Source organism: Momordica charantia (genome assembly GCF_013281855.1).
Source record: "Momordica charantia cultivar OHB3-1 chromosome 8 unlocalized genomic scaffold, Mcharantia_2.0 BLBB01000008.1, whole genome shotgun sequence".
In the NCBI taxonomy this organism is placed as follows: domain Eukaryota; kingdom Viridiplantae; phylum Streptophyta; class Magnoliopsida; order Cucurbitales; family Cucurbitaceae; genus Momordica; species Momordica charantia.
In genome coordinates, this window is record NW_028275166.1 from 18887866 (window position 1) to 18959954 (window position 72089).

The 72089-nt window shown below is 36.5% G+C and overlaps 4 protein-coding genes and 1 pseudogene across 4 annotated transcripts; 4 read left to right on the forward strand and 1 right to left on the reverse strand.

Annotated features, from left to right (window-relative positions):
* Nucleotides 1-4314: 4314 nt before the first annotated feature.
* Nucleotides 4315-6081, forward strand: LOC148209713 (uncharacterized; annotated as a pseudogene).
* A 15146-nt stretch (nt 6082-21227) lies between these two features.
* LOC111023494 (PH, RCC1 and FYVE domains-containing protein 1) lies at nt 21228-41544 on the forward strand. Its single transcript, XM_088126960.1, has 9 exons — nt 21228-21499; nt 21874-21967; nt 22386-22472; nt 23470-23559; nt 23826-23906; nt 24178-24342; nt 24459-26275; nt 26427-26556; nt 41392-41544. Exons 2-9 carry the CDS (start codon nt 21920-21922, stop codon nt 41542-41544), a joined length of 2571 nt encoding a protein of 856 aa, XP_087983086.1. The 5' UTR covers nt 21228-21499; nt 21874-21919.
* A 917-nt stretch (nt 41545-42461) lies between these two features.
* LOC148209714 (uncharacterized) lies at nt 42462-46734 on the forward strand. The gene is made up of 7 exons (XM_088126961.1): nt 42462-42614; nt 43278-43398; nt 43626-44445; nt 44623-44886; nt 44968-45337; nt 45931-46302; nt 46390-46734. Exons 1-7 carry the CDS (start codon nt 42462-42464, stop codon nt 46732-46734), a joined length of 2445 nt encoding a protein of 814 aa, XP_087983087.1.
* A 2724-nt stretch (nt 46735-49458) lies between these two features.
* LOC148209715 (protein Brevis radix-like 4) lies at nt 49459-51112 on the forward strand. Its single transcript, XM_088127402.1, has 2 exons — nt 49459-49749; nt 50745-51112. Exons 1-2 carry the CDS (start codon nt 49469-49471, stop codon nt 50836-50838), a joined length of 375 nt encoding a protein of 124 aa, XP_087983528.1. The 5' UTR covers nt 49459-49468; the 3' UTR covers nt 50839-51112.
* A 1656-nt stretch (nt 51113-52768) lies between these two features.
* Nucleotides 52769-56039, reverse strand: CYP704B1 (cytochrome P450, family 704, subfamily B, polypeptide 1). Its single transcript, XM_022300958.2, is given in 7 exon segments — nt 52769-53031; nt 53255-53455; nt 53571-53714; nt 53716-53961; nt 54360-54659; nt 54735-54950; nt 55716-56039. Coding segments are annotated over 7 exon segments (1611 nt in total). The 3' UTR covers nt 52769-52851.
* Between the last annotated feature and the right edge of the window lie 16050 nt (nt 56040-72089).

Below are 72089 nucleotides of genomic sequence, written 5' to 3' on the forward strand. Positions count from 1 at the left end.
AAGCTATAGTGTCAGACTTTTAATGTGTGTTTTAAATCGTCATAGAAAATCTATATACAATGCAATTTTCCATGACATCCAATGTTGAAAAAAAATAAACAGATAAACAGATAAAAAAAATAATACGACTACTCTACCACTCTCTTTCATTCTCTCCAAACCCTAGCCTCTTGATTCTCCTGCTTTCTTCCTTCTTCATCTAATACTCGCTCAAAAATTAGCTAGCACCGTGTCTACCTTTCTATTTCAATCTCTCTCATCACCTCAACGTGGACAACCCGAGCAAATCGAACGACGGCGATCGCATCTCAAGCAGATCCTTACGCACGTGAGGTTCCTCTTCAACAGCGTGATTCTGACAATGGTGCACAATGTGCTCCTCCACGAACTCTGATGAACCTGACACGAGTGGTAGTCCAACCTAGATCTACGGTAGTTGCGCGATGTATGAAATCACTGCTACACCCACACAAGCGGCTGCTCGAATACCCCTCTGACGGTTCTTCTTTCGGTAGTGACAAATTCGTGACATCTAGATTTGGTAAGCCCCTTCTACTCTGGTCCAAGAGTAGATCAGTGTTTTGATTAATTACCCTTGAGGAGCATTTTAGATTGTTCATCGCAATTATCAGGGAGACTGTTTTTTGTAGCATTAATGGTATCTATAGCAATTGCAGCAGATTCTCTACCAGGGTCTATTGGTGTGGGGCTCAACTTTTGGTTTTTGTGGCTGCCATGAAGGATATAGGCCTTTTTAAACAATGGTTGAAATGGTTCCAGCCGCATAAACACACTTATTTGCGAACTAAACTGCGGTTTTTAGTTTCAGGCACACAGTTGGGATGTTTATAGGCCAACGGCCGATGTGCCAGGGTTTGTGCCTAGATGTGGAGTTTACTGCATCAGCCACGCTCAATGGTGGGGACTGAATTATAAAGGCTCCTGGTCACTTGTTGGATTAGGTTCTGCTGCGTTACTCCTTATAATGTGGAGTTACTTTATTAGTATAACATCCATGTCCTGCTTTTAAATTATTCTCAGCATAGTATACACCTACCTTTGTGGTTTTCTATAAAAGTCATTTATGTTATTTGGTGCTCTTTTGGAATTAAGATTTACAAACTTGCTTGAAATGATAAGGAGACTAGAGAAGTAAGTTCAAAATGATCTAGCAAATGAGAGCAACAGTTGGTCAAATGATTGGTCTTTTGCTTAGCCTTTTCATTTGATCTTCATTTTCTTAATTTTTTAACTTGAGAAACAGGATATGTTTAGAATGCTATAGGTATATTGGCCTAGGATTCAAAAGAGTTAAAATTATTAACTACCATTCCATATATGAAGGTTAATACTAATATTCAATATCTACCTTACATTTTCAATATTGTTCTTAGTTGAGCCGTCATTTTGCTACTGGTTAGAGTTACATTGAGTGGTTTACATTGCACATATACCAGAGGTAAGTTTGTTGAAAATTATTCTGAGTCGTATTGAGGTTTATTGTTCTATTAATAGCTGAAATTCTATGGTATTGGTAGCGATTTGTAAAGGAACTCTCTTTTGTTTTAGTTCTCTACTTTGTAGTACCTGTTCTTTGCATAATGATCCTAGGCTGTAGTGTGTTTTAGATTCCTAAGACAATTTAATGACAGTTTGTAAACTCTTGAATGATAAACTAGATTGATAGTTATTATGCCATCTTAGTTCATGGAAGTTATGGTTTTTAAACATAGGCTAACTTTCACCTTAACAATTTTTTGTAAAAATATTTTGCTGCTAGTTTTATAACTTTAAAGGATCTGTTGTCTAGTATTGTTTCATTAAGAAATGTTAGATTTTACAAATCGTCCCATATATAAGGCTTCCTACTAAACTATCATATTTGTGACATGTTGACAGCTTAAAATGTTGGGCTAATGTAGTTTTAACTGTCTTAGTAGACTCCAAATGGAAACGTTTTATCACCTTGTTCAAGTATTCAGCTTTTGATATAAACAATATGAGTTTCTTGGACAACCTCTATGAAGCTTTATACCCAGAATTTTCTTGCCTTGGCCCAAGTCTTTCATCTCAAATTCACCAAGTTCATATTTTACCTTCTCAATCTCGCTTTTATCTTTAGAAGCTATCAAGATGTCGTCAACATAGAGGAGGAGTAAAACAAAGAGATCACTAGTAATAACTTTCTTATATACACAACAATCATAATAATTTTTCTTCAATCTCTTTGCTATATACACAAGGAAAATGAATGGGGAAGAAAAAAAACAAGTGCATGTATTTGCTATATTTTAGGGAATATGAAATAGGAATAGGAATAAGAATAGGAAGGTTTCTATTTTTTCCATGTTAGTCTAGTTAAATTTACCTTATGAGAGTTGTCTAATTGTTAGACTAACCAAGTTTGATACTATATTTAGATATTTGCTAGTCTCCATATCTTTGCAAGTTTGTTTGTTTCTAGGAAACTTCTCCTTTTAATGACCATTATACGTCATGGTAGTTTCTTTATTGGGATGGTCCTCCCTACGATGCCTTTCATGGGATGATCTCATGCTCTTGAAGTTTGATAACAAGTTTAATCATACTGTCCATATTTGATGTACTTTGAATAAACCTTAAAATTAGTCTCGACTTGTAGTTTCTTTCTTTTCCATATTATCATCAGCAAATTGTTTACCTCATCATTTAATAAGTTGTCTATATCAGGACAATGGACAAATCATGGATGAAAAAAAATAGATTTTTTGAGGATTATGAGTTAGGAGTCGAGTCATTCATTGAATTTGGGTTCCATCACGCAAATGGTTCTAAGGTTATACGTTGTCTCTGCTTGAAATGTGGAAATTGTATAGATAAGGATGCTGCAACCATTAGAAATCACTTGTACGAACACGGTATTGATCACTGCTATAGGGTATGGTTCGGCATGGTGAAGAACATGCACCTAGAACAGATGAGGATAGGTTGAATGGTGGGTTCAATAAGAATCACGAAGATGATAATGATTTATTCAATGTGATTGACATGGTTCAGACTGTTTATGATGGAATTTCACATGTACCGAAATCGTTTGAAAATATGTTTGATAATGCTAAGAAACCATTATACCCTGGATGTAAAAAGTTCATGAAGTTGTCGACTTTAGTAAATTATATAACCTGAAAGTACGATATTCATGGACCAATTCCAGTTTTTCAGAATTACTATCTGTAATTAGTGACCTCCTACCAAAGTTGAATGAAATGCCGAAATCCATGTACGAGGTGAAAAAACATTATGTTCTCTGGGTTTGAATTATGAGAAAATTGATGCATGTCCTAATGATTATTGCTTATATAGAAGAAAGGAATACGCACGCATGAACCTATGTCCTTTTTGTAGTTTATCTAGGTGGAAATTAAATAAGGATACAACTAAGGAAAAAGAAGGAGTTCCTGCAAAGCAGTTGTGGTACTTTCCGATAATTCCAAGATTCCTTAGACTATTTAGGAGCTCCGATGATGCTAAGAATTTGACATGGCACAGTACCGGTAGGAAAATAGATGGGGTTTTGCGACATCCAGCTGACTCTCCCTCTTTGAGGTTAATAAATCACCTTTGGTCGATTTTGGTTTGGAATCAATAAATTTACGTTTGGGCTTATCAACGGATGGTGTTAACCCATATGGGGATCGGAATAATAAATATAGTTGTTGGCCAATGATAACTACAATATATAACCTTCCACCATGGTTGTGCACGAAGAGGAAGTTCTTGATGTTGACCATGTTAATTTCAGGACTGAAACAACCGGGGTACGATATAAATATATATCTAGCTTAATTGATTGAGGACTTGAAACTTTTGTGGGAAGATGGAGTTCAGTGTTATGATGCACACAAACAAAACAAGAATCGTTTATTCTAAAAGTTGTCTTGTTGTGGACTATTAACGACTTTCCAGCGTATGGGAACTTATGTGGATGCACTATGAAGGGTTATAAAGCTTGCCCGATATGTGGCACTAACACTTCTTCAATACGGTTGGTTTATGGGGAAAAAAATGTGTACATGGGACATGATTTTTACCAAGATATCATCCATACAAAAAACAAAAAAGGCATTCAATGGTAGGCAAGAGCGTGCAAATGCTGCGCAACCTTTGTCGGGAGATGCTATTTTTAAAATACTTACTGACATGAACTTCCCAAGGGGCAAGAAAGACGACAATAAGTTGAGTTCGTAAACTGCCAATAGGTATTGGAAGAGAAAATCTGCTTTCTTTGAACTCCCATATTGGAATAAGTTGCATGTCATACATTGTTTGGATGTAATGCATATCGAGAAGAATGTGTGTATAAATATCATGGGAACATTATTGGACATTCCAGGAAAAGGTAAAGATGGAATAAATGCTAGGCTTGACCTAATTGAGTTGAATATTCGCATTGAACTTGCACCAGTAACGAGAGGGAAAAGAATTTATATACCTCCTGCCTGTCACACATTATCAAGAGAGGAAAAAAGAACTTTATGTAAGACTTTGTATGATGTCAAAGTTCCTGAAGGGTACTCCTCCAACATTCGAAGTCTTGTCTCTCTAGAAGACTTGAAACTCAGCCAGCTGAAATCTCATGATTGTTATGTTTTGATGCAACAACTACTTCCAATCGCGCAACATTCAGTTCTACCCAAGCATGTGCGATATACCATTATCAGGTTGTGTTTATTCTTCAATCGAATATGTTCTAAAACTGTGAATGTTGAAGAATTGGATAAATTGCAAGATGATATAGTGGTTACATTATGTCTATTGGAGAAGTACTTCTCACCTTCATTTTTGATGTAATGGTGCATCTTACTATTCACCTTATGAGAGAAGTTAAACTTTGCGGGCCTGTCTATTTAAGGTGGATGTATCCATTTGAACGATATATGAAAGTATTGAAAGGATATGTGCATAATAGAAACCGTCCTGAAGGAAGTATTGCACAGTCATATATAGTGGAGGAAGCTGTTGAATTTTGTACTAAGTTTCTTTCTGGACTAGATGCAGTTGGACTTGGCTCGCAAAACAATGTAGAAGAGAGTCTCCGTGATAGGTCTTTATCAGCTGGATCATACGTAAAGCCGAGTGTTGAACATCTAAAGCAAGCTCATATTTATGTACTGAAGAACACTGAAGAAGTGGAACCACATCAAAGGTATTAAGATTTCAATCTCATAAGTATATTGCAGTTGAAGATTTTCATAACACTCAACATTTGTTGCAGACAACACATGAAACACTTGAAAGAGGAAAATCCGAATAGGTCAAATAATATGAAGTGGCTTCAGAATGAACACACCAGAAGCTTCGGCAACTGGATACGTGATAAGGTGAACAATGTCCATAATTCAGATATCTTGTACACTTGATAGGCATGCAGTATAATCAGATGTGTCTTTTTTTTTTTTCGTTTCCATATGTGATGAGCAAAATTATGGATGGTAAATGCATTTCGAAAACCTTGTGCTGGATGGCTCATGGACCGAACCCATAGGTTAGGATGTATGCGGCTCTAGGATAAATGGATGTTCTTATAGCACAAAACAACGTGACAATATTAGAAGTTTCCAAAATAGTGGGGTAAGCTTAGTTGCCACGACAATTCAAGTGTCTAGTGCAAAAAATAAGAATCCAATAGTTGGAAACATGTCATTCTATGGGGTCATTCAAGAGATATGGGAGATTAGCTATAACACATTTAAACTTCCACTATTTAAATGTGATTGGGTTGAAAACCACAACGGTGTTAGAACAGACGAATTTGGATTTACACTAATTGATCTGAATCGTATTGGACACACGTCAGATTTATTCATACCGGCATCAAAAGCTAGACAGGTTTTCTATGTAGAAGATCCAAGTGATGTACAATGGTCAATCGTAGTGATACCCCCACTGAAAGACTTCAGTTACACTTATTCCGAGGATGATCTTGATGATTCTTCGTTGCACTATACTTCAATCTTGAAGGACACACCATTAGCTGAAGTTGATGAAAATGGCCCACTATATACAAGAGAAGATTGTGAAGGCACCTGGGTTGATATTTAATTATGTATTGAGTACGTGTATACAATATTTTAAAATTTTTTATTTGTTGTTGTGTTAATCAAATTCTAACACGTGTGCACTGTTGTCTTTTTTGTTTTCCGTAGGCAATTGGTTAAAGCGTATATACTAGAAGGCCTTGTTTTAAATTATTTTCTTAGCATGCATCGCTTTGTTCACATTAGACTATATTGAGTTCACGTATTCTGTTTTATTTTCCTGTTTGTTAATGTAATATTAGTAATATTACTGAGTTTTTATTTTATTGTCTTATTTAATGTTCAATTACTATTATTGGTTATCTTTACATTGAATTATTTCGGTAGTGCAATTTCCACATAACTAAAGAGAATTTGTACCAGAACGACAGAATGACAAATGTAGGCGAAACCAGCAAGACGAGGAAGAAGCGTGGACCTACGGGGTTGCACGAGATTACACGAATTAGCAGCGAAGGTCACCGACGGGTTATTAAGTAAAACGTGAAAGGGCAACTGATTGGACATAATGCGACGAAATTGAAGACTTTTATTGGAATAAGTGTGCGATACCATATTCCCATAATATACGAAACATGGAAATCGGTTCCATCCGAGACGAAGGAGAAAATCTATGACTTGATACGTGTATCTTTATAATTTTTTAAGTAATTATACTTGGTTTACAAATGAACACTGATGTTAAACGATTTGTATTGGCCATACAGGGTGGATTTGTAGTTGATCATAGAACCAAAAAAAATCTAATTCAAGTGGCTGGGATTGCTTTTAGAAACTTTAAGTACAGGCTCACGAACAAGTTCATTAAGCCATTGATAAACGACAAGGATAAATTAAAAGCTCCTTCAGAAGACTACTCGCATATTTCGCATGAACATTGGGAGGTGTTCGTGAAATCTAGATTGACTGAAGATTTTGAGGTACGGATAAGAATCTGGATACTTTGCACATCATTTATCTATGTTCTATATCAAAAAAAGTAGTACATCGAGACATTAATGCCTTTATGTAGAGACAAAGTGAGACAAATAGAGAAAAGCGTAAAAAGTACGTGTATAACCATTGCATGTCGCGGAAGGGTTATGCAAACCTTGCTGAGGAATTGGTACGTTATATATTTATTATAACAATTTAAGCAATACTTATTAACTAAATTTAACTATGTGTGTAGAAAATTGATGCATCACATGAGATACCATCAGATCGTTGCATCTTATGGAAGAAGGCTCGAACGAATCGCGAGGGGAAGATTGTGCATGGACCGACACAGAAAGTCGTAGAGCGCATAGTAAGTGTTATATTAATCTTTAAGCACGAATAAGAATTGTTTGAACTTATATTTGCTGTTATAATTATAGGATGATCTCATGATAACGCAAGACTTGCAAGAAGAGAATGTGGACAAAGATGGGGATTTGTTATCCATCACACTGGGCAAATAGGATCGGCCCAGACTTGTTAGAGTAGTAGGTCGAGGCATAACAAAAACCCAGTACTTCCATAATCCAACCAAACACTCAGCGCCCCTAGTAGGAGAGAAAAAGGTGGACATCGAAGAGTATGATCGAATGGCAGCTCTTGTGAAAGAACTTCAAGCGAAACTGAAGAAGCATGAAAAAGGTTCCCCAAAATCAAAACATGGCACGCCAGCTAAGAAAACTCCAAAAAAATCTCCTAAACTGAAGCGTATCACACCATCTAAAAATGCTCCAAAGAAATCTCCTCGGTCGAAGCGTACCACACCATCAAAAAACGATCCAAAGAAATCTCCTCAGTCAAAGCATACCACACCATCTAAAAACGCTTCAAAAAAATCTCCGCAATCAAAGCGTGGTACTTTATCGAAGCATGAGCGAGATGAAAACGTTTTAAAAAAGGAGAATATAGATGAGGTAAGTGTTTATGTTTACCAAGTTTTCTTATAAAAAATGTAATGCACGTAGTTATCGATACTTAACTGATGCTACTGTATGTGTTCACTTGAAGATATTGGACAAGGAAGAAACTTTGGAGTTCAAGGTAAGTGTTCACCAGCTTTTAAATTTAAGGAAACAAGAAAAATAACGTCGTCAACTGCTTATAAATATTGTTTTCAATACAGGAAGGAACTCATTGTCGTCTGGCACTTGGGTCCATCGATAATGTTGTCGCTGCGGGCACTATATTTGAATCTGGGAGGAAGGATGGAAACGTGAAATTGTCCTTAGACGTGGTGGTTGATGACGACTCTCGACTTCCAATTCCGACGCATGGAGGAAATGATATTCTCTCACAAGAAATATGTTTACATATATTATGGCCACAAAGTCTAGTCATATCCAATAATGAGAAGGTAACATCTCGTAGTTGATTGTAAGAATTCATTAGTTCATCGTTAACAACCATATTATCTTGAATTGAAGGAAATAAAACATTCGAGGGAGCTATTCAGTTTGGCAAGTGGAAAATCTCCAACACAACCTGCGCTCGTTAGTCTAACATGTTTAACTCGTGAGATAAACTACTTTAGAAGGGCAATTCAAGTGATTATATCGAAGGATGTGTTCAATCATGAACATAAATTGTTTATTATGGTGGAGAATGTACAGAAGTTTTTTCATATGGAACCGACAACTACTCCGTGCATTGATGCCTACACGACGTAAGCTAATTGCTTTCAAGTTGATTTTCTGTTGGTTGTAGAGTACGTTATGTTGATCAATATATTGCTTTATTAAATACTGAACTTTCAACGTCTTTGTGTAGGTTCTTACATAGATCGTTGGGCAATGAAAATGAATCAAGCCCGTACAAGTTTCTAGATGCTGGGGCCACTTCCATAACTAATCTGTTTAAAGAAAACCACATGCAAGTATTGACTAAAAGACTCTCAGAATTGGAGTTGAACCAACTGCTGATGTTTCCATATCATTCCGGGTAAGTTTTCGTATTGGCCATAGATAAATATTTTGTACGTGCGAATAAGTAACTATTAACTTGGATTTGTAGAGATCATTGGACGTTGATAGTGATGTCTCCCGCAAAGAATATGACATTTTTTCTTGACTCGATGAGAAATCGCCTGACAGATGATATTCTTAGTGTCATCACCATATAAGTGTACTGCATGCCTCCTCATGTAGTATTGAATATTTCTTAGCATATATAATGATGAAATATCTTATATGAGTCACTTGGTGAAGGGCTGTAAGAAATATACAGAAAAAACCATTTGCTCTGAAGCGTGTACCGGTAAAGCGTTTTTCGAGTTCAATTATTTGTCCGGATTTATGTGTAACTTATTAATTGCAGTGTATTATTTATATGTTATATTCACAGTGCCCAAAACAACCGAATGCAGTAGAATGTGGATACTATGTCATGCGGTTCATGCATGATATAGTCTTCGCTCGTAACCAACAATCCCAGAATGCGTACGTTTATAGCCTAGTGTGAATGTTTGAATAATAATATATATTCTCACATTGCATTGCTTTGACTTTGATATAAATATGTATAGATGAAAGGGGCACCGTAGTGTTACACACAAGAGCACTTGGATGTGATTAGAAGGGAGTTGGTAGAGTTCATACTCTCGCACATATACTCTTCGTAGTATATGTGCTATCTTGTTCTTTGGCTTCCATGTTTATGTAACTCATTGTCGTTTTGTTGCCCGCCACATGTTGGAGATTGAAAATTTCTGTTCAGTGAAGGGTTCCATCAAATACTTTAGGGCAATACCCTCAGCATGAACCACATATACTGTAACGGTATATTGAGGTATGGTTCTCTGTCACTATTAACGCCTCATGTTATTGACTATATTCTTGAGCTGAAACATATCGTATGATCTTGAGAAGCATGTTGGTCATAGTAGAATTATTCGTTGTGTAATTTACCACCCCATAAAATTAGTTAGACATTATGTTTTCATGTCTTCTGAAGGAATGGAGAATGTACATATATAGTTTCCGTTTGTGTTTGTTAAAGCTACGTTGTTTAGATTGGTGTGTTCATATATTGTTTCTGGTTGTCTTTCTCTCCCATTCTGGCTACTTATGTGGTCTCTTTTGTGAATATCGTGCATTGATTTTATGATTGACTTGCTTATGTAAGATTGTGCAAGTAGTCAATTATGACTTAGTGTTTATATGTGTCATGCATATAGTATAATGTATCGTTGGATAATTGTGTGGTTTAAAGTTTAGTTGGATAATTGTGTGGCTATCCTGCAGCAAAGATAGCCAATTAAGACTTATTGTTCATATTTGTGTCATGCATATAGTTGAAGGTCTAGTTGGATAATTTTATGGCTATCCTGCAGCAAAGATAGCCAATTTTCATTTCCGTTTGTGTTTGTTAAAGCTATGTTGTTTAGATTGGGGTGTTCATATCTTGTTTCTGGTTGTCTTTCTCTCCCGTTCTAGCTACTTATGTGGTCTCTTTTGTGAATATCGTGCATTGATTTTAGGCTTGACTTGCTTATGTAAGATTGTATAAGTAGCCAATTAAGACTTAGTGTTTATATATGTCATGCATATAGTATAATGTCTCGTTGGATAATTGTGTAGTTGAAAGTTTAGTTGGATAATTGTGTGACTATCCTACAGCAAAGATAGCCAAATTACAATTTAGATAAGTAGATTGTTTTTGTTTGTTAGTGTTCAACATCTGTGTTGTTCCTAAATCAGTTTTGTTTGGGTACAGTCTTTAGTATTTTAAGGATTTCAAAAACCGTTTGATATTGCCTTTTTGCGTTTTGTTTTTATGAAAGAAGGGTTTTGTATGAGTGATTTGAAGGAAAGAAAAATATCTTAGGTGCGTATTGTGATTGTTAGCTCTCTGGCACTGCATAAAGGCTATGAAAGTGTGTTAATTCCGAAGGACTGAAATATAATTTTCTTTTCTACTATGCTAACCTTTACAATGAGTAGAAAGAGGAAGTAAACTCAGTGTAAGAAATTTGAAAGTTTAGGTTCTCCACTTTTGTGTATGTTCGCCGAAGTTAGATTCGTGTTTTCTTAATTGTTTGTTTTGAATATGTTGTTCAGCATGTTGGAGAGAGGGTTGAAGGAAGCAGGGCCGAGCATTTCTGTAATATATTGCTACATTTTGTAGTTTGACCTTTCACGTTTACACGGTATGAACTCTAACAACATATAATAGTAATATGTTAGCTACATTTGTTGTAGTTTGACCTTTTGCATATACTATTGTGAAATATTTGAGGTTTTTGTCCATTTCTTAGGTCTTCCAAGAAGAGTCTGGAGAACCACGACGGGTAGCTACTTGGAATATCTAAAAGATGATTGTTGGGCCATTTTTGTTGGGTTAGTAGTTACTTGGTATAGTTTATTTATGTACGGGGTTGATGGACATGAAAACCTTCGTTCATGTATATATAATTTACTATATGTATACACTTTATATTTGTAGGTGGGTTGGTGTACTAATGGATATATATGTTCTTGTATGTAAAATACGTACAATTGACAGGCACAAGTACAACTATGGAAAAGCGATTTTTAGAAACATTTCAAAACAAGTTTATATGAAAAGTTACATTTATAAATATCAACAAAATAGGTTTCGTAACAAAAAAAAAATTAAAACTGTTTCTTGACGATTAAATGTTGATATTATCAAGTACATCATGATAGTTCTAAATTGTCGTTGTAAACCTTTACGTGATATTTATCGAATGTCATTATTTAATGTTGCATGACATTTTTAAGTTGTCATTATATAACTTTTCGTGATTGTTAAAACTGGCAATATTGACTATTAAAACTATCACTACAAAAGTTTTCATGACAGTTATAAATAATCGTTAAAAAAAATTCATGTCACTCTTTAACTGTCGTTAAAAACTAGTTCATGACAATTTATAAACTGTCATCTTTAGGTATTTATTGACAGAATGACAAAAATATTTTATTGTTTTAGTGACAGTTATAAATTGTAATTAAATGACTTTCCGTGATATTTATTAATTGTGATGGAAAATCTATTAATGACAAAGTATAACTGTAGTTGAAAATGCATTGATGACAAATTTTCATCTTCTCCTCTTTCTTGATGCCTTAATAGATGACAATAACATAATTGTTATGAATGATGTTAATGACAGAATTTAACTGTTATTGAAGACCGACTTTCTACTAGTGGGAACAACATATACATTATCTAATAAAATATATGATTTCTTGTCTAAAAACAACTTAAACTCTTCTACTGCCACAGTTGAGACAACTTCTCCCGTTCCGACCTTGAGAGTCATCTCTCAGACTTCATGCTACCACTAGGAACTAATTCCCTGAAATGAAAAACAAACATGGTTAGTGGCTCCTGAATCAAGTATCCAGGCGAAATAATCATTTTCCACTAAACAAGTTTCCAAAACAAGTAAATTATATTTACCTTCGTTGGCTTTCTACTTCTCGGCCAGGTATTTCGGGCAATTGCACTTCCTTGTCCCCGTTGCAATGGAAACATTTTTCTTTGTCTACAATCTTGGGCCCTTTATCAGCAGCCTTCTTCTTTTTAAAAGTCTTACTTCTAGAAGAAGAGAGCGCAAACTTGGTTCCAGAGGTCGAACCTCGGTGAAACCTTTTGGAGGTGGCAACGTTTGCCTCCCCTTCCTGTCTCTTATTTTTCATAAGTGACTGGTAGGTCTGTAGTTCGTTTAAGAGCGTGGTAAGAGTGTACTCCAGCTTATTCATAACCGCGTTGTTGCGGAATTTCAGGAAACTCTTCGGAAGAGATTCTAGAATGAAGCTGACCTGACTCTGCTCATCTATGACGGCCCCGTTCATCTCTACCACATTGAAGTTGACCATCAGGTTGAGAACGTGTTCTCGCACTGACGAGCCCTCATTCATGCGGGAGTTGTAGATGAACTTAAGGGCTTTATGTCGAGCCTATGAGAATGGTTGTCCAAACATGCTCTACAACGAGCCTATGATCTCCTTGGCAGTGACCATGTCCTCGTGCTTCTTAGCAAGCACATTAGATATTCTTGCCAAGATGTAGATCTTAGCGTTGTCGTTGGCCTTGATCCACTGGTCATAGGCGTTACGCACCGCCATAGTAGCGTTAGGCGCAGGAGCTTGAGGACAATCCTCTTGTAAGACGAACCTAAGATCATCTATCACGAGTATAGTGTTTAGGTTCGATTTCTATTGTTTGTAGTTTTCGCCGTTAAGTTTTTCAGCGGCTAACAGAGCAATAATAGAAGTCGACATGCTGAAAATAAAAACAAACTTATATCAGTTTCATGCATTATCCTTTAAACTCAATCAAATTTTAGCAAAAGTAATCAAACACCTAACAAAATTGTTTTGCAACGACACTTTAGTGATTTAGAACAACAGCTACCGTAAGGCAGACAACTACTCCTTCACTGAAGTGAGACATTCTCAACTAAATCTTACCCAGTAAGTGTGACTAACCATTTTCAGACCTCGAAGGTCCGCTCCAATAATCCGGTCGTAGGGAAAGAAAATATTGGAGCAAAACCCAAGAAACACTTATTCATTTCTAGAGTTTGTCTTTGTTTCGATTCCATATAATGGACCCTCAGTAGGGATGATCGCTTCAGGATGACACACAAGTCATGTATAAAATCTCACTGCAAACTAATGACGGAGACCGTGGATATGTTGTCACACGTCATTTTCCCACTTACTATGAATACTATCTTCATTCACCTCGATATTGAACCATGCAAACATCTTCCATAGGGAGGCCGCGCCCAGGGCGACACGAGGTCGAGCATGAGTGTGAACTTTAAGGAGAGACATGAGAGAAAAAAAATATGTTACATATACCTTGTATATCAAAAATATACATAGTATATTACACATTCTCTTTTGCTCCCACTTAGTATTCTATGACTAGGGTTTATTACTTAGGTAAATTCTTGCTAAGTGATATTAACTAAGTGAATTTTTAGTCGGCCCAATACAACTATTTATATTGGTAGTTGTACACTAATGTTTTAGTTTATTAAACGTATTAATAAACTAATGACATTATTGCATGCATATAAAATATTGAATAATTCAGCCCCCAGGTCGGTTCTCAGGTAAAGGTGTTCCCTTAAGGTCACCTTAAATATCTCAACCTAGACAAAACCTTCCTTAAATAGGGATCCTTTACAGGGAATGTTTTATATTTAGCCTTTTATTATTTCATTTTAAACATAGTTAAAAAAAATAAAAGACTACCCTTAATCATATTAGAAGATATATAATGTCTAATTAATTTTAAATCCCTTTAAAATTAATTAACTTAGACCTTATATTTATATGCAACTCTTTATTATAGATTTTAATTTCTATCTATCAAAATTTATAACTCTTATAAAATGTAAGAAATTAAACCTATAGTCATGCATTTACGACATATATTAATATAACAATTATATTAACTAAAGAAATATCATGATAAAAAAAATAAAGAAATGTCATGCTCGATGCAACTTTATTTTCATCTAATTAATACAACACTTATATTAATCAACTATGAAAATAAATCATGCTAACATACATTATAACTATTATACACATATGATACATGAACGTGCTTAACCTATGGTATGATTTTAAAACTATATGGCATACTTTATGGAACATATCATTCGAAATAAAATACATTCATAATGCATTAAAATAAGTAGCTAAGTTGACCGATTTTTGGCATCCTATGATACAATTAAATTAATATAAACTAATTTATATTAATACAGGAAAAAAACGTCTGTGGAGCCTCAAACACACAAACGGCCACACCGGGGACAATGAGAGGGTGGGGCCCCTTGTTCAAGTCCCAGAGTCAGCACTAAAGGGAACATTCATCTACTCCCCTAAATTTGGGAACGAGTGAGTTCCATCTTGTGAAGTTATGTTTCAAGCTCCCCACTCGGTCTCGTCCCTAAAATGGTAGGAATATTGAGTTGGTGACTCCAGCCACTCTCACCCATACAAATCAAAGGATGAGCCCTAACAGGCAGGAGTTAGGAATGTTCATTTTCCCCACGGGGCCCCACCCCCAGCGGGACCCGCCTAAATGGGACAGGAAATCCCTGTTTAAATTCCCTATGTGGCAGGGATAGGGAAAGTTTTTCCCCGTCACCTAAATGGGGACAGGGACGGAGAATGCATTCTCCTTCCCCGTTCCATGCTCCGCCTCGCATTTTATATATATATATACTAAAAAATCTTATTATTCTTTCTATACTTACGTATACTAATAAAACTATATTATTCTCTACGCACCAAATATATATAGGAGGATTAGACCATGTAAGTAAAGTTTTTATCATTGAAAATTAATTAATTAATTAGAAATTTTCTTAAGAAAAATTGTTTAATTGAAAATAATTTCAAAGTAAAAGAATAAATGGGGAAAAAATCCCCACCCCGAACCCTACGAAATTTCGTGGGGAATTTCGCGGGGATGGGGAATTAAATGGAAGGCGGGGAAGCCTTCCCCGTCTCGCCCCACCCCATGAACATCCCTGCATCAGTCCATAACTCACTCAGGATTAAAATCGAGTTACCTGGTCATCCTATTAAAATATTAATTTATTAGCTAACAGTGTTACAGCTAAAGATTAATTATTTCGCAGTTCAGTTTTATACAAACTCATTGTATAGGAGACCCCCACTCGCATGTGTCCATAGGAACGACCTGGATCAAGTCATTTGTAACTATTACAAAGTGAGCCGTATCCAAAGTATTACCAGGATAATGAACCCAACCTTACCCATATACTATAGACCATTTAGTTTATTACTGGAACATTAGCCACCTATATATCAAATATATACTATATATATATATATACATTGTATATCAAATATATATGTTATATATTAAATATATACTGTATCTGTTATATACTTATACAGTTACATGACATACCTTGGATGTTAGTTTATTGGATTTGAGTTAGTGCAATTCTAAAATAAATTATAATAACTTTATTGAATAAATATTTATTTGAAATTTACAAACCACGAGTTTAGGCATAAACGTCAACAAGTTATGAATAGTAAAAAAGTTTGGGGTAAAAAAAAAGTTGTCACAAATTGTGGGGTGCGCTTTTGGCGGGAAAAATGCTACTTTCCGGATTTTTTAAACTTTATGACAATTAAAAATTGTCACGAAATTGTAATTTTTTTTATTCAATGACAGTAGAAAAAAATTGTCACGAAATGGTGGAGGCACGATTTTGCGAGAAAAAACGATAAATTTCAGATTTTTTATGATTTTGTGAATGTTAAAAACTGTCACGAAAACTTTTTTTTATTAAATGACAGTTAACTCTTTTTTTTTTTATTTCATTACAATTAAAAAATACAATATATAGTCTTGCCCTTGTTTTTCAAAAATTAAGTACATTTTTTAACGATCACAACTTTGTTTTAACCATTTTGGATTATACGTAAAAAAAAAAAGTCACAGATAGTTTCAGACATGTTTTTTTTTCTTCAATAATTCAATACTTTCTCTTACCCTCTGTTTGGTATCAAGAATGTTTTAAGAAATGATTTTAAATTCCGTGATTTAAAGTCGGAGAAATGATTGAAAATTCTTTATTTTGTTTAGAACGAGAATAATTTGAAATGAACATAATTAAATTTAGTTGTTTGGATGTCAGCTGGAAATAAAAAGAAAATAAAAACTTTATTAATTTAAGCTTTTAATCTAAATTTATTATTTAACAATTAAAATAGGACAATATTATAAGTAATTTATTTTGAAATTCAATGAAATTAATCGATGAGTTAATTTTTTATTTTCTATAGTTCAATACTTTCTCTTACTCTTTATTTGACATCGAGAACATTCAAGAAATGATTTAAAATGATTTATGTGGTTTGAAATAAGAATAATTTGAAATGAATATAATTAAATTTATCTTTTGGATGTTCGTTAGAAAGAAAAAGAAAATAAAACATTTACTTATTTAGACTTTTAGACTAAATTTATTAATTAGAAATTTAAAAATTATATAAATTTTGGATTGTCGGACAATCCTGACTAAGATGCGTTTTGGCTTTTTACAAGATTCATGCGATTTGTGCGCAACTTCAAATCTCGAACCACAATTATGCAATTTCAACTGGGATTGCATAATCTTGAGCTGAGATTTGAAGGGACGTTAATCCCGCAACGGAAACGACGATCTTGTGTTCTTGAATTTTAAGAATAGAAAAACTAGACATTAAAATGAAAATACATGGAAAAGAAAGAACTTATATTTTAAGATCGTCTTCAAATAACTCCCGTAAATCCGTTCACTACCACCGATCGCTATCCTCTGGGAACGAAGAACTTGCCTGTGGGAGCACTTGTTTTTAAAACAAAAGGGAATTGAGAGAATTTTTGTAGAGAAAATATTTTCCTATTTTTGTTAAGCAAGAGCCAGCTAACTACAGAACAATTCTACCGTTTTAACAAGAAAATGATGCAGGGAGTTACCAAAATGTAGGGGAGTTTTATTTTACTTATTTAATTAATAACATAATTAATTAATTATAATGAAATTAAATTAATTAACATTTAACTAATTTAATTAACTATTAATATAATTAATTATTAATCTAATTAATAATTAATAATTTAATTAATTAATAATCATTAATCTAATTAATAATTAATTAATTAATTTGATTAATAATTATTAATCTAATTAATTATTAATTAATCAAATTCAAATATTAATTAAATAAATATATAAATGGTTAACAATTAATTATTTATCTTCAAAATATATAAATATTTAAATATTTAAATATCACATATTTAATTAAAACTATATATTTGAATCATATTTAAAAATTCTCTCTTGTATAATCTATAGTTTTAATATGCAATTCATATTAATTATTTGAATCGTGTTGAAACATTTCTCTCATAATATATATTTATATATGATGTATCAATATATATTATATATGTTCCTTATATAATTTGAACATTTAAAATTACTTTGTAGTCCTTGATCCACGTTTTACCCGTTGTGAGCTAGCAAGGGAATCTAATGAAGGTACAGATGAGAAGCTCCAATGATACGAGATTAATTGGTCAAACTCATTAACTTAGTTAATCAATATTCGTTATCTACGAGTCACTCCACTAAAGACCTGCCGCTACACTCTTCTCACTGCATAATATTTTCGTGTCCACGGATATATGACTATTAATGGCAAATCAATCCTTCACGAGTGCTCGTAACTCAAGCTGGGTCAAATTACCGTTTTACTCTTGAGTTACATCTTATTCCTTAAATACCACGCTACTTTAATGAACAACCCGATTATGGTCCTACCAATAACCGGACGTCTCTCTCAGGCCAGTGAGAGGGTGAGGCCCTTTGTTCAAGTTCCAGAGTCAGCATTTAAGAGAACACTCATCTACTACCCGAAAGTCGGAGAGGAGTGAATTTCGTCTTGTGAAGTTATGTTCCCAGCTCTCCAGTATTCAGTCTCGTCCCCAAAATGGTTGGAATGTTGAGTCGACAACTCGGGCCACTCTCACTCATACAGATCAAAGGACGAGCCCTTATAGGCAGGAGTTCATAACTCACTCAGGATTGAGAATGAGTTTCCTGGTCATCCTATGAAATAGCAATCTGTTAGTTAACAGCCTTACATCTAAAGATTGGCTATTTCGCGGTCCGGTTTTATACAAACTCATTGTATAGAATACCTCCACTTGCATATCTCCACACAAAGGATCTAGATTGGATTGTCTATAACATTTACAAAGCGGACAGTATCCATAGTGTTGCCAGGATAAGGTACCGAGCCTTATCCATATATTATAGACCCTTTAGGTTATTCTCAGGACATTATCCACTTGTATATTGAGGGTATATCAAATATATACCAAGTATATATATGTCACAGTTACATGATAATAACCTTAGATGTTTAGTTTATTGGATTTGGACAATGCAATGCATAAGTTCAACAACAAATTGATTGAATATGAAGCCAAAACTTTATTGAATATAAATTTGTTTTTACATAATTACAAACTACGAGTTTAGGATAACACATCCAATATGATTATGGTGAGGACTATAAAATTTAAATTGAGATGACATAAATCTTGGACTTTTATTCAATTTAAACTAAAATTGCCTAAGTCTTAGGCTTTTATGCAATTTCATGCATAAAAACTAGTAGTTTCTTTCATTGTGATTAGAATTTCAACCGGTCAATAACCCAAACCCAATTTTTCAGTTGAATTTGAGCCCGAATCCTGGCAAAACTTTAGCCCTTTTTTTTTTTAATTAAATCCCATAGGAATAGTGTAAAGAGAGAAATAGCCGAAATTTGTGACGAGATTTTTGGTAAGGAAATAACAAGTTGAAGAGTGAATAAAGTCTCAACAAGTTGAGGGGATATATATATATATATCCATATTTGTATCATAAGGATAGGATATTTTAGTCTTTAGCAAGGGCCAAGAGCTATGCAGAGTAATGAAAGTATGTTAGGGTAAAAAATGTCAATTACCAAAAATCACTCTAATCTTCATCTTTCTCCATACCTTGTGTTTCACATAATGCCCTTTGTTTTTTCTATCGCATGTAACCCTCCAGCTTTCTTTGGAAAGACATCCCCTGACGAGAACCTACACGACAACATCGGTTTATTCCGACACTATAAAAGCTCTAACGAGCACGTCTCCAGAGTCCCTTCGCACTAGGAAATTGACACAAATAACTTTAAAAAGTTTTCACTTTGCTCGAAGGATCCGACCTTTCAAAATTTATTTATTTTTAACATAAATCAATATTTTGTTCAATTAAAAGAACTATAAAATTACAATGACATACCTTCTCTCTTCTCTTCCCTCTTCCCTCTTCCATTCTCAAATTTCTCTTCTATTCTCTTCCCCCTCCATTTTTTTCATATAATATTATTCCTCATTTCCATTTTGTAAAAGTAATTGCAGCATGATCTTTGATTCACCATTATGTTCCTTCTCATTTTCTTTATTCATCTTTACTCTTGTTTTTCGATTCTCTTTATCTTCTCCTATTTTTCGATTTCGATTTTTGTCACTTCCAATTTGAATGGGGATTGGGATACAACTCTAATTTCAAATAATTATTTTTTTATTCTTTTATTTGGGTCTGTTGAAATTAGAATGAGCAGAAACCCAGGACTCAAATTTATATTTCATAAATCTTGCCCAGTTCTTCAAACCTTCTTTCAACCCTTCCATATTGTAACCGTCACATCGATTCTCATTGTACACTCCTTGATTAGTAGATTCCAAGTTGCCCGACGGTTCAATTTCAACTTCCACTAGTAACAAAGACCAATTCGGGAGAAGAAGAAGAAATTGCGAGAGATTTGAAAAAAATAGGGAGGGTAAAATATGAATTCGAAAATAATCCTTATAATATTTTCCTATATTTGAAAATTAGAAAAGATGGTGACATTTTTTTAAATATATAAAATAATTTTGATGTTCAAATCGCAACACTCCAATCATCTCACACCTCTTAATCTTTTCTTAGAATGCTCTTAAATAGTCTCGAAAATCTTTGAGTAAAAACTTGATGTCGTCCAAAGACGGAGTTGTGATGGTTGATGGATGCTTAGAGCTCCATGAAGGTCTCTTGGGCACCATGGCTTTAAAACATGAAAAAACAAAATCATAATAAAAATTGTTGTAAATTAGACAACATGGTTGTTGAAATACCAAAAAGTAAAAGTTCAAATCCGACAGTGTCCATCAAATGAGGCAGCAAACACAATTGAGGATAACGACAAAGATTTTCTGATCTCATCGTGATCGCATTGTCGAAATTGGTTTAATAAAAAAAAGAAAAATTGTACTAAAATTGGCGGGAAATCAGTTGGTCAAACACAGTGGTCAAAATGTACTGCAAAGTGTACACGTGGCAGAGGGTGTGTTGCAGTCCTCCGAAACACATGATTTGTCTCGTAGTGGACATTTATTAAAATAATACCAAAAAGTGCATCAAGTACGACAAAATTTGCCACATCCCAGAGATTCCCATTCTGCTGACGTGGCACATTTGAGAAAAAAAAATTACAAAATACAAAATTAAAAGCAGAAGGGAGGGGGAGAAGAAAAGAAAAAGAGAGAGAGAGAAAAAAAAGAAGTCGTTTGGAATTGAGCGACAATTATAAAAAAAACAGTTAAAGCTTCATCCCAGACAAAAACTCAATACAGACAAGAGAGAGAAACCAGAGAGAGAGAAGAAACCGAGCGCAGGTAAAGGGCGCATGTCAACAATTTCTCAATGCCACGGGAATTTACGTTGAGAAGACATTAAAGACCTGCGAGGTGCTCCAGATCTCTATGATTTTCCACGCTCTGTTCTATGATCTTTTTGGCGCCCATTCGCGCGTTGAGATTAATCAGAAATTGCCGACATGAATGTATGGCTGTTCAATCTAATGTGCGTGAATTTTAGCCTCCAAGGTTCATATTGCGTGTAATTTGGGTCGGAATGGTCTTCTGCCGTTGATTATGCGCCATTAATCGAATAGACTCGTCGGGATTCGTCGCTGTGCGTATTTTAGGGTTCCTTTGAGATTACAGGCGGTGGTTTTAGCTGAATAGTGACTAGTGGAGCTGTTGGAGTATTGTGTTGGGAGTTTAGTTTCGTCGCGTTTTGATTTTCTTACGGGGCATTTTTCCATGGGGTAGATGAGGGGATTTTTCATCCGAGAGGATGAGTAGAATGCTTTTCATGGCGCAAATTTTGGACAGGGATTGTCATTTTGAGATACATTTGGGTTTATTCTTCCAGTGGACGTTTGGTCTGCTCCAGAGTAGCACCTGATTTTGAATCTTGAATGGCCGATACCCAGAAAGGTGGTCTCGCCCATAGGGATATCGAGCAGGTTGGTTTCATTATATAAAAATTTTCTTTTTCTTTTTTCCCTGTACGTTCTTATTTACCCATTTAAGGTGACTCCTGCTCGAAAATGTTCTGTATTGAAGGCGATTCATGCTTTCCTTTACAGTCTTTTAAACTACTCTGTTCTAACTATGGATTATCGTTTGTCGTGTGGTGAGATTTCTGCTTTGGAGGGTGGAGTAGAGTGACTAGTTTAAAGTCAAGTTTTTGATGGTTTAGTATTTAAGATGTTCTCACGTGAGAATTCCATCAAATGTCATGGTCTTCCATGTTTTTATTCTTGTTCCTCTGAAGAATTTATTGCAACTTTTTTGAGAGAAGAAAAAAGCTCACATTATATCCTTTCTTATCTGGTTTCTCTCATCTCCCCTGTGCTGATTTTTACCCCCTTATTTTTATAGGCCATTACAGCGCTTAAGAAAGGGGCACATTTACTTAAATATGGACGGAGGGGGAAGCCAAAGTTCTGCCCTTTCAGGCTTTCAAGTGTAAGTTATTTTCTGTGAGGTCAAAAGTTCAGGCTTTTCACCTTTCAGTAGTAATTGCCTGTCCGAATACAAGAAGATCATTTATCTGTAGTTATCTTCCTGAAGGCAAATGGTGAAAAATGGTAAAACTTTTTTGGCAAGAAAATGAATGATGGAGACAGCATTTTATATGCCCGTTTCTTTCTTCTTATTTCCCCTGCCTTTTGAACTACCTAAAACTTGAATTTTTATTCCTGATTTCCCCCCACAAATGCTATCTTTTTTTTTTCTTCTAATTTTTAAAGACTCGTATTGGTGGTCTTGGAAGCTGCATTTTTATCATAGCTGTCTTTATCATCTTTCTATACTGGAAGCTCTTCTTTCCCATTTAAAAAGATTGTAACTGATTATTCTAGGCAAAGGAAAACAAAAGAACAGTTAGTAATTCTATTAATCTCATTGATGCTGTACTGTGATAGATAGTTATCTCGGTGGTATGTAGTGCCGTTGAAGCATAAGTCAATTTACTTTTCTCATGACTTGTGGTATTTATAGTTCATTTTGTCCATGTTCTAAGGGTTAAATCAAATGTAAAACTCTTCACAGAAATATCGCTCAAGATCTTTTTATATGAATGATAAAGATTTCTACGTGTAATAGTTTGCTACATTAGTAATCTTGTTTTACCTTTTGGAGTTAGTCTTGAAGTGACATAGGTACTTACTTCTGCATTGCAATCTTTTGAATATTATTTCCAGATTTTGATGATAAGAACATTTGTATCTTATTAATTCTTGATGATATAGAATGTGAAGATGAAAAAATGTAATCAATGAAAAATTGTATCTTATTAGTTCTCATGCACTGAGGCATCCATATTTTTCTATGTGGACTCCAACCACACTAAGTAAAGCCATTATCTTTTTGTCCTCTCTCTTTTAACAGGCTTGAAATTCTGTTATAGGATGATCTTTTATTTTATTCTATTTTATTATTATTTTTTTTATCAATGTTACAGGACGAGTCTTTACTCATATGGTACTCGGGCAAAGAAGAGAAACAGCTTAAATTAAGTTTGGTTTCAAAGATTATTCCCGGCCAGCGTACTGTAAGTTTACATACAAATATTGACTTCTAAGACATTGTTTGGGGTGAAGAAAATATTGAAACTAGCTTTCAGACTAGCTGGTACGGTTTTAGATAACTTTCCGTAAAACAATGATCAAAATGCCTTGGCTTAATATTAAAGAAAAGTTCATGTTTGAGACTTTCTAAGAGTGTCTTTCAAGGATTTATCTTCTGAATTTCTAAACTTCATGTTCATTTTTTAGTTTCCTAAATTTGAAAGGATGTATACGTGTATTTAATTTTCAGGCAATATTCCAGCAGCATCCACAACCTGAAAAAGAGTATCAGTCATTTTCACTCTTGTATAATGATAGATCACTAGATTTGGTAAGAGACGACAATGTTGATTCCCTTAACATTTATTTTTTTATTTGATCTTGCAATGCCATTTATGTGTCATTGACTCAACACTAATTTTGAAGTTCTCTTGCATCCAATTGTTTTGTGTTTTCACATACGTGCTTGCAATTGATATAATATCTTTTACTACATGAGGATTGAAGAAGTTTTGCAGAAACCTTTAGAAGCTAGAATGGAAATTTGTTAGTCCCCCAAAAAAAAAAAAAATTGACAAACTAATTTTATCAATGATGGACAGATATGTAAAGACAAGGATGAAGCTGAAGTTTGGTTTGTTGGTCTCAAGGCATTGATCACTCGAGGCAACTTCCGCAAGTTTAGAGCTGAATCAAGATGTGAGAGTGTATCATCAGATGGTTCACATGCTCGCCTGCGAAAGAATTCTCCAACCATTACACCATGTGTCTGTACAATGATAATTATATTTCAATGATAATTATATTTGTTTCAATATGTACTCAGTTTTTTATTCTTTGTATTTAGTCCTAATTTACATTTTGTACTTCTTCTGATTGACAGGATCCTGGAGATTCTGATGGGGTTCCCTATGAAAATAATGCACAGAATAGACTAGGAAAAGCATTTTGTGAAATACTATCATACACTGCAGTTTCCAAGAGTATCAACCAAGCCAAGTCAATTTCCAATCCTTCTCTATCATCTGGGCTTGTAGATAACTCAAATGGCCGAATTTCTGCATCCGAGGGTTTCCGCGTTAGCTTATCCAGTGCTGTGAGCTCATCAAGTCAAGGATCATGTCCAGAAGATTTTGATGCCTTAGGGGATGTCTTCATTTGGGGAGAAGGTACAGGGGATGGATTGCTGGGTGGTGGTGTGAACAAGGTCGGCAATCAATGTTCATTAAACTCCAAGCTGGATGCTCTGATACCCAAGGCATTGGAGTCAACAGTTGCTCTAGATGTTCATGGTATTTCATGTGGTGGCAGACATGCTGTACTGATTACTAGACAAGGTGAGATTTTTAGTTGGGGTGAGGAGTCAGGAGGCAGACTTGGCCATGGTGTGGAAGTGGATGTTTCACATCCAAAAATCATCGATACCCTCAGTGGCATGAATGTTGAATTAGTAGCATGCGGAGAGTACCATACTTGTGCTGTAACAATTTCAGGGGATCTTTATACTTGGGGTGATGGTACTCATAATTATGGTCTCCTTGGTCATGGTAGTGAAGTTAGTCATTTCATTCCTAAAAAGGTAAGTGGTCAGATGGAGGGAATTCGTGTATCATATATCTCTTGTGGAGCTTGGCATACAGCTGCTGTGACATCAGCTGGTCAATTGTTCACATTTGGGGATGGTTCTTTTGGAGCCTTGGGTCATGGGGATCATATCACCTCAAATATTCCACGGGAAGTGGAATCTTTGACAGGGCTAAGAACGATAAGAGTTGCTTGTGGTGTTTGGCACACTGCTGCTGTTGTTGAAATCTTTAACGAGCTTTCCGATTCTGGTACTTCAGCTAACCCTTCATCTGGAAAGCTTTACACATGGGGTGATGGTGACAAAGACCGGCTTGGACATGGAGATAATGAGCCTAGACTAGTTCCTGAATGTGTAGCTGCATTAATTGAAGAAAATATATGTCAAGTGGCATGTGGTCATAATCTCACAATTGCTTTAACAACATCGGGACGGGTATATTCAATGGGAAGTACTGCTTATGGCCAGTTGGGAAGTGCTGGAGCTGATGGAAAGCTTCCCACTTGCGTTGAAGGTGAAATTGCCAACAGTTTTGTTGAAGAGGTTGCCTGTGGTTCTTATCATGTTGCAGTATTAACCTCCAGAGCTGAGGTTTATACCTGGGGAAAGGGCTCAAATGGTCAGTTAGGCCATGGAGACCATGATCACAGAAAGACACCTACTATTGTAGATTTCCTGAAAGATAAGCAAGTGAAAAATGTAGCATGTGGTTCAAACTTCACCGCTGTTATATGTCTTCATAAGTGGGTATCAAGTGCTGACCATTCTGTATGCTCCGGTTGTCACAATCCATTTGGTTTCAGAAGGAAGCGTCACAACTGTTACAACTGTGGTCTAGTATTCTGCAAAGCATGCAGCAGCAGAAAATCTCTGAAAGCATCTTTAGCCCCAAATTTGAATAAGCCATATCGAGTGTGTGATGATTGTTTCACTAAACTAAAGAAGGCTATGGAGTCCAATTCTCTTTCACAAAATTCTAAAGCCAGAACCGGAAACGTGCACCCTAAATCTAATGGTGTCGTAGATAAAGAGTCGTGGGTTCCAAAGTTGCAAGCAACACTCTCTAGACTTTCGTCTTTGGGTGCTGTCAATCATGCTGAAAGCATGCAGTCCAGGTATGATATAAAACAATAGGTACAAAGTCGTCCTCTGTTCACCTCCTTAAATGGGAAAATTCAAATTGAGGGGCTATTATTCTTCCAGAGAATCAATTCCTCCATATTAAGCTTCCTAAAGAGTGTCATAAGTTTCTATTCCTGCTTCCAGATTAGCTTCTCGAGCAACATCTCCTGTCTTGGGAATGACGAGCCCGATTCAATCCTTCGAAGACATTGCAGAGGATTCTAAGCGTGCAAATGACAGTTTAACCCAGGAAATCATCAGTTTGAGGGCACAGGTAAGCCTTTTGTTTGGGTTTCCTCTAATTAATTTGATAAATTCACTGTCTGGCTGCGACCTTATGAAGATATAATTATCCTTAGATGTGGAAGTTATATTGGCATCTTGGTCTACTTTATATATATTTCTAATGTAGTTAACTCTAACGATATGCATGAATTGTATTTTATTCATCTGCCTATCTAGATCAAGGTTGACGGCTACCTGGAAAGCATATTCATTGTTCAACATGATATGGATACAATGGAATGTTATTTTCAAAAAGTTAAGATACACACAACATGGCCAACATGAGCTTAGTTCAGCGGTAATTAATACATGCCTGATCAACAGGTCACGAGTTCAAATCCCCCAACCCTTTATTGTACTCGAAATTAAAAAAAAAAAAGGTTACACACAACATGAACAAACATTCAAAAATATATTTTTGTAATAAAAACATTTAATGAGTTATTCGAAATATTGAATTTTAAACAAATTCAAAATATTTTTTCTTTAGAGAGAGAAACAATTTTATTAATGATATGAAATTACAAAAGTTGCCTATAAAAGGGATTACAGAAAGCTTTTCCAGCTAAACATGAGAGAAGAAATGCTAAAGTTGTGAAAAAGGGGAACTTTTTTTTTTTAACAAGATACGAACTTTTCATTGGTTTTTTTTGAAAGAAACGATTTCATTGATGGTATAAAGTTACAAAAGACCCAAAAGGATTACATGAAGGACTTTCAAAGAACTTTTCATTGATGGAATGAAAAGGAACGATAAAAAATGTTCAAAGGATACAAACTCCCGAAAGAGTGAAACAAAGAACAAATAAATAAAACAGAAAAAACAAATTACAAAGGATTGATAAAAGCATCCCAATTAGAGAAAATAAGATTTGGGGAATAATGCAAAAAAGAATCAGCAAGAGAGCATCAATGGGAAGCCTTGAACTTTGCTGAAGAAAGACACTCGAACAATGATCTGCTTTTACCCTTAACGACATTGATCCATAATAAACGAACAGCCCAAGAAGAATGATATGGACCACAAAATAACTGGAATAAAATGTCTTGAGCCTTATATCAAAAACCCAATCAATATGGAAGGTACGAAAGAAGAGAGGACCACCCATTAGCAATGGAAGAACAATGGTAGAAGAGATGACTTTGATCTTCCCCACTAGCACCACAAAGAACACAATGAGAAGGGAGAAGAGCAGTTGAAGGAAGCTTTCTTTGAATAATTCCAGTCGTATTTAATCCCTTGAAGAAGAATCCAAGAAAATACATTGACTTTCCTTGGACTTTTTGATTTTCACGAAGCAGCAAACAAGTCCTTATCCATCGGAGAAGAAGTCCGCTATATGATCAAAGATGCAACCGAAAATACACTAGGTGGTTCGAGAGTCCATATTCTTCGATCTTCTGTACAAGTAATCGAAGCCGAGCTTAGAATTGACAAAAGAGTAGTAAACTCTTCTTACTCCCCTCTTCCTTTAGAGACCTCCTTAACAAAATGTTCCACGAACGTATATTCTGATCCCAGAAGTCCGAAACTGCTCCTAATGGAAAAGAGTTCGAACAATCTAAAGAGAATCTGTCCATTCAATGGTAAGATGGATATTGAGGGATTCTTAGATTGGGTTAAGAATGTAGAAAAATTCTTTAGTTATATGGGAACTCCAGATCACAAGAAGGTTTGGTTGGTAGCATTAAAGCTAAAGGAAGGAGCTTCGGCTTGGTGGGACCAACTAGAAGTTAATAGACATCGTTATGGGAAGCAACCCATCCGTAATTGGGAACAAATGAAAAAGCTCATGCGTGAACGTTTTCTCCCAATTAATTTTGAACAAGTTTTCTACAATCAGTACCAGAATTGTCGACAAGGGACAAGATCCATAGTTGACTATTCCGAGGAATTTCATCGTTTGGGTGCAAGAACCAATCTTTTGGAAAGCCAACAACATTTGGTCGCCCGATTCATTGGTGGTTTACGTTCGGATATTAAAGAACAGATTGCTTTGCAACCAATTGGTTACCTCAATGAGGCTATTTCCACCGCAACCACCATTGAAGAACAGGTGGGCAATCGTGTCAAGAAACAATATGCACAACGCAGCACTTGGGATCAGGGAGGCACATCCAAACGGTCCACTACTCTGGGCGACAATACCCCTTCCCCCAACCTTTCATCCACTGCCCCTAAAGGTAAGTCCCTCGACAATGATGTTGTTAAAGCTAAACAAGTTGATAGTGTGGCAGGGAAAAAACAAGGGAATGTGTATTCTCGCCCAACATTGGGTAAATGCTTTTGGTGTGGACAAACCGGACATTTATCCAATGATTGTCCCCAAAGAAAAGCTATCAATTTCATTGATGAGGAAGAAGTCCACGAAGACAGTGGGGAAGAGTTAGAAGAAGATGTTGACTATGCCGCACCAGATGAACATGATCCTGTCTCCTGTGTTCTTCAACGCGTCCTTTTGATACCTAAAACAGAGGTAACTTACCAACGACATGCTCTGTTTAAAACTAGATGCACCATAAACAGGAAAATCTACAATGTCATCATCAATAGTGGAAGCACTGAAAACATCATTGCCAGTAAGTTGGTAAATACGTTACACTTGCCTTTATCCCCTCACCCCGCTCCATATAAAGTATCTTGGATTAAAAAAGGGGGTCAGGCTCATGTCACACACACTTGCACAGTGGCTTTGTCCATTGGTGCAACATATAAAGACCAAATCGTGTGTGATGTGTTAGACATGGATGTGTGTCATATTTTACTTGGAAGGTCTTGGCAATATGATACTCAAGCTCTCCATAAAGGAAGAGATAATACTTTCGAGTTTTTGTGGATGGGTAAAAAAGTGGTCCTTCTACCATTAAATCCCTCCAAGTCCCTTCCTTTGAAGGATAGTGACAAAGGGAAAGGTAACCTATTTACCATTTGTTCGGCAACACAGCTCCTAGGACAGCCTAAAGAACCTATCCTCGGTTTGATTATAAAAGATTTTGATGCCAAGAATGCTGGTTCTTTTGTTCCGCCGGCTGTAGAACAATTATTGACCGAATTTGAAACTATTATAGAAACACTGACTGGATTACCCCCTCTTTGAAACATACAACACAATATTGATTTCTTTCCAGGGGCATTTCTTCCTAATCTAGCACATTATAGAATGAGCCCTTCCGAGTACAAAATACTTCATGACCAAATTCATGAATTACTTGAGATAGGGCATATACAGCCTAGTCTAAGTCCATGTGTCGTGCCTGCTTTGTTGACTCCAAAAAAGGACGGTACTTGGAGAATGTGTGTTGATAGCCATGCTATAAACAAAATCACAGTCAAATACCGATTTCCAATACCCTGGATCTTCTACCTACTAGATCAATGAGGAGGTGCCACAATCTTTTCTAAAGTGGATCTCAAAAGTGGCTACCACCAGATTCGAATCAGACTGGGAGATGAGTGGAAAACAACCTTAAAGACAAACGAGGGGTTGTTTGAATGGCTTGTTATGCCATTCAGATTATCTAATGCTCCAAGTACCTTCATGCGGCTCATGCATAAGGTTTTGTTTCCTTTTATTAACAAATTTATTGTTGTTTATTTCAATGACATTCTCATCTATAGCACTACTATGCATGATCACTTAGACCACCTTCGGTTACTCTTCTCTACATTAGCAGATAATAAACTTGTGATCAATCTTAAAAAATGTCTCTTTGTCACACCCGAAATATCTTTCTTAGGTTTTATCATTGGTCATAATCAAGTAAAAATGGACCCTTCTAAAGTTCAAGCTATAGCTGATTGGAGTGAACCTAAAACGGTAAGGGATGTCCAATGTTTCCCAGGGCTTGCTTCCTTCTATAGGAAATTTATAAAACACTTTAGTTCCATCGTAGCTCCTTTGACCAACTGCCTTAAAAAGGGACAATTTTCGTGGGGACAATCACAAATAGATAGTTTACAAATAATCAAAACCAAACTTTGATTCACTTTTTGAAGTGGCTGTAGATGCATCTGGGATTAGGAGCTGTTTTATCTCAAAACAATCATCCTTTAGAATATTTTAGCGAAAAACTTAGCCCATCCCGTAAAAAATGGAGCACTTATGAGCAAGAACTTTATGCCCTTGTCCGAGCATTGAAATAGTGGGAGCATTATCTATTAAGTAAAGAATTTGTCTTGTTTACGGATCATTTCTCCTTAAAATTTCTGCATACTCGAAAAACAACTAGTCGTATGCACGTCCGTTGGTTGTCCTTTTTACAACGAATTGAGTTTGTAATTAAACACAAGGCGGGAACAACTAATAAGGCACCAGACGCCTTAAGCCGGAAAAACAGCCTTTGAACCATCCTTAAAGGCGAGATTATTGCCTTTGACTATCTTCCTGATTTATATGGAACTGACAAAGACTTCCAAGACATTTGGCACAAATGTTCAACTCATATGCCTATCGAAGACTACCATATTGTGGAAGGATACCTATTTAAAGGAAATGCTCTATGTATTCCTCATACCTCCTTAAGGGAGGCTATTCTACGAGATGCCCATGCGGGTGGCCTTGCGGGGCATTTAGGTCGTGATAAAACTTTGGATATAGTACCTTCACGCTTCTATTGGCCACATATACGCCGAGATGTCTCTAACTATGTCACTAAGTGTTTTACTTGTCAAACTTACAAAGGAACAACACAAAATACTGGGCTTTATACACCTTTACCAATACCCAAGAGTATATGGGAAGATCTTTTGATGGATTTTATTTTAGGACTTCCATGAACACAGCGGGGATTTGATTTGGTATTGGTGGTGGTGGATCGCTTTAGCAAGATGGCACATTTCGTGGCTTGTAAAAAGACCTCCGATGCCATTGCTATAGCAACCTTATTTTTTAGGGACATAGTTCGTCTCCATGGAATTCCAAAGTCCATTGTGTCAGATCGCGATGTCAAGTTTTTAAGTCACTTCTGGCGCACATTGTGGAAGAAATTTGATACTTCCCTCTGTTAAATTATAGTTTATTTTATTTTAAAGGTTTCCTATTTTATTTAGGTTAGGGTTTTATTGTCCTAATACGTAAGTATTTCCTTATCTTAATAGGCAAGAATTTCTTTTTAGTTTCTTTTTTGTGACTGCTATTTATATAGCGTTGTATCAATCATTTGGAGTAATTAAGGAAGAATTATTTTATTTTCTTATTATTAACACCCTCAAATTTAGCACCACGAGCCATCCACAGATAGATGGTCAAATCGAAGTCACGAATCGATCTTTGGGAAACCTCGTTCGTTGTCTTAGTGGAGATCACCCTAAACAGTGGGACATGTCGTTGGCTCAAGCGGAATTTGCCTACAACCACATGAAGAACAGAACTACAGGGAAGTCACCATTTGAGGTGATTTATACTAAACTCCCTAGATTAACTTTAGATTTGACTAACATTCCTTCATCTGTTGATCTCAGTTTGGAAGCAGAGGAAATGGCTAGCCGCATTACAGAATTACATCAAGAAGTCTGAAACCACATTGAACAATCAAATTTAAAATAAAAAGAGGCGGTTGACAAGAAAAGGCGGGCTAAGGAATTCCAAGTAGGCGATCTAGTGATTATTCATCTAAGGAAAAGCCGATTTCCATCGGGCACCTACTCCAAACTCAAAAAGAGGAAGTTAGGGTCCTTTCAAGTAATTGAGCGCTTTGGATCTAATGCCTACAAACTTCAGCTTCCACCAACTTACAATATCAGCCCTATCTTCAACATAGCAGATCTCTACAACTACAATCCACCAGATTCTTTTACAATAACCCCTTTAACTCCAGGTCGAGTTATTTTTAAGGGTCGTGGAAATTGATGTAGTTATTATACAAGGGTTGGTTAGTTAGTTAAGTGAGTAAGGTTGTTAGGTTGTTTTAGTTGTAAGATTGTTTACCGTATGGTTAATGTGCCAACAACCCCTTTAAATAGCTGCTGGTTTTCCTTTTGTAAAAAATATTATTCTTCTTCAAGAAATCAACCCGTGTGTTGTACACCAATCACACTCATTAATCAGAAAGACATTGAGGAAGAAATTCTAAACTTTTTTGGAAAGCTCTTTACCATAAGCTCTGGCCCGCGGTTCTCTCCAAGAGGGATCAATTGGCGTCCAATTTCTCCTTCTGATAGGCAATGGCTGGAAAGAGATTTTGAGGAATCCGAAATCTGGTCTGCTTTGAATGATCTTGGTAAAAATAAAGCACCAGGCCCCGACGGTTTCACGACGGAATCCCTCATCAGATTTCTGGCATCACTTGAAGGATGATTTTATTCGCTTATTCAAGGAATTCAACATTAACGGCCATATTAATGGTGGCCTTAAAGAAAACTTCATTTGTTTACTGCCCAAAAAAGCCGCATCCTCAAGAATTTGTGATTTCAAGCCAATCAGTCTCTCTTCCTCAATTTACAAAGTGCTGGCCTAGGTACTGACCGAGTGCCTCAAAAAGGTTATGCCTACTACTATCTCATCCACTCAAAGTGCTTTCATTGAAGGCCGAAATATATTGGATCGAATCTTGATTGCAAATGAAGCTGTGGAAGCCTATAAAGCTTGAAGGATAGGCAGGTGGTTGCTCAAGCTGGATTTCGAGAAAGCCTTTGACAAGGTTGATTGGGCATTTCTAGAAGATGTCCTTCTTCAAAAACGGTTCGGTAGAAAATGGTGTAAGTGGATCAACAGTTGTGTAAGAGGAACTAAGTACTCAATCTTTATTAATGGGAGGTATAAAGGTCGTATTGTGGCTTTTGGGGGTCTAAGACAAGGTGATCCACTTACACCTTTTCTTTTTCTCTTAGTAGCAGATGTTTTCAGTAGCATGCTGGAAAATATTTATGAAAGGGGTTCTGTTGAAGGATTCTTGCTCGGCGATAAGAATGTCCATATCTCTCATCTTCAATTTGCAGATGACACTCTTATTTTTTGCAAGGATGATGAGATTATGTCGAGAAACCTCACTGAAGCTATTAAAGCTTACGAATGGCTTTCCGGATTTTCCATTAATTGGGAGAAATCAACCATCAGCGGAGTAAACATTTCGGCACAAAGAGTTCAGCAAGTAGCGTCTTCTATGAACTGTCAGTTTGCTTCCCTTCCTATTTTGTATCTTGGTCTACCTTTAGGGGGAAATTTGAGATCCTCTGTTTTTTGGAGCCCTGTTTTAGAGAAAATAGAGAAGTTGGATCGCTGGAGGCGTTATAATTTGTCCTGAGGAGGTAGATTGACCTTATGCAAATCAGTCTTATCTAGTATTCCACTTTACTACCTTTCTTTGTTTCAAATACCTTTAGGGGTATGCAAGCAAATCGAAAAAAGGAGAGCTTTCCTATGGAACAGTGGCCAGTCAGGGGCTCTAAATCATCTTGTACACTAGAATATCTCGTCCAAGCTCATGGAAGATGGCGGTCTGGGGGTTGGCAGAATTTAAAAAATTAACAGCGCACTTTTAGCCAAATGGGGCTGGCGTTTTGGCTTGGAAAACTCTACCCTTTGGCGGCACGTCATGGCCAGTTTGTACGGAGAGATTGAACTTGGTTGGTCTACGGGTGAAAGGAATAATGGCAGCCTTAGGTGCCCATGGACTAGTATTTCTCGACATTGGAGGCAATTCAGTCAGTTTGCATCAAATTGGGGTCGGGTTCCAATATTCTTTTATGGAACCACATCTAGATAGAGGACAAGCCTCTCTCGGTCAGATTTCCAAAAATTTATCGTTTATCCTTGTCCCCTTCAGGTTCAGTTGCTGATTTTTGGGATCCACAAACGTTATCTTGGAAAATTACTTCTCGTTGGGCTTTGAAGGATGATGAGATCGAGGAATATATTTCTCTACTGTCACTTCTAAATATATATTGCCCTGTAAATAGAGTAGATAGAAGGATTTGGTCCTTGGATAATTCAGGTGACTTCACAGTGGCTTCCTTCCGTAAGTTTTCCTCAAATGCTCCTATGCCTCAAGATTTATTTAAAGCTATTTGGAAGACCAAAAGTCCAAAGAAAGTGAGTTTTTTTCACTTGGATTCTCTTGTTTGGAAGAGTTAACACAGCAGATGTATTACAAAAGAAGCTGTCTGGTCGAACTAAGTGAACCGGCCTGAATTGGACCAAACCAAACCAAAGTGTGAACCAACCAGACTTGAACCGAACCAAACCTTGGGTTTGTACACGATAACAAACCTTGATCTTTACCCAAGATCTGCAAAGAACGGCAAGCAGCAAACGTGGATTTTACCCACAAACCTGTAGCTAACGGTGAGTGACAGCGGACTGAAATTGATCCACGGACCTGCAAAACGTCGGAATGGATGCTAAGGGCGGCGAAACGGCAAGGACGACAGCGAAATAAACATGGACAGTGGGGGAACAGAGGTGCGGCACGAAGATCTGCAAATGGGATGCAGAACGTAGACGGTGGCGGTAATATCTCATGATCTGCGACCTCTGGCTCTAGATTTGCGAACAATGATGGCGACGGAAGGACGATCAGCTGGCGATATGAACAGCCCCGCACGAAGGAACTGTCCAGAAGTAGGATGCGCTGTTTGAGGATGGCGGCTAAGGTTCCGACAGTAACGTGGTAGCAGCGGTGGCTGAGTTTATAGTGGCTAGGGTTTTAAAGGAGAACCTGGCTCTGATACCAACTTGGTTTGAATGGAATAAATTATTAGTATTCCAATAATAATAAAATAAGAAATACTTCTTATATAAAAAAGAGGCTCAATACATGAAAGGAAATAAAGAAATTAATATTGACAGCTAATTTACAACTAATAAATCAAATATCGACCTACATATATTGGTATACATATATTGTTCAAAAAACACAACCATTTATAGGTTGAAGTTTTTTTTTTGAACAGGAAAGGAACTTTTCATTGATAAATGAAAAAGAACATAAAATGTTCAAGGATACAAACTCCAAAGGAGTGAGAAAGATAAAAAATAAAAAAATGAAAAAAAAAACGAAAAAAAAATGAATACAAAGCACATAAAGTTGAAACAAAATAAATAAAATTACAAAGGAGAGCTAAAAGCATCCCAATTAGAATCAATCATGCTAGGTGAGTAATTGACAAAAAGATTGGAAAGAGCACACCATTGAGAAGCTTTGAATTTGGCAATGTGAAAACATTCCAACGGATGCCTTTTTAGCCCTTCGAAGGTCCTTTGATTGCGCTCGAACCATAATTCATAAATAAGGGCTGTAAGACCGTTGACCCAAAGTAATGTAGCTCTAGGATTCATGTGTAGACCAAACAGCAACTGAAGACCCAAAGTAATGTAGCTCTAGGATTCATGTGTAGACCAAACAGCAACTGAAAAACCAAGTTCGAGACTGACTTGTCCATAACCCAAGGTAGGTTAGGTTGAAGGTTCCAAAAAAGGCAGACCAACAGGTTGCTGCAAATGGACAGAAAAAGAAAGTGTGCAGCTGATTTTCGCTTGAGTTTACACAAAAAACACAAGCAGATGGCTGGAGAAACATATATGGTATCTTTTTCTGCATAATTTCAGCTGTATTGACCTTGCCAAACATAAGAATCCATGTAAGGACATTAACCTTCTTGGGGCTACCAGAATTCCAGAGCTTTGAGCAAAAATCTCGTGGTAATGCAGCAGAGGGAGCCTTAGAGTTACATAAGGAGCTGACAGAAAAAGTCCCATTTTTATTCAGATTCCAAGAAAGTTTGTCTCCATCATCATTTAACAAAACCAAATTCAGATTGTCCAATAATTCAATATATTCAGCAATTTCTCCATCTTTTAGCGACCTTCTAACTTCAATCCTCCAAGAGGAGGTGGTTGAATCCCAAGCTTCTTGAACCGAAAGGTAGGGGTTCGAGGAAACCCGAAACATAAGTGGAAACTTGTCCTTTAAACAAGACTCGCCCAACCACAAGTGATGCTAAAACAAAGTACGTTTGCCATTTTTTACCGATAATGAAGAGAATTTCTGTACCTTTTTCCACTGTTTTTGAATGTTGTTCCAAGGGCTACGACACCCCAAATTCTTCTTTTCCAGAGTTTTCCAATCAAACAATCTGTTTCATAAATGCTGGCCACAACCCGGCGCCATAACGCAGAAGTTTCCACACTAAACCTCCAACACCATTTCGCAAGAAGAGCATGGTTCTTATTCAATAACATACCAATGCCCAAGCCACCATTTGCAGAAGGGCGAGAAGCTAAATCCCATCGAGCCAAATGCTTTAAAGACCCATATGAACCATGTCCCCAAAAAAATTTTCTGATATACTTTTCAAATTGCTTGCTGATATGTCCAGGCATTTGAAAAAGCGATAAGTAATACATAGGGATGTTACCCAACACCGCTTGGCACAAAGTCAGTCTACCTCCTTTAGATAATTGATACAACTTCCATCTATCGAGCTTCTTTAGGATCTTGTCCTTAATAGGTAACCAAAAGGCTTCAAGCTTTGGATTTCCACCTAAAGGAAGCCCCAAGTACATAATGGGCAGATGTTCAATTTTACAATTCCACTTTGCAGCAAACAACGCTACTTTTTGGGTATCAATATTAATTCCACATAATAATGATTTATCCCAATTTACTTTCAGGCCAGACAACCATTCAAATGTCTTAATAGTATCGAAAAGAATCTCCAACATATCATCATCATCCTTACAAAACAACAAAGTATCATTTGCAAACTGTAGATGAGAAACATGAACATGATTTCTGCCGACAATAAAACCTTCAAAAATACCCTTTTCATGTAGGCGATCCAACAAACTACTAAGCACATCACTGATTAAGAGAAAAAGGAAAGGAGAAAGAGGGTCCCCTTGCCTTAAACCTCTAGAAGTAAGATTCTTCCTCTTGGTCTACCATTGATGAATACTGAAAATTTTGTCCCTCTGATGCAACCATTAATCCAGCTAATCCATTTCTCTCCAAACCCTTTCTTTCGAAGGACAGCATCAAGAAAATCCCAATCCACTCTATCAAAGGCTTTTTCTAAGTCAAGTTTTAACATCCAACCACTCTTCTTCTTGACTTTATAGAAATTTACAAGCTCATTTGCAATTAACACCGGATCAAGGATCTGTCTTCCTTCAATAAAAGCACTCTGATTCATAGAAATTTTGCTAGGAATCACCTTCTTGAGGCGCTCGGTGAGGACTTTGGCTATAATTTTATAAGTGGAGGTTGAAAGACTTATTGGTCTAAAGTCCTTTACCTTTTCCACTGTATCTTTCTTAGGAATAAGGCAAATGAAATTATCTTTAACGCAAGCATTCAATTGGCCATTTCGAAAGAACTCAGCAAAAAGTCGCATAAAATCCCCTTTCCAATGCTGCCAAAATTTGATGAAGAATTCAATGGTAAATCCGTCTGGCCCTGACGCCTTATTTTTTCCCAAATTTTTTAGAGCAAACCAAGCCTCAGCTTCCTCAAAATTCCTTTGTAACCAGCTACTGTCTTGACAAGAGATAGGCCTCCAAGAGATGTCTCTTGGAGTAAAACGTGAAATTCCTTCAGTACAGTACAAGGCATCGAAAAAGCTGGAGATTTCCTTCATTTACAGGTTGAAGTTATACCGATGCTGATTGCAGGAAGTACGATAGATAGAAGATCTACTTCTGATTATTGTTCATTTATTGGAGGTAACTTACTCACTTGGTGAAGTAAGAAACAAAATGTAGTGGCCAGAAGTAGCGGCGAAGTAGTATTTAGGGCCTTAGCCAAGGTATTTGTGAAGGGATATGGATAAAAGGGTTACTTGAAGAATTGAGAGTTTTCAGAAGGCACCCATACGAGTTTATTGCAACAACAAAGCTGTCATCTCCATAGCCCACAATTCAGTTCTGTTAGAGTATAGATATTTTAGTATATTTTATATTCTTGTATTAATATTAATTTGTCCTTTACCTTCTCCTTATAGGATTAGGTCAACCTTGTATATTTGTCTATATATATAGACTTTAATAATGAGAACACATTACATTGGATTCTCTCCAACCTTAGTCTCTACATGGTATCAGAGCTCTAGGTTTTGTGCCCATTAGGGTTTTGTGCGCATTAGGGTTTTGATGCCCATTAGGGTTTTGATGCCCATGAGGGTTTTGATGCCCATGAGGGTTTTGTGCCCGTTAGGGTTTTGTTCCTTAGGGTTTTGTTCTACTACTGCCGCTGCCGCCGCTGACCACTGCCACCGCCGTCGTCGTTTGCTGATTCGCCAGTGCTGCTGTTTTCCGATTGCTGTTCGTGGGTTTCGTCTCGCTGTTAGTCGCCGTCGCCATCGCTGTGTGCTTTCGTCACCGCCAGTCGCCACCCGTCACCTTCGCCCTTTTGGTTGTCGTGGGGTATCACTTAGGGTTTCTGGATTCAGAAAACACCTAATCCGATTTGGTTCCAGCAATTTGATTCATCTGTTTTGTTTGGTTCGGGTGGTTTGGTCTGGTTCTGTCGTTTTGTTCAAATAAGTTCGTTTGTTTGTTATGGTTGAGAAGAAATCAATCGTAACTTCTGAGGTGATCCCAATGATATCAAAAATCACAGAACATAAGTTGAATCGAGCACGAATAGATTATTTGTCTAACAAGTTGGGCATGATTAATATATATGCACCAACTTGAGGGGGAGTGTTAGAGTATAGATATTTTAGTATATTTTATATTCTTGTATTAATATTAATTTGTCCTTTACCTTCTCCTTATAGGATTATGTCAACCTTGTATATTTGTCTATATATATAGACTTTAATAATGAGAACACATTACATTGAATTCTCTCCAACCTTAGTCTCTACAAGTTCAACATGATAGGACTAAGCATATTGAAATTGACAAACATTTCATAAAAGAAAAAGTTGACACTGGTGTGATATGTATCCTTTATTTCCCAACAATAGAGTAGACTACTGATGTATTGACAACAGGACTAGCGAAGGTGCAATTTGACAAAATGATTGACAAGCTGGCAATGGAAGATATCTTTAAACCAGCTTGAGAGGGAGTGTTGGTTCATTATTTGTAAATATTAGTTGTAAATTAGCTGTCAATATTAATTTCTTTATTCCCTTTCATGCATTGAGCCTCTCTTCTATATAAGAAGGCTATGTGCTTCTTATTTTATTATTATTGGAATACTAATAATTTATTCCATTCAAATAAATTCATTTATACTATATAGATACTATATATACTATATATACTTATATAGTATAGGTCCTATTATACAATATAGGTTTTTATGACCATTATATATATACACTATATATATATGTACGTACGTACGTACGTATATATGTATATATATGTGGTCAACTTGGCTTCAAAGAAATTCATAGCTAGATACGACTTTTCCAAACCGCTCACACCAAGCTCTCGGAGATTGTTTGAGGCCATAAAGAGATTTTTTTAATTTGCAGAATTTATTACACTGATTTCCTTTTCAAAACTTGGTAGTAAGTTCATAAAAACCTCTTTTTCGAGATCGCCATTAAGAAAGATATTTTTCACGTCAAGCTGATGGAGAGGCCAATTTGAATTAACTGCAAGAGACAAAAGAGCTCTAATAGAGTTAATTTTAGCAACGAGAGTCGATGTTTCTCAATAATCAATCTTATTGGTTTAAGTGAAGCCTTTAGCTACCAATCTGACCTTGTATCTATTCTCTCAATACTACCATCTACAGTATATTTTACGGTAAATAGCCATTTACATCCCACTGATTACTGATTTCTTACCTTTTGGCAACTCTACTATCTCCCAAGTATTATTCTGCTTGAGAGCATTATCTCTTCCATAACTGCTAGTCTCCAATTTGGATCTTCTAGAGCGTCATGTATATTCCTTTGAACAAACAAATCAGCTATCCTAGATGTGAACTCTATGATTATTTGTCAATTTGTGGTATAAGATATAGTTTGCAATAGGATATTTAGTACAACTTCGAACATGTTTTCTAATTGTTACTGGAACATCAAGGTCAGAGACAATAGGTGAAATAGTTGAAGTAGGAATAGAAGATATCGGTGTTTTCAGTCTCAGGTTGGGTTATGTGAAGAATCGACTATCCGCTGGGGGGGATTATTAGTATTTTTTGTTTCATTTTTCAGAACTTCAGATTGACTCTGAGAAGGATTAACTATCTGGTCTTTGTTTATTTGATTGAATTTTCTTTTAGAATAAAACTTAAACTCATAAACTTGATTAGTAGAATCATCTCGTAGTTCTATACTAGGTATCAAAAGTCCAGCAAAATCAGGAGAAATAGGACTAGGAAGAGGAATCGAAATATCCCAAAAATTATCTCTCAAATTTGATCTCTCCCCCTGAAGATAATTTTGGGTAAAATATGATTGTTTTACTAAAAAAGACACATCCATACTAACAAAAAATTTGTTGATTTGAGGATTAAAACATTTATAACCCACTTGAAAAATAACTCAAGAATATACGTTTAACAGCTCTAAAATCAAGTTTTGACTGAGATTGACTAGTTATGTGAACATATGTGGTACATCCAAACACTTTGAGAGATAAGTCAAAATATTTACGGGATGTTGGAAAAACATATTTAAAGCACTCAATGGGAGTTTTGAAATTTAAAACCTTACTAGGTAGGCAGCTGTGAGAATGACTTCTTCCCACTGGTAGGCATCCTATTTATTAGGTAAGCACTTTGATAAATTTCTTCATGACAAAATCATTTGAAATATTGAAAACATGGGCCACGCGAATCAAACGTTAGCTGCTTTTAGTTTTACTTTCTGAAACTCTATTTTGGGTGAACTATTGAGTATTGATTAATAACTGATTGGCAGGTGCAAGAGTTGACTTGCAAGTCCAAAAATCTTGAAGCTGAACTCGAGAAAACCTCAAAGAAACTGATGGAAATTACAGCAATAGCTGCAGATGAAGCTGAAAGATGCAAATCAGCCAAGGAAGTTATTAAATCCTTAGCGGCTCAGGGTTAGAGTCTTTTTGAATTATGGGTTGGATTTTGTTAGCAATTTCTCCATTATATTTTGTAACAGTTGTTTAATACGTATTATCTACACCCACTATTTTACTTATAACGTCAAATGTCAGATATATATGGTCAGAAATAGTAAGAAAAGCTGCTATTTTTCAGCCGAGCTTCATGTTGTTAGATAGTATCATTTTAATCATTAACAAACTCTACAGCTTGGTTTTCAAAAAAAGGAAAAAAAACTCTACAGCTTATGCCCTCTCTCTTGACAAGCAACTAACATGAACTACATCTCATATCCCCAACATTATATAAATTATGTTCCTTTCTAACCTTTACATGTCATAAATGGTTTCTTTCTTTTACTTCTTTTTATTTAATTTTCTTTTTAAATTAAATCAGAAACCAATTACTCTCGATCAAATAATTTTAATAAAAAGTATAAGAGTAAGAGGTGTCCTTAGAGAAAAAATCAATTTAAGCATATTTTGTGAGCCCCCAATAGTGAATAGTTATGTTAGGAAGGGCAAAGGGGTAAATACCCCTTAGTTGTTTGTTGGGCAAGTCTTTTGCATGGGGAAGTACTTATGCTTAGGATGTCTATCTTAGAAAAGGTAGTTTTCGCCTTTTGGAAGGATTGACTTGGTAAGAGAGCTCCCAACCCACTCTAACGGTTGGGCCCCTTGTATCTTTTAAATTTGTATGTTTTCCTTTCACTCCTTCGCGAGTTTGTATCATTGAACAATTTTGTTCCTTTTCATTTCATCAGTGAAAAGTTCATTTTTTGTTAAAAAAAGAAAAACGGTTGGGCCCCTTGTAAGCCTTAGGGCACTTGTTCTTGTTCTTATTTTGAATATCAATAAGTAAGGAGATACCTTACAAATTGGTATTAGAGCCTTCAATCCTGGGAGAACGAGAGGAATGGCACAGAAGCAGCTGGAAGAATGTTGTGACAATAATGAAAAAGAGATGCTGAACATCAAGGAGAGTCTGGATAAGTTATCCCATCGGATGGAGGAGATAGATAGGTTGTCTAACCGGATGGAGGAACAATGGAAAGCCATGGCAATGCTGGTCACGGAACTAACAAAGTCAAAAGGAGGAATGTTTTCCGGTTCGGAAACCCCTAGAATGACAATGGGAAGATAAGGGATAATCAAGAATTCGCCAGATGGGCCGACCTAAAGGTCCGGCTGTTCATACGATTTCGGCCATCACAGGAGGGTAGCCTTTTGCGCTCGGTTTCTAGCCATACAACACACGGGAACAGTGGCAGACTTTTGTTGAATGTTTGAGGAATACTCTGCACCCGTACGAGGACCGTCAAAGGAGGTGTTGGAGGAAACTTTCCTTAATGGGTTGCATCTTCTGATCAAGGCTGAGATATTGAGCAGGGAAATCACTGGTTACGAAAGGTCATGCGGGCAGCCCAGTTAATCGAGGACTGAAGCGCAGCGACATTGGCCTTTACTGAAGGCGCTAAAAGCCCCACGATTGGGCCGACCCATCGGCCACCCAACCCGCACCAAAGGCCACACAAGGCCAAGTAACTCGTACCGTTACACTTGCCAACCGTACACCCACGTTGCCCGCTATGAGTAATCCTAATCGCAAGGGGTTTAAGTGTTTATCAAAGACAGAGTATAACGCTTGCAAAGCGAAGGGCCTCTGTTTTCACTGCGACGAACGCTAAGAACCATGTGAGTCCTCTTGGCACACGACAACGATCTTGGACAGTCGGATGGGAATGCAGGCACGATTGAGGATCAAGAAATGGTCGAAGAAGTAAGCGAGGTGGTCGAGCTGTCCCTCAACACAGTGGTATGGTTCTCTACACTTGGTACCATGAAGTTGCGAGGTGAGATCGGCCAATCGGAAGTGGTGGTCTTAATTGATTGTGGAGCAACCCACAATTTTAATTCTTAGAAGCTTGTTGAAGCATTACGTCTGCCCACGGTGGAGACGTCCAACTACTAGGTCATTATGGGAATGGGAGTAGTGTAAAAGGAAAAGGTATTTGCAAGGGAGTAGTTTTGAAACTTCCTAAACTAACCATTGTGGAAAATTTTCTTCCTCTGGAATTAGGTGGGATCCACGTGGTGCTAGGAATGCAGTGGCTGTGTACCCTGGGAACGATGGAGGTTGATTGGGGCGCCCTGACAATGACGTTCAAAGCAAGTGGAACTCGAGTGATACTCAAGGGGGATCCGTCCCTGACAAAAGCAGAGGTGACACTAAAGCGCTTGACACGTTCATGGGATGCCCAAGATCAGGGTTTTCTGTTGGAGTTTCGCGCGATCACTGTGTTCCAAATAGAGGCTCCGAATTCGACACCCCCCATGGAACTGCCACGCTCCATTGACAGATTGCTCACTAAGTATCAAGCCGTCTTCCAAATTCCGGAGGGTCTACCCTCAAAGAGAGAAGTTGATCATCGCATAACGCTCACTGAAGGGAACCCACCCGTGAATGTGCGGCCATACCGCTACCCGTACGTGCAGAAGGCGAAGATAGAACGTTTAATCGGAGAGATGCTGACGACGGGAATCATCCGCCCCAGTGTGAGTCCCTACTTTAGCCCGATGCTACTGGTCAAGAAGAAAGATGGGAGTTGGAGGTTTTGCGTGGACTACAAGGCATTGAATAACGCAATGATTCCGGACAAATTCCTGATTCCGGTGGTCGAGGAGTTACTGGATGAGCTTCACGGTGCGGCAATCTACTCCAAAATTGACCTCAGGTTGGGATACCCCCAAACATGGGTACAAGAGCCGGACGTGGAGAAAACAGCGTTTCGGATGCACGACGGCTACTACGAATTCTTGGGAATGCCCTTTGGCCTCACCAACGCCCCGACCACATTTCAAGCTTTGATGAACCTTATCTTTCGCCCCTTCTTGAGGAGGTTTGTGCTGGTATTTTTTGATGATATTTTGATCTATAGCCCAGATGTGGATTCTCACGCTACCCACCTAACGGTAGTGCTAAATATACTTTAGGAACACTCCTTGTATGCCAACATGAAGAAGTGCCAGTTCGCCCAGGAAAGGATCGAATACTTGGGGCATTGAGTCTCGACTAGGGGTGTTGAGGCTGATCCCGAGAAAGTTCGGGCCATGATCCAATGGCCGATACCGTCGAATCTGAGAAAACTCAGAGGATTCCTGGGCTTAACCAGTTATTATCGTAGATTTATGGAGAATTACGGTGCCATAGCCGCTCCCCTTACCCAACTCTTGAAGAAGGATGCATTTGTGTGGTCCGACACTACGACGGAAGCCTTTGAACGTCTTAAACGAGCGACGATCATGCTACCGATATTGGCCTTACCCGATTTCAGTCAGCCGTTTGTCGTGGAGACCGACGCCTCAGGTACGGGTCTAGGGGCTGTATTATCTCAAGAATAGTGGCCAATTGCCTTCTTCAGTCAGACCTTGTCAACTGCCAATCAACAGAAGTTAGTATATGAGCGGGAGTTGATGGCCATTGTCCTTGCCATGCAACGTTGGCGGCCGTATTTGTTGGGCCAGAAATTGTTGGTATGCACTGACCAGCAAGCCTTGAAGTTTCTCCTGGAGCAAAAACTATCTTCCCCGAACTATCAGCGGTGGGTTTCGAAATTACTGGGGTACAACTTCGAGATTCAGTATCGCCCTAGGCTGGAAAACAAGGCGGTCGATGCTTTAACACGTATGCCACCCACGGAGCACCTTATGTCCCCAGCTGAAGCCCTGTCTGATATGCCACCAGTGGCTCACTTGGCCACTTTGGCGGTCTCGGCCATTTTAGAAGCTGATGTAATCTGGAAGGAAGTGGAGAAAGATTATCGCTGAGCTGCAGGCCAATCAGGACCGCGTGCCCCGATTCTCATTGCAACAAGGGAAACTATTTTACAAGAGTCGTTTGGTCCTCACATGTGATTCATCCCTCATCAAGGCCGCCCTCCACACCTATCATGACTCTGTATTCAGGGGACACTCGGTTTTTTGAGGACCTATAAGTGGCTGACCGGTGATTTGTATTAGCAAGGAATGAAACAGGATGTGAAATGAACAGTGTGATGTGTGCCAGCGGAACAAATCACTCACTACCTCACCGGTCGGTCTACTGCAACCCCTTCCACACTTGGACCGCACTTGGGAGGATATCTCCATGGACTTTATCGAAGGACTACCAAAATCGACATCCTATGACGTTATCTTTGTGGTGGTGGACCGTTTGAGTAAGTATGCGCACTTCATACCTATTGCCCATCCCTTTTCGGCTAAGACCATTGCTGCATCGTTTGTGAAAGAAGTAGTCTGACTTCATGGGTTTCCCCGCTAGATCGTCTCCGACCGCGACAAGATCTTCTTGAGCCACTTCTGGACCAAATTGTTTTGCCTTCAAGACACTAAACTCCACCGGAGCACAACCTACCACCCGCAAACGGACGGCCAGATCGAGATCGTCAACAAATGTGTTGAGACTTACCTCTGCTGTTTTTGCTCGGAGAGACCGCGACAATGGAGAATATTGGTACAACACCACGTATCATGTCTCAATCAACACTACCCCTTTCCGCATTGTCTATGGCCGCCCCCCTCCCCTGCTGATATTCTATGGTGATCAACAAACGGCCAACGCTACCTTGGACCAACAGTTAGCTGAGCGAGATCAGGCCCTTCAATGCCTAAACAACCATTTGGTCGAGGCCCAAAACAGAATGAAGAAGTTTGCCGACCGACACTGTTGCCATGTGGAGTTTGCTGTGGGCGATTCGGTTTACCTCAAGCTTCGCCCCTACTGCCAGTTGTCCCTCGCCAAAAGGCACTGTGAGAAGCTAACTCCAAAATATTTTGGCCCTTAGACGGTGCTGGACCGTATTGACTCAGTAGCTTACAAATTGGAACTATTGGCTGACGCCACTGTCCATCCTATCTTCCACGTTTCCCAACACAAACGTGCAGCGGGCGAACAGCACAGCATCCAAACCCATCTGCCTACCTTCTCTGAGAACTATGAATGGGTGGCTGAGCCCTTGGATATTATGCGCATATGCCGGAACATCGACAACGGCAAACGGGAGCTTCTTGTGCAGTGGAAGGACTTACCGGAACATGAAGCCACGTGGGAGACCGTATCAACCGTCCGCCAGCAATTCCCACTTTTCACCTTGAGGACAAGGTGTCTTTCTACCCTGGGAGTGATGTGAGGCCCCCAATAGTGAATAATTATGTTAGGAAGGGCAAAGGGGTAAATTCCCCTTAGTTGTTTGTTGGGCAAGTCTTTTGTATGGGGAAGTACTTATGCTAGGAGGTCTATCTTAGGTAGTTTTTGTCTTTTGGAAGGATTGACTTGGTAAGAGAGTGCCCAACCCTCTCTAACGGTTGGGCCCCTTGTAAGCCTTAGGGCACTTGTTCTTGTTCTTGTTCTTATTTTGAATATCAGTAAGGAGATACCTTACGTATTTCTGTGTTTATCATTAAAAGGAAGATTTGCATTCTTGCTATTGCACAATACTGCCCCTATGTGTGTGCGTAGGTGGTTAAAGTATTGAATTGATTTCATGTGTTTGTTTGAAAGAGAGTACATTTTTTATTTTTAAAATTTTGAAACTAAAAAGGAAACAATAATTTGACAATAAAGTTGCAGGATATGAAAATTTCCACTGCATTTCACTCTTATCAAATTCAAAATATGGTTGTTTCTTGTATGGTTTTGGTTTCATGTTTATTTAAGCAGCAATGTTTGCAGTATTGTAAAACACCATATTTCTTGGTTTTTATCTGTTCGCTGGTTACAATGTTAGATGTTACAATAAAGGATAGATAAATAAATAAAACTTCTTAATTTGATATGGAGAAGAAATTGATTAGTAAAACCTATTTCAAGCCGTTAATTTTAAGTAGACGAAAATTATAGTTCTTCATTAATAAAATAATACAATATGGTCTTCTCATGTTGGAGAAATACCAATACGTTAGGAATATCATTAGGGTAGAGGCTGGAAATATTAGGATACTAAGGACTTGGTCATTTGCTAGAGAGTTTGTTACCAGGAGTCTGTTGTCAATAGAGTTTGTGAGAGGAGATGAGGGGAGCAATTGTTAGTTGTTTAGGCTTGAGTTTACTCATGAGAGGGTTATAGTTAGTTTTAAGTAGAGGGTTCGAGTTTACTTGGGAAATTTTACTGTATTTTTGTCTACTCGATACAATTTTTTTACAATTTTTTAGTTCCAATCCTAGAACAATTACAAGAAAGGAAAGTCAACAAAAAACAATGAAATTATTGCAGCTAATATGAAATGGCTAATATTTACTTAAATGAGAATGTAAGACCTCCTATTCTGAATACATATTCTAGAAAAGGAAAAATGGGGAATGTCTATGAGAGTAGGGGATAACGGTTAGGAGAGATAAAAGATTATGGGAGTGAGGGAGAATGTTGGCAGAGAGGATATTAGGTCTGCCAGGTCAGTAGGTAGGGATCATCTTATTTTGTGCCTGAGAATAGAGCAATTGTGTAGGGAGGGATTATCCACCCTCTCGAATAGGTGGGGTGACTATAACGCCTTCAGGCTATTTTCATTTGTATTGCCTACTGGCTACTCTTTGCTTTTGAATACCAGAAAGTTGTAAGGAGTTACCTCACAGAGAACTCCAACACTCCCCCCAGCTGGTTTGGCTTCTCCACCCATTCGTCAGGTCTTTCTTCAATAATTTCCTCATCTCCGAGTTCAGTCCCTTGATTTAGTCCCAAAGGTTTTTGGGTGCACTGCCTTTGTTCATATCCATTTTCCAACACTATAGAAAATTGGATCCTGGAGCACATAAATTGTTGGAATATATAAACATTTATTAGTTGTCTTTTTAAATCTTTATGGTTTTTATTTCTTTCCTTATTATAGTAGGTCTCCTATTCCTTTATGTAGTAGGTTTAATATTTTTTTTTATAGCAGGTCTTTCTGCTACATAAGAAGACCTGTAAGAAGACCTAAGTTGCACTATTCAAATACATTAGAATATTTTGATTCTCTTAAATTTAACATAAATGCATATTTTTGGGACACTCACCCAATTTGTGGGGCTACAAATGCTACTCTCCTACTACAGAACAGGCATATGTCACAATGGATGTCACCTTCTTCAAACATCTTCGATTCTACTCCAAAGCTCATCATCTGGGGGAGTGAGTGAGTGACAATCAGCTTTGGACTCTTACTTGAAACCAAACCTAAGTCCTAAATCTCACTTCATCCTCATGTCATGATTTCACCTAATGCGCCTCTCCAATCAATATACGTCTATCTATATTCCTCTAAGCTCAAGAAGAAATTGCTCCTCAAATATCAACTCCAAATGTCTCTCAACATGCTTGTAAAATACTCCTTACCTATACAAGGAGAAACAAATAGGTTGAGAAGATAGGTCTTCAATAGACCATCTCTCTAAAGAATTTGAACAGGTTCTAATTTCTACTAAACAATTCACTAGTATGGGTAGTCAGTTGGAGAAGTTAATATCAACAAGTTCCAAGTTTAGTTTTACCACTAACCTACTGGTAAAATGTAAAGTAACCATATAAGTGGCAAACTTGAAGAAGTTGATTTCAAACATACTAATAAGTAGAGTAGGATGCTATTTAATATCCTACTAGTTACTTTGTCAACCAAATGTAATAGGGTCAGGCGGTTGGCCCGTGATTAGTCGAGGTGCGCACAAGCTGGCCCGGACAAACGGATTTCAAAAAAAAAAAAAAAGTGTAGCATGCTAAATAAATTTTCATTCCTTATTAATTCAGTTATTTTTTCATGCATTTGGAAGAGATGTCCTTTTTTTCTTTCCTTTGAGTTCTCTATTTTTTTGTAAATATGGAAGTAATGCACCTACTTGGTATTTTCAATTTGTTGATACTAAAATGTTTAATGGTTTTGCAGTTGAAAGATATGGCTGAGAAGATGCCAGAAGGATATAGTGCTATTAGCCACTCTGGCACTGTTTCCGGCCAGAATGTTAGTAATTCCAACCAGCTTTCCGCTGAGAGCCTTTCCATGAGCATAAACTCTCGTTTGGAGTCTAATGGCATTTCAAAAAGTCAAACCATATCAACCGGAACCAAAGGACAAAATGAGAAGGCAGAATGGGTTGTACAAGACGAACCGGGCGTGTACATAACTCTGGCTGCTTTGCCAGGAGGAGGCAATGAGCTGAAACGAGTTCGTTTCAGGTACTATAATCTAGCACACTATTTGTGACCATTTATTGAGCTCTTATGTGGCATGAAAAGTTTTCTTGCTTCATCATCTAATTTAATCTCTTTGTAATGCCTTTGTCATGAACCACGTCTTCTCATGACTGATTGTTGCAATCACTTACCTGATCTAATTTTAGTCCCCTTGACTTCATACACAAGCAAATACCTTATCGCCCAATGTGTGCTTGTGTTCTCTTATAAAAACCTTTTGTCAAGGTTTGTCTAAAAACTGTTTTAGAAGTAATTTTATATTTTTGTTTTCTAAAATTGTTTTGGATGATTTGTGAAGGCTGGTATTATTGTGCAGGTTGAAGTTATACTCACTCATTGGTTTCTCGTTAACATTTAACATTTCTGCTATATTTCTCAAAAATCTATGTTCTAATTGCTTCAAAGATATTTTTGTCAATAATATAATGAAAATATTAAATTCATTTTAACCAAATAGTTTAAACTTTTGGGTTTAATTTATAATAGAATATCTAGTAGGTGGTTCAAAGTTAAAATCTTATTTTCTTCTATAGAGTATTGGGAATATATTAAAAGGTTGAAATTAAATTTACTCAAACCTATGAACTTTAAGTTTTTTAGTCCAGTCGTAATATATCATGGTATCAATGTTATATTTTCCGTATCCATATTACCAATATATATGTTGGGAGCTGAGAATCTATTGAAATAATTTTGTTTCTTTTAACCTGTTATTTTAGATTATTGGATTTATTAGTAGTGGTTGAATCAAGATTCAATAGCTTGTGCTAGTAGCTTTAGGTGACGTTTGATCTTTCCAATATATTACTAACAAGTTAAAATCTTTAGTTTCTTATTGAACTTGTTCACTGACCTGTCTGGGCTATGATTAGGAGAGTTTTTCCTTTTTTTTGGTTTCAATTTTGTAGAAAGTCAACAGTGTCTCTGATTTCAAAAGTATATTTTCTCAAATTTTGAGTTAAAAATTTGTGTTCCAGCCGGAGACATTTCACAGAAGCACAAGCAGAGAAGTGGTGGGCGGAATTCGGAACCAAAGTATGCGAGCGGCATAACGTAAAGAGTACAGATTAACAAGTTGCCCGCACTCGAATCGAATTGAATCAACCAGGGAAAAAGAAGCCAAAGGAAAAACACTTCCGGTGATCCTCTTCCTCTTCTCTGGAACTTTACACTCTCCCGCTTCATCTTCCAATTGGTTTTGAGTGGGGATTGATTGGTGAGGGCAACCTAACATTTAGGTTCATAAATTAGGCAATTAAGAATGTAGCTGAGGATTAGAGAGAGAATTACAGAGCTTCAAATTGAACTCACCTTTAGAATGCCAATGTTCTACTTACTCTTCTTATGCATGTGCTCACCCCTTTTTTTTTTTTTTTTCTGTTTGCTTTCTTTTATTTTTCTCTTTAGGGAAGGTCCATAGTGTAATTAGCTCACCAGGTTTCAATCAGGAATAGTCAGTTGATTTCTTACTGTCCTATTCGATTATCTTTGCTGGAATTTGATGCCAAAAAAAAAAGGCCACTTACTGTGAATTTATTCTTTATATCACGTTTCGTAAAATTAGTTACCAAACAATTGCAGAAATGAGGAGTCGAATTGATAATAAATACTTTATTCACTAAGCTCAGCTCGAAGTCGCATATGTTGATTTACTTGTTGTACGCTAGGTAAAAAAACCATGCTCATTTTGCTGGCTTCTAAGTGGTATAGATAATCTCATAAGCCCTTTGCTTGGTAAGACACCAAAGCTCCACAGTATTAGGTAGATCAAAGTTGATTAAAAGTATTATTATTTTGTTCTTTAGGGCCTCTAAGCTAATAAACTGTTAATAAAACAGAACCAGAACATGTTTACAATCATTTCTTATTTTTCCTATAAAATGACATGTTTTGACAACTCTTCTTTAACGACGTGGCCAACATGAACACAGTCTCCACCCTCATTTGTTGTAATTAAATATTTAATAACTATTTAATAGTGGTGAGGACAAGGTTGTTCTGAATGGGGAGCCAAGTTTAATTTATGAGAAAAATAGTAATAAAAAAAATAATGCTATATTGTTTGAAAAACAATAGTAATAAAAAAGCCAAAGGTAAAACAGTTAGTCAATTTTTAATAGCTATAGTAATGGAAAGCTAATAATGGTAGAGAAAATCTGACTATTCGAAGCCTCGGGGATTCTAGTGTCAAGTTGCAAAATTAAACGATGAAAGTAAGAATTTTAGTCAAACATGGACTTAAGATATGTCTGACAGTGATTTTGACACGACTAAAATCACTTTTGTCATTATCAAAATCACTCTCCTATTATGTTTGGTAAATTAAAAAATTGAATTTAGAAAAATTTAAAATCACTTTAAATTGATTTAGTATCACTTGGATTGTGATTTCGGAAAATCAATTATACTTTTTTTTTTCCAAAATCATTGATTATATCATTACTCTCAAACACATTGTATAAGTGAATTGTTTTTAAAAAAAAAATAAAAACAAAAAACAATGTTGTAACATTTCTTTTAAAAGATCTCCAAAAATAAAGATGATCACACCACTATTTTTTTCTCTTGTTTACAATCAAACTTAAGGAATTAACGTACTAAAATTAAGGTAAATTTTAATTTTTATCTTGAACTTTGGTGGGTGAGTCACTTTCAAAACTCTCAATCTGATTAGTTCAAACTTTTAACTTGAACAAGTGTTCAAAATTAAATCTAAAATTTTCCTATGAATTAACTAATAAATCATACAACTTTCAAATAACAAGACACTCAAAATTATGTCACAGAAATTTCCAAACCCATTTAAGAAAATACTCGAACATAGCCACAAAATCGAGTAGATTAAAATGCTTACAAACAAAATGCGCCTATAGAGACAAGAACATAAAGTCAAGCAGAGTTTTACCAACCAAACACCAAGAGGCAAGCCAATTCAAAACCGAGCACTAAAAAAAGAAGCAGAATAATAAAGTAGTTGATGAAAATGGTGGAAATTGCAGTGAGATTATTAACTTTTTGAGTTCATTGTATAACATTGATCAATAAAAAAGGGAAAAGAAACATTAATGTAGTAAATGGGTGATTTTACTGGCGTCTGTCAACGGTAACTTTCAAGCCATTGGCCATGGACAGAATTGTCATCATCCTGTACTTCACTTGATGACCACTCACCAATTTAAATTTGTAGAATCTGCACAAAATCGCAAGTGCCATCTTCATCTGCAGATATGCCGAGTCTTTCCCCATGCAGATTCTTGGTCCAGCCTGCAATATATTGCTATCATTTTTGGATTTCTGTTTTTGAAAATTGTGCATGCGGTTCCCTCAAGATTTCTTGAATATGTCTAGTCTTTTTATTTTGATTGTGAAAATATATTCAACGAGTAGATAACAAAAATAAAGAAGTACACATGAGTGAGCAGTGTTTGTAAGCTTAATTTTTAAAAATAAATAATAATATAATTATCAAACGGGGAGGAAAGTTGACCTGAAAAGCAGTGAACTTGAATGGGGATTCATTGTGGAAAATGCCTTGTTTGAGCCATCTTTCAGGGTTGAAAGAAGCTGCATCACAACCCCAATTGTACTCCATTCTTCCCATCGAGTAGGGAACATATGTCACCATTCCTCCTGCTCTTACCTTTGTCCCATCTGGCAACACATCATCCTCCAAAATGCCCTTCGGGTCCTACATGCCCGTACCAAAAGAAATTGACAGTATGTTCTTTTTCCATTCTTATTTGTGAAAGTTTCAACCGATGTGTTCACCAATCAGCATCTAAGTATTTTCTATATGTTTATACCTGAGGGACTGCAGGGTATAGCCGAAGTGTCTCGGTAATCATTGCATGCAAATAATGCAATCTAGCGAGTGAGTCGTAATTGAGAAGCTCTGCAAATTGCTTCACTCTTCTTTCAAAGGATTCAAGATCCGTTGAGTGATGCTGATTGAGCAATGAAAATTCCTTCTTCTTTGGCTCTTGCTTCTTCAAAACTAGTGAGCTCGGAGTAAAGTTTGTCAGCCACATGGGAGTGAGTCATTACCATATAAATGGCCCACGAAAGAGTGGCAGCGGTTGTGTCACGTCCAGCGATCACAAAGTTTAGAACGACGTCTCTTAGGCTCTTGTTTGTGAAATTGTTGTTCGGATCATCGCCTAACTCTATAAATCTTGACAATATGTCGTGTTTTATCTGTCACATCATCACAAAATATTAGTGAATTGTAATAGGTTTAAATACTGTTTAGATACTTGTTTCTTTAGTTTATTTTAGTGGTGTATTTTGTTTCTTTTGAAATGTTCATTTATATTTAAAAGGATCATTTTAGTCTCTTCCATTTCGTTTTTATTTTTTTCAAATCACAATTTTTACTTTGACATTTCACTCATTGCATTAAAGGATTTCTACTGTATAAAATTTGTATTAAAATTTTGTAAATAGGGACCAAAATTATCATTTCTTAAAAGCATCATTTGAAAAGTAGAGTAGCTAAAATATTAACATTATAGAGATCAAAATAGATGTTTTGAAAACATGGTTACCAAAATATTATTTAATTTTTGCTGTAGGGAAAAATGTGTGTAGATTACCTTTTTGCCATCGTTGCCCGTGGTTCGAGCTTCTTCGATCTCCTTCTTCCTAGTGGCAATAACAGAGTAGGTGAAATCATCGATGATTTTGATGGACTTATCGAGGAGAGCTTCGGATCCCAAATTGAGAAATCTTTTAATTTTCCACAAAGGATCGATGAACCGAAGAGTGACGATGATGTTTGCTGTATCAAAGGCTTGTGCGAAGCAATTTTCGGGCAAATTTGGAGCCAATGATCCAATTTCAACGCCAAATCCAACCTTGCATATGGAGTCCAAAGTCATTCTCATCAACAATTCCTGCATTGTAATAAAGGTTTATAAATTTTGAATTTGGATGGCAAAAGAGAGGGACGGTTGCGTTGATATTGTGACCTGCATGTCAACTTGTTGGTTGTGTAGAGAAGCCGAAGTTAAAATAGAGGAGAGCTTGAGAGAGTACTCTCTGAAAACCAAGGCACTGAAATCCCTCAAATTCTTTGAAGCAAATTCAAAGCTGGCGGTCTTCCTTTGCTTCCTCCATAGCTCTCCATCCACGTTGAATATCCCATCTCCAAGAAGCACTTCCATGTACGAATGATATGCATCACCCTTCAAATAACTCAATACATTGTGTCAACAAAACAATTAAACTTATCGGTTAAAAAATACTTCTCGTACTTTCAATTAAGTAACGATTTGTCTCTAAATCTTAGTTTGTAATGATTTAGTTTCTATACTTTTAAATTTGTAACAATTTAGTCTTATAGTTAATGAAAAACTTTGTTAAATTTCTTATACATTTAGATCGATAAACCGATGAAGGGCCATGTGTGTTTATAAATTACAAATACTAAATCGTTATAGGATAAAAATAGATATTTTATTTTGATAAAAAATTTCATGGTAGGGACTAAATTGTTACAAATTTTAAATTATAGAGACTAAATTGTTTTAGGGACTAAATCGTTACAAATTGCAAGGATTAAATCGTTACAAACTAAAGTTCAGGGACTAAATCGATACTTTAGCAAAAATATAGGGACCAAATATGTTTTTTAACCTAAAATTATCCTATTCATTGAGCTTAATTAATTTTTTACTATTAATTGTTGATTTAACATATAGTATCAGAATAGAAGATCCCACGTTCCAACTTTCCTCCCCAAAATAAAAAATGGTATTAAAGTAGATATTGTGTTCGAACCCTATATTATTATTTCCTCCTCAAGGTTAAGAATAGTATCAAAATCGGATGCCTTGTGTTCAAGTCCCTTATATTGTATTTTTCTCTGTATTTAATATTGATTATCACTCCTCCAGTTTTGTGCAAAGTTTCAAACATTTAAAACATGTTGGAATAATTTAAGGCTGTACCTTAGGATAATTAGCAAAGTTGGTCTTGAGAATGTGGTGAACATTATCGGGGTGGGCAATGTAAGTGTAAGTAGTGAAAGGCATGGGGACGACAACAGTTTTGGAGAGCTTAAGGTAACCGAGAAGCCAGTCGTGCATTCTGTGGTAGTTGAGCAGCTGCTCGATTGCAGCTCCCACAAGCGGCCACGTTTTGGGGCCTTTCTTCTTCCTCTGCTTCCATCTGTGGGCGGCGATCCACGACCAGACCAAGCACGCCGCGGCGCCCACCACCAGCGTCTTGACGCTGCACCATCCTTCCTCTGAATCATAACTACTAATTCCCATTTTCCAAACCCACATTTTAATTACTCACGCCATGCTAGTTCCCATGGGCATTGTTTATATAATTGCAAGGCTTCCAATTTTGTTTACTCGCTCTCGGAACAACAATCTTTATGTGCTTGTTTTCGCTTCTTTTGCGTGTTCCACCTAACCATTTCTTCACACCTACTAATTAAATTGGTTTCATTTCGGATTATTCTTTATTTGCAAACACAATTTCACTAATTAATAGTTTTTTATTAGGGTGGTCCTTGATCTTTCTCACTATGGTAATTTATTAGTCTTTCATTTTTAAAAATTATTAATGTATTAAAAACTTTCACGTGTAAAAAGTATGTTGAAATTTGTTAACAAAAAACATACTCTGATAGATTATCAAGATCCATTATTGATTTGACCATCCACCAAATATTATTATTTGCCAACATGAATTTAACGGTAATTGACACCTATAAAGAGTATTACAAGATTAGTAAATAAGGAAAAAGTTCCTTATTTGAGATGTGAATCATTGATCTACAACGCAAAATTTTACAAGAAAGAAAAACTCTAAATCATAAAGTGTAATTTGAAAACAACATATACAGGACTTTATACAGCCCTAAAAGCAACCTGGAAATTCATCAATAATGTAATTTAAATAAAAAAAATTAAAAAACAAAGTAGCTTGTGAAGAACTAATAATAATAATGTTTTATTAAATTTAGAAAACAAAGGTATGTATACAAAATATTAACGAAAATAGTGTAGTCTCCTATCAAAAGTCAAAACTACGATGGGATGTCATACGTGATATGACGTGTAAAAATCATAGCCGAATATCACTAGGTTGATCGCATACAGCCCATGTGATTTAGGTTAAGTTGCATAGAATGAAGGTCTAATCGCATAGGTTGTATGCGTTTTCTTTCTAATTTGTATACATTGCTGTCTACTATTTAATTCAACTATATATATAAATCAAAAGTGTTAACAAATTTCAAAATATTATATAAGATCTATAAAAGCTAATGTACCATAAATGGTCGATCGTGATCGTCTCACACTAGCTCCATGACAACATCAATCAATATGTGATGGATGTCTAAATATCTTCTTGTTGTATTACCTCAATAGGCAATACAACATATGGTACTAAGTAATTCAACTTATGCAATATAATGTCTGTCTGAAATCTTAGTGTAGGTTTCATAAGAAAAGGTGAGTGCATGCATAGGGGTAGTTCGTAATTTAAACTTCAACTATAGAAGGATTTGGGTCTTGTATATCTTCAGTTCAGCTTGGTGGTTGTTGGTGCGTACAACAAGCCCGCTCCTATCAAAGTTATAAGCAACCTGGTCTACCAGTGTCTTCTGTCTCATTTTGAATGTAACTCTCACAGAAAAATTAATTTAGATAAGTTTTCTCGTATAACAAATGTATTTTGCAATTAAGATTTTTTTTTAATTAGGAACTGAACTTCACTTTATTAAAGAAAAATAGAGTCAAAATCAGCATTGCCGATGGCACCAGCCAAAGAGAACAACACTGCTCCACACCAAATTTTCTGCAAAATCAATCATGTTGGAAAACTAACGGTCCTGTATAATTTCCCCTTCCACAGAAGATATTCAAATACAACCCGAATATGCAAATAAGGAAGGATGTAAAGCACAAGAAAAACAGCACAACAAATTATACTGGTTCACCACTAAGGGCTACGTTCAGTCTTCCACTAAGATGTGGATAATTTACTAAGAATGTTAAGGATTGGTTACAATAACTCTCCTCAGAAATATTCCCTAGAGGTCCCAATAAAAGCACCATAGCTTCTAAGTATTTTAACATAATTAATACTTAGGTACAGGAATGAAAAACTCACAAGAATCAAGATCTGATTATCCCGAATATGTTGATCTTAATCAGCCACAATGCCTTTGCCAATACCCGATCCGCTGCCACTGATTAATTACCGAAACACTCTAAAAATCAGCTGCTAAAACCCTTTTTTTCAGCTTGAGAAACCTTAAAACCCGAAAATTGCGAATATATAGGCATCGACATAGCGTCTAGCGCTATGGACGAACTTTCGTTCGTGCACGCACAACAGGACAGCGTAGTGGCGCTGCACTCTCGACCCCCTTAACTTGCACCGTCCGCTTCCCCTATTTTTCATTCCAGCTTCGATTCCAACACGTCCCAGCTTGATCCCGACTCATCCCTAGCTCGTTCTAACGTCATTTTGGCTCCATCAATCCCAAAAATCTCCCACATAGACACAAGCTCCCACTGCATCAACAGTGACCCATCATCTTGACACTCTTTGTCAAGGTAGAGTTCTGACTGCTCTGTCAATAAACTGATACACATTGCTCTGCCCTCCCCAAGCTTTGTCTGTGATTACTCCGAGACTAAGCAATCGTACATGGTCTTGTCTCCCAAACTCTAAAGATACAGCCACGTGCTCCCACTCGATCAAAGTGGTCTCTGTTGCTTCCTTTCTCCATCAAACCCAACGACCTTTGAAGGAAGATTTTCCTGATGACTTCACACTCCCACTCAAGTCTATTACCCTTCTAGAGACATCACCTTTGACTTCAGTACCAACTGTAGTCTTCTCCCTCGATGAACTCTCTCACTTATACGACTTCATCAACTCGCTAATCCATTTGAAAATTGGAGCTTGAAACCGACAACCTGTTGAACACCTCGTTGAGTTTTTCTCTTTACTTTTCCTCTACTTCCCAACTGTTGTACTTGAACTGATGACAAACTCTTCTGATCTGTCATGGTTGTCAATGTTATTGATTCTTTCAAGTCTCGCCCTGAACCATCTGCAGCCCTGTGGATCCTTTGTCTCTCAGATCCCTTAGCAACCTCAAACTCTAACACATAAATAGAAGATCTCTTGTGGCATGTGCCACCACCCTGGATTCCCTCTTGAGCTTCTAGCAACCCCCAAAAAATTCACTACTATAGCCATCGTCGTCTAGCTTCCATGCGGATAACAAATTCAATCTGAAGTTAGGAATATACTTGACGTCTCGCAACACCAACTTGGTATCGTGACTTATCTTCAAACAAACATCTCCAATTCGTCTTACCTTGGAGATACTCTCATTCCCCATCCTCATTGAGCCATAATCACCTATAGTAAGAGATGAGAACCAACGCTTGTCTGAAGCAACATGCACTGATGCTGTAGTGTCTACTACCCAATGGTCTATAGATGTGTTCTTCTCAACACAAGCCAGAAACTCTTCAACCCATTCTTCTACTGTTACAACATTTGCAGTATTGTTTTCCTTCTCAAAATCTTCTTTGAACTTCCTCCAAAAGTATTTAATGTGTCCCTTCTTGTGGCAATAATAACAATCCACTTCCCCACTGGAACTCACACTACTCTTGTTGTTTCTATGTTGTTGCTTCCCTATGTAATTCATCTTGGCCTTCCCCTTGTTCTGAACTACCAAAGCTAATTCAACCTTACTTTTTGCCCCTGAAGTAGATGTAAACATTTTCCTTAATTTCCTCCGGGCTTCCTCAGATAAGGCAGCATCATAAATAGCTAAAATTTCAAGCTATTGTCCCCCAACGAATTCGACATCGCGATTTTCATCGTCTCTCAAATGTCAGGCAAAGATGTCAACAGTCTCACAACCTTCACCTCCTCACGAATCTTGATGCCCATCCCTTCTAGTTTGTTCAATATGTCGGCGAGCTCATTAATGTGGGAATTTACCGAGGTTCCCTCCTCTATGTGGATGTTGAAATAATTCGTCCATCAAAGTGTTTTAATGTTGGTAGAAGGTTTTCATACCTGTTTTGCAAGGTCTGTAACAATTCTTTTGCAGTTGTCTCTTTCGCCACGAGACTGTATACACCCATCGACAAAGACCTTCTGTTTGCAACGGCTTGCTCATCCATCTCATTTCAATCCGTGTCAGTCGGCCCCGTTGGTTTCTCCCCGAAAGTCTTGTGTATCTTCTTACACATAAGAAGATCCTTTACCTACATCTTCCAAAAACTAAAATTCTCCCCAGTGAAGTTCAAAACCCCTTCATAGTAATGGTGTGCGTGATATTTGTCTCTCATGATCTGCAACCCTATAGCTCTGATACCACTTATTGGAAAATTAATAGTCCTATATAATTTCCTCTTCACAAAAAAAATATCCAAACACAACCACAATATGCAAATAATGGAGAAAACTGTAAAGCACAAGAAAAACGACACAACAAATTATACTGGTTCACCACAAAGGGCTAAGTCTAATCTTCCACTCAGATGTAGGTAATTCACTAATAATGTTAAGGATTGGTTACAATAACTCTCCCCAGAAATATCCTCTATAGGTTCCAATAAAAGCCTCATAGCTTCTAAGTATTTTAACACAATTAATATTTAGGTACATGAATGAAAAACTCACAAGAATCAAGATCTAATTACCCCTAATATGTTGATCTTGATAAGCCCCAATGCCTCTGCCAATACCCGAGCCATTGCCACTGATTAGCTGCCAAAGTTGTCTGAAAATCGACTGCTAAAACCCTTCTTCCATCTGTGCACGAACAATAGAACAGCGTCACTCTGAAGCAGCGCCGTGGCGCTGCACTCTTGGCCCCTTTGGCCGACAGCATCCGCTTCCCCCTGTTTTTCATCCCGCTCCAATCCCAACGTGTCCCAGCTTGATCCCAACTCATCTCTAGCTCGTTTCGACATCATTTTGGTCCACCAATCCCAATAAATCGCTCTCTCACCATTTAATAAGCTACTTTATTTGTATGATTTTCCCGATAGGAATAACTCTAATTTGTTGCATGAGTGTTTTAATTTCCTCAATGATCAAGCAAATTTCGAAAATCTGGGTCTTCCCTATTCAGCAAGCTTGCCACTTCCATTGTATTTCATTCAATGTAAGTTGGTAAACTTTTCAAAATTTATACATGTCTTGAACCATCCAAAATAGGGTTAGCTTCCAAGAACACTTTTAGTTTCTAGGTATGCTTCGGCGGGGCATTTAGATAATTCTACTTGTGCTTGTAAGTGGTCCTGTTTCATCATCTTTGTGGAATTTTCTGGTGAATTTTGATTTGTGTTGAGATTGCTCCCAAAAAAGTCTTTCAATCTCCATGGTCAACTAATTTTGACTTGGAATGTCTCGTTGAAAGGCCACCCAATTTTTGGACATCCATATCTACTATAGAATTAACATGAGCTTCTCCAAATCTTAGTTGGTCAATTATCCAATTCCAATAATCTTGAGGTTTCCTATTTCCCCTGTAAATTAAAAAAAAATATCCACATTAGGATGATTAAAATAATCCCGTACAACTTTGTTACCTTACTGTCGCAAAATAAGTACTGAGATGTCTATAGGTCGTTCCTGCACATAACACAATGAAAATCATATATGATTCCAAGAATAGGTTAGAATTATTATAGAACTATTTTCCAACAATAAATTTTTATTTTTAGAGGGACACTGGCCTTCAAAAACATTTCCTCAATGACTTTGGTGGTTTGTAGTTTACAAACAAGCCATATCCCTATTTAACATCTCCCTTCCCAAATAATACGCACTTTTTGTTGGGTAATTAAGACACTCCAAACAATTTCCCGTTCTACCCAGTTAACTAAGTCAACATCACACAACAGAAAGAGAAATATAGGGAAAGCAATAAACGACATAAGAATTTATACTAGTTCACCTTACAATTTATGGACTACGTCCAGTCTTCTATTCAGATGTGTGTTCCACTAATAATCAGATTGAATACAAACACTCACAATATCTCACCCCAATATTCACCCTCTAGAGGTCCCAACAAAAGCCTCCAAGCTTCTACGTATTTAACACTATAATTAGGTATAGGAATGAAAGAACCCACAAAGAATCAAGATACAATTATCCCAAACAATTATCTCGATCTGCCCTCTTTGTATGCTGCAAATACTCTGAGCATCTTTCTAAAATTTTCCACAAAACTACTCTCAAAACGGCTTATAATGACTCAAAAAACCCTAAAACACAAATGCTGCATATTTATGAAGTCGATACAGACAGCATCATGACACTACAGACGGAAAAACATCATCTATGCGCACCATTGCGGTGGCACTGCAACACTATCTCCTTGGCCCACTTGGCTTGCAGTGCCTCGCTTCTTCCTTTCTTCATGTCTGCTTCAGCCCGACTCAATCCGGACTCAACGCTGATTTGGATCTACCAATCCCAACAGTTTTTACTCAGAAATTTTCATTTTTGTCAACTCCTCAAATAACCTTATCATCTTTGTTTGCAATTGGTCTAATCTTTGAAATGAGATAAAACTTCGGAATCAAAGGTTGTTGCTCTAATTTTTCTTTCATCCCACCTCCTCCTTATACTCATTACATTTGATGGAACGAACTATTCATTTCGCAGTGGAATTATTGGATCGACATTGAATTTATATTTAGAAACGAAATTTTATTAAGAAAAATATATATTTGTAGAATCTCTCCACGAAACTTTGTTATGACTCGAACTATGGACCAAATACATTAATTAGGATTGAATCTTATGCCAAACTAAATCGTTTAATATCTTATATTAAAATTTTATATTAATTATTTTATTTGTATATATTACATATTAATAAAATATTATTTTTTCTTTAAATATATCAAATACGTTAATTCATTATTCTCTTTATTTAATGTATTCCAAATATATTAAATATGAATTTGAATATTTCAAATTCAATTTTTCTTTCAACATAATCGATCAATCATCCTTCTCATGAGCTAACAAAAGGACCTCATGGACCTACAATTTATAAGCTCCAATGATACAAAATTAATTAATTAAACTTATTGATTAATTAACTTTCATTCATTCACTCAAGGTTACTTCATTATAAACTCAGAGTTGCACTCTTGCGAACTGTAGAACTGGTTATGTCCATGTATATAATCACCACATACAAGTCGATCTTTCATGAGTTGTTTGAAATTACAACTGGGTCAGGAGTTCGTTTTATCTTGATAATTACATCTTATACCTTAAGTATCATTGATTCTCTAACGAACAATTTATTTATGATCCAACCATAAACTAAGTCCCTCTCGGGCCAGTGAGAGGGTTGGGCCCCATTGTTCAAGTTTCAAAATCAACACTTGAGGGAACTATTCATCTACTTACTTTATAATGGGAATGAGTGAATTTCATCTTATGAGATTATGTTCTAAGCTCCCTTTTGGTCACGTCCCCAAAATAGCACGCTTATTGAATCGTCTACAAAAACCATTCTTATCCATGTAAATCAAAAGACATGCCCTCACAGGTAGGAGTTCATAAATCATTCAGGATTAAGATCAAGTCACATATGATCATCCTGTGAAATAATTATCTTATGTTTTAATAGATTTATAAAGAAAGACTAAATATTTCGTGGTCCAATCTTATGCAAACCAACTGTATATGATATCTCCACTCACATGTCTCCTCATGAACAATTTGGATCAAATCATCTGTAACATTTAACAAAGTGAGTCATATGAATAGTGTTACCAGGATAGGGCACCCAACCTTATCCATATGCTGTAGACTCTTTAGGTTATAACTTTAACACAATCCTCTTGTATGTCAACTACATACTATTCAAGGTTACATTTATAACCTTGGATTTTCATAAAATTGGGTAATATTTGCACATAGCAATGTAAAATAAAATAATTACTTTATTATTGAAAGTTTACAAACTACGAGGCTTTGGGACATAAATTTTAACAATCTCCCACTTGTACTAAAGCAAGCGGGATATGTATCTTAGGGCATACTATATACCCAAGATTTTCTCCCACTTGCCTAAAGGAGATGAGACATATCTTGTACAGCTAGATGACCCTCAAACACTTTAGCTTGGGAGAGCTTTTGTACATGGATAAACACAGTTGTTTGTAGATGCTATCTTGGTGACAATCATGTCTCCTCTTTGCACAATCTCTCTTATAAGATGATATTTTCTCTCTATATGCTTCCATCTTTTGTGGCTTCTAGGTTCCATGATGTTTGCAACTATATCATTATTGTTACAATAAAGAGTGATGAGCTTATCCATATTTGGAACAATTTCCAAATCAATTAAGAACTTTTTGAGCCATACTACTTCCTTTGCTGTTTCGGAAGTAGCTACATATTTAGCTTCCATAGTGGAGTCGGCAACACAACCTTGTTTAATGCTCCTCTGCACTATGACTCCTCCACCTTGAGTGAATAATAACCCTGATACGGATTTCCTCGAATCCTTATCAATTTGAAAATTAGAGTTATCATGTAAGGATCAAATCAACAAGCATATAATTTTCTTGTTCTTCTTAGATACTTGAGAATGGTTTTTACTGCAATCCAGTGATCATATCCTGGATTTGACTGATATCTATTGACTATCCCTGCTGCATGACATATGCGAACGAAATGTTAATCCCGGAGCGAAAGCAATAGAACTCGTTCTTAAATTTCTTTTGAAATTTAAAACACAAAAAAATATATAAAACAAGGAAAAATGTTGGATTTTACCTTTGAATATTCTTCTTCGTGTTATCCCAATGAGAGAATACCGCTTGATCTTCCTCACTATGTCTCTCTGTCGAGAATCCAGATTATGGGATCCAATTACAAGGGATTTAGAGAGTAAGAGAGTTGAGAGATTTTTTTTTAGCCTTTTGCCTCCCTTTAGGGTTCAGCTTATTGTTATATTTATAAAGAGAGAAAATCATAAGACTATTAGGATATCTTATCCTTAGACCATTACGATATTTTATCCTTTTGAATATAAGATATCTTCTCCTAAATCTACGAGAAATCCCAAGACTATCAGGATGTCTTCTTCTTTTTTTATTAATAATAAACAAATTAATTAAATCAATTAACAATTAATTATTAATTATTAATCTAATTAATAATTAATTAATTTAAATCCAAATATTAATTAAATAATTAACAACTAATTATTTAACTTTTAATTAAATATCACATATTTAATTAAAACTATAGGTTATATAAGAGAAATGAATTTGAATATGATCCAATTCATATTAATTATTTGAATCCTATTCAAATATTTCTCTCGTAACATAAGTTTAATTATTGAATCTTTATTAAAAAATAAACTATACATATAATATACATATATATATTTCATGATATATAATTTTAACATTTCAAATTCTCTCAAAATCTTGATCCTCGTTTTACCCGTTGTGAGCTAGCAAGGGGATTTAATGGACTTACAGATCAGAAGCTCCAACGATACGAGATTAATTAGTCAAACTCATTAACCGAAATAATCAAACATTTGTTAACTGCGGGTCACTCCACTAAAGACCCGCAACTGCACTCTTGTCACTGCAGAATATTTTCGTATCCACGGATGTACGACCATTAACGGCAAGTCAATCCTTCACGAGTACTCGTAACTCTAGCTTTGTCAAATTACCGTTTTACCCCTGAGTTACATCTTGCTCCTTAAATACCACTACTCCTCTAATGAACAACCCGGTTATGGTCCGACCAATAACCGGAAGTCCCTCTCGAGCCAATGAGAGGGTGGGGATCCTTGTTCAAGTCTCGGATTCAGCATGTAAGGGAACACTCATCTACTTCCCTAAAGTTGGGAATGAGTAAATTCCATCTTGCATAGTTTTGTTTCAAACTCCCCACTCGATCTCGTCCACAAAATGGTAGGATTATTGAGTCGGCAACCCAGACCACTCTCACCTATACAAATAAAAGGACGATCCCTTATAGGCAAGAGTCTATAACTCGATCAGGATTAAGATCGAATTACCTGGTCATCCTATAAGATATCAATCTATTGACTAACGGTGTTAGAGCCAATGATTAATTATTTCGCAGTCCGATCTTTTATAAATGCATTGTATAGGATACCCTCACTCGCATGTTTCTACATGAATGACTTGGATAAAGTTGTTTGTAACTATTACAAAGCGGGTCATAACCATAGTGTTTCCAGGATTAGGTACCTAACCGTACCCGTGTACTATAGACCATTTAGGTTATTAATGAAACATTATCTACTTGTATATCGAATATATACCGTATATCAAATATGTACATTATATATTAAATACATAATGTATATCAAATATATACACTGTATATTAAATATATACTGTATATCAAATATATACATTGTATATTAAATATATACTATATATCAAATAAATACTATTCCAATTACGTTAAATAATATTGGATCTTAGCTTATTAGAATACGAATAATACAAAGAAATAATAAGATAACTCTTTATTGAATAAATAATTTGTTCACAAAATTACAAATACACGAGCTAAGGGCACCAAACCCAACAATATGTTAGGTCTTCTGCATAATATGGCATACGTCTGATTGCTTACAGTTGAGGTATAGGGAATCTGTCTCATTTCCTCAACTTCCTTAGGTGTCCTAGGACACTGTTCCTTAGACAATATAATTCCATGCCTGAAAGGTACATTAACCCTTATTGGAATTTTGCATAAAATATAAGATGCTTGAGGCAGTGTTAGTGTTTCGTTCTTACGACCTCTTATTATTTGGATCCCTAGAACAAATTGAGCTTTTCCCAAATCTTTCATTTGGAATTGGTGAGCTAACAAATTTTTAATGTCAATCAACAAACCCACATCATTTCCAATAAGTAGAATATCATCCACATAAAGGAAGAAGAAAGCTACATTTTTCTTGATGAATCCCTTGTATACACAAGGTTCATTGACATTTTGTTCAAAACCAAATGATTTGATAGCAATGTCAAATCTAATATTCCAAGATCTAGATACCGGTTTCAATTCATAAATGGATCATCAGTTTGCAAAATTTTTGCTCCTAACCTTTGTTTTATAAACCCTACTTGTTTATTCATGTAGATGCTCTCTTCAAGATTGTCGTTCAAAAAATCAATCTTAACATCCATTTGTCATATCTAATAGACAATATATTTGGCAATAGACAAGAGAATATGTAAGTATGAAAATCGGGAAGAAAGTTTCCTGATTGTAACTCCCTTCCTTTGAGTATAACTCTCTGTCACTAGTCTTGCTTTAAAGGATTGTACCTTTCTATCTACACCTCATTTTCTTTTGTAAATTCATTTACAACCTATTGATTTTATCCCATCAAGAAGATCTACAAGTTCTCAGATTGAGTTAGAGTATATTGACTTCATCTTGAGGTTCATGCCCTTGTTCCATTCATCCTTGTCAACGTCATTAATTGCTTCTTTAAAAGTCAATGGTCCTCGATATCATCATCTGCTATGGCAACTTGAGCTTCAGTTAAGTCCATGTAACAGTTAGGTTGTCTTACAACCCTCCCACTATGACGAGACCTTTGTAATTCTTGACATGGATGTATTTGACTTACACATACAATGGTATTATCAACAAATCTTGTTGATGTGTTTGTAGCTTCACTTGGAATAATTTTATTTAACACTAACTTACTACGAGGTTTATCATCTCTCATGTGATTTTCTCTAAAAATGTAGCATTTTTTTTATATAATCACTTTCTTTAGGACTATAGAAGTAACCACCTCAAGTTTTTTTAGGATAACTTACAAATAGGCATAGTTCAGAATGAGGTTCCAATTTCTTTGAATTTGATTGAAGCACGTGTGTTGGACATCCCCAAATCCTGAAGTATTGTAAACTTGCTTTACGACCCTTCTTTAACTTAAAAAGTGTATTTAGAACACTTTTTGATTGAACAACGTTCAAAATATACAATGTAGTCTCTATTGCATATCCCCAAAAAAGAGTATAGTAATGGAGCATAGCTCATCATAAACATAACCATGATTAACAATATCCTATTTCTCCTTTTTAAAACACCATTTTCTTGAGGTGTTTTAGGTGCTGAAATAAAGTAAACAAAAAGAAAAATTGGCAAGTGCAGTTGTTGTCCTGTTCATTACTACGGCTAAAAAAAGACCTTATGTAAGTGGTTTAAAAGAGTAAGGCAAGTTTAGACTTAGTTCTTCGTTAAGTAGATGGGTTGTCATTTTAGAATAAGCGAGAGAATAATAGGAGAAGCAAATAGGGAGATTGTGTAAGAAAAAGTGATATCTTGTTAAATAAGTATAGACCAATCAAGAGTAAGTGCAAGTTACTAAGGATAAAAACTTGTCGAAAACAACCTAAATAGTTTAAAGATAAGTTGGTTGCTGTTTGAGAATTTGTATTGAGACTTTGTTGTGCATAAGCTTAATTACTTGCATTGCTTGAGGACAAGTAATAGGCTAAGTAATAGGCTTAGTCTACCATGCAATGGGAAAGCAGTGCATCAAAGATCATCTATGCTATAGCATCAAAGAAACAAAATCCATGAAATCTTGATGATCTGGAAATCTACTCGACCAAAAAGAAATTATCTTTCTTTCGTGACTTTAAATAGTAGCCATTTGAGAGATAAAAGGAAGGGAAAGAAAACCTTAAAGAGAAGAAGAAGACGACAAACAAAACTTATGAAAGAATCATCGGGAGAAGATGATTGGAGGTTTCGAAAGAAGAAAGAAAATTTTCATCTCACAACTCTAGAGTCATAACTAATATTTAGACATTGAAGAATTATTTTTCAATAGAGTCTATCCATGTAATCTTGATTTTTAGTTGCTCAATGCAACCTTTGGTTTAATTTATTGTGGAGGAACTTTTGCTCACTATTTTATTTTCAAATGTTATATTTTATTTTAGTAGATATTACTTCACAGTTTATCGTGAATTATAGCTAAATCCCATATGGTTTAGCTAGGCGGTGAACCTTTCCATTATTTTGTGACTAGGCGAGAGAGAATTTTACAAGAGAAAGGTTCACACGTAAGGTAAGATGTTTGTATTTGTTTTTATTGTATTATGATGGCACCCAAAGATCCTATTTATACACAAAATGTATCCTAATTTTAGAAATAAAAGAATCTTAACAAAATTTACAACTTTTGAGGATTCCACATGTAGATCTTCTTGTTTTAACTAAGACTTGGTGTGTTCTTCAACTTCTTTGCTGAAGTTACGTTAACCCTTCCCCCCCCCCCCCTGACAAACGAGTGCGTAGGTCAAGCACTCTGAGTTTGGATCGTAGTAGGTGGGACTGAGAGTAAGTGAGTGGTTTAGTCAGGCAATCGGCTAGTAGATCAGCAGATGGTACATAATGAACTGCAAGAGCACCGCATAATACGTGATCCCGAACAAAGTGGACATCTATTTCAATGTGCTTGGTTCGGGCATGAAAGGCTGGATTAGTTGCTAGAGCACCATCACAAATATTGTCACACCAAATAACTGGCGGAACTAACGTTTAAACCAATTTCACCAAGGAGTTGTCGCATCCATATAACCTCAGCGGAAGCATGAGCAAGAGCACGATATTCGGACTCAATGCTGGAGCGAGCAACAACCGTTTGTTTCTTTGATGACCACGAGGTAAGAGTGTTTCCAAAGAAAAAACAATAAGCAGCAATTTATTTGCAATCATCAATGTTTGATGCCCATTCTGCATCAAAATAAGCTGTGAGAGAGACCGTGTCACTTGGTTGTATGTAGAGTCCCATGTGTTTTGTACCACTTAAGTAGCGTAACACCCGTTTCACAGCTTACCAATGCATGTCGATGGGCTGTTTGAGAAATTAACTCAGGTGATTAATGATGTATCAGATGTTTGGCTAAATGTTGGTGAGATATTGAAGGGCTCCAATAGTGCTTCTGTATAGAAATGAATCACTCATGGATTCTCCATCAGAGATTGACAAGTGTTTGCCCAACCTAGTGGGAGAGGGGGCTGGCATTAAACCGTCCATATCTAGGCCACGAAACACGACATTTATGTATTTGGCATAAGTTAGAAGAATTTCGGAGGGTAGATGAGTGACCTAGATGTCGAGAACATTGATGGGATCGAATCCCCAGCGGGAGCGGTTGATCGCTTGTGATTAACTCGGTTTAAAATTTATACGTTACTGGTTTTTAAAAATAGAACAATTCTATTCTAAATTAGAGGTTAAGCCTCTTGGGAGGAAGAAAACTTACTTTTCTAGACCGTGAACAGATTTTCTTCCTCGAGCACGAACTTCGTGACAACACGAACAATTCTTCACGAATCGAAGGTTAGACACGACCACGAAGTTACCTTGCTATTCTCGAGAAACAGAACCTAGAATGTGGGATCCTCCTTCTTGAAAAGTAAAAATCACAAAGACTTTTGGAATTGGTTTGATTATGAGGGAATTTGCTTTTTCTAAAAACCTTTTGCAAGCAACTAATGAACCTACCAAAAACTCAGCATATCTCTGTGTTTCTAAAGGAATGAGGGAAGAGAGAGGGGAGGAACTTCCCGCTCTCCACCTCACCACTTCCGAGCAACTTCCCAACAAAGTTGTTGGGAAATTGGTGAATTGTTAGTTCTGTTAACAATTAACATAGTTAACAATTAATTTAATTTAATAAATAAATTAACTAATTAATTAAATTAAAACTATTTTATTTTAATTAATAATTATTTAAATATAATTTAATTTAATAAACACATTTAATAATTAATTAAATCTTATTTAATTAATTAATTAATTAAATAAACATAATTTAATTAAATCACATTTAATTTAATCTATTAATATTTGAGTCATATTCAAATATTCATTTCCCTTATAACCTACATTAAATTTTAACCTATAGTTTTAATATGAATCCAATTCACATTATTCTCTCATAATATATAGTGTCATAATGTATCATCATACATTATATTAATTTATGTCATACAAAATTAACTCAAATTCTTTTTAATTAAATTTGAACTATTCAAATTCCTTCCAAGACTTAATGTTCTTAATTACCCTTTACGAGCTAGCAAGGGGACCTAATGGACCTATATATCAGAAGCTCCAACTTTACGAGATTAATTGGTTAAACTAATTAACCACCTTAATCAATATACGTTAACTACAGGTTACTCCACTAAAAACTCGTAGTTGAACTCTTCTTACTATAGAATACTTCCGTGTCCACCGATATTGACCATTAACGACAAGTCAATCGTTCACGAGTGTTCGTAATCACAAATGAGTCAAATTACCATTTTATCCCTGTGTTTCATCTTGTACCTTAAATACCGTCGATCCTCTAATGAACAACCCGATTATGGTCCGACCAATAACCGGAAGTCCCTCTTGAGCTAGTAAGAGTGTGGGGCCCCTTGTTCAAGTTCCTGAGTCCGCACTAAAGGTAACACTCATCTACTCCCTTAAAGTCGGGGAAGAGTGAATTAATGTTGTAAAGTATGTTCCCAGCTCTCCACTCGGTCTCGTCCCCAAAATGGTAGGAATGCTGAGTCGGCGACTCGGGCCACTCTCACCCATACAGATCAAAGAACGAGTCCTCACGGGCAGGAGTCTATAACTTACTCAGGATTGAGAATGAGTTGTTTAGTCATCCTATAAAATAGCAATCTATTAGTCAACGGTGTTAGATCTAAAGATTGGTTATTTCACGGTCCGATCTTATACAAACTCATTATGTAAGATACCTCAACTCGCATGTCTCCACACAAACGTCTTGGATCGGGTCGTTTGTAACATTTACAAAGTGGGCCGTAACCATAGTGTTGCCAGGATAAGGTACCCAGCCTTATCCATGTACTATAGACCCTTTAGGTTATTTCTGGGACATTATCCACATGTATATCGAGAGTATATGAAATATATACCCAGTTATATATTGTCCCTATTACATAATAATAACTTTGGATGTTTAGTTTATTAGATTTGGACAATGCAATGTTATAAATTTAACAACAATTTGATTGAATGAGAAAATATAACAATATTGAATACAAATTTATTTTTACATAATTGCAAACTACAAGTTTAGGGCAACACATCCAACAAAAATAACTTAGCAAGCCAGGATCTTTCAACCCAAACATTTTATCCAAGGTGGCAACAAGGCTGTTTATTAGAGCAACATTATTTCCAGTGACAATGACATCATCGACGTAGACCAGAAGGAGGATGATGG

Excerpts from the sequence above, each read along its gene's own strand:
- LOC148209714 (XM_088126961.1), top strand. The coding sequence starts at position 42,462 with ATGGCACAGAAGCAGCTGGAAGAATGTTGTGACAATAATGAAAAAGAG. Across the intron at positions 44,446-44,622 it reads TTTCGCCCCTTCTTGAGGAG|GGGTGTTGAGGCTGATCCCG; the intron begins GTTTGTGCTGGT and ends AGTCTCGACTAG. Across the intron at positions 44,887-44,967 it reads TTACCCGATTTCAGTCAGCC|TCAGACCTTGTCAACTGCCA; the intron begins GTTTGTCGTGGA and ends TGCCTTCTTCAG.
- LOC148209715 (XM_088127402.1), top strand. The coding sequence starts at position 49,469 with ATGGCTGAGAAGATGCCAGAAGGATATAGTGCTATTAGCCACTCTGGC. Across the intron at positions 49,750-50,744 it reads CTGAAACGAGTTCGTTTCAG|CCGGAGACATTTCACAGAAG; the intron begins GTACTATAATCT and ends TTTGTGTTCCAG.
- LOC111023494 (XM_088126960.1), top strand. The coding sequence starts at position 21,920 with ATGGCCGATACCCAGAAAGGTGGTCTCGCCCATAGGGATATCGAGCAG. Across the intron at positions 21,968-22,385 it reads CCCATAGGGATATCGAGCAG|GCCATTACAGCGCTTAAGAA; the intron begins GTTGGTTTCATT and ends TTATTTTTATAG. Across the intron at positions 26,557-41,391 it reads TCATCAGTTTGAGGGCACAG|GTGCAAGAGTTGACTTGCAA; the intron begins GTAAGCCTTTTG and ends ACTGATTGGCAG.